This window comes from Phyllobates terribilis, unplaced genomic scaffold (genome assembly GCF_046119375.1).
Source record: "Phyllobates terribilis strain yellow unplaced genomic scaffold, ASM4611937v1 Scaffold_1__5_contigs__length_1240528914, whole genome shotgun sequence".
In the NCBI taxonomy this organism is placed as follows: Eukaryota; Metazoa; Chordata; class Amphibia; order Anura; family Dendrobatidae; genus Phyllobates; species Phyllobates terribilis.
The window spans coordinates 444,636,122-444,708,210 of NW_027362761.1; positions in this window are offsets into that span (position 1 = coordinate 444,636,122).

Below are 72,089 nucleotides of genomic sequence, written 5' to 3' on the forward strand. Positions count from 1 at the left end.
GAATCCTGCACACCTCCTTACTATGCTGGCAGCAGGGCTCAACGCATCAGTGTTTACTTTGAAATGTCTGGGAAATGTGAGTCACACAGCTGAGGAGTTTTGGTCAGCTCTGGAAACCCAGTTTCATGAAAGGTTGTCTCCACTGGACCTGCAACCAGGGAAGGCCATGTGCGACAATGCTGCAAACCTGGGTGCAGCACTTCGCCGGGGCAATGTCACACACGTGCATTGTATGGCTCTCGTGTTGAACCTGGTTGTCCAGCAATTTTTAGCCCACTATCCCAGACTAGATGGCCTTCTGCAGAGTGTACGGTCGCTGTGTGCTCACTTCCGCCGTTCGCATCCCGCAGTTCAACGACTTACATCTCTACAGAAGTCGTTGGGCCTGCCAGTTCACCGGCTGAAATGCGATGTGCCGACACGGTGGAATTCACCTCTGCACATGTTGCAGCGACTGTGGCAGCACCGACAAGCCCTGGTGCAATACGTTCTGACGTATAGCCTGGGCCAACGAGATCCAGAGGTGGGGCAAATCACGCTGGAGGAGTGGTCTCAGATCTGGGACCTATGCACCCTTCTGCACAGTCTTGAAATGGCGACGAAGATGTTTAGTGCTGACGATGCCATTATCAGCATGACTATTACGGTGATTTACATGCTGGAGCACATGTTAAACAGAATTCGGAGTCAGGTGGTGGGACAAGAGGAGGTGGAGGAAGTAGAGGAGGAGTCGTATGCGGAAGGGATAACATCTCCAAGGTGCAGACGGCTGGCAGCACCAAGGCGGCAGGCATGGGAGGGTGGGGGAGAGGGATTAACCAGGGCGCATGGTAGCAGCCAAACTGTTGAAGAAGGTGCAGGAGCCAAGGAAGAAGTGGAGGACGAACTGGCAATGGGCATGGAAGACTCATCAGATGAGGGAGACCTTGATCACATTTCTGTTGTGCGAGGTTGGAGGGAGAGGGCAGAGGAAGGAATCATGATTCTTACCTCGCTACCAACACAACAAGGACTTGGTCCTTCTGGATGCGCAAGACACATGAGTGCCTTCTTGCTGCACTACCTGCAACATGACCCCCGGATTGTCAGAATTCGAAGTAATCCCGACTACTGGGTTGCCACACTCTTAGATCCCCGGTACAAAAGTATATTTGCCGAAATAATTCCTGCCATAAAAAGGTATTGACGAATGCAGGAGTATCTGTTGCAGAATCTTACATGTGCTTTTCCACAAAACACCAGTGGTGCACGTAGTGAATCTCACAGTTCTAACTTGCCAACGGTGGGACTGTCGAGTCTTCATCACTCAAACAGTAACAGTAACACAGTATCTGCTGGTAACAGCAATTTTGTGGAATCGTTTCACCACTTTTTTAGACCATCCTTTGCAAGGCCACAGGAGACAAGAAGTCTGACACATAGTCAATGCCTAGAGAGGATGGTACAGGAGAATCTCCAAGTGAACATCGAAGCCATGACTGTGTCACTGGACCCTTGCTCATTTTGGTATTCCAATCTTGAAAAATCGCCGGAGCTCGCCACTCACGCCTTGGAGATCTTGTCATGCCATGCAGCCAGCGTTCTCTCTGAACGTGTGTTCAGCACTGCTGGTGGTGTGCTGACAGATAAGCGCACGCGGCTGTCCACTGAGAATGTAGACAGACTCACGTTCATAAAGATGATCAAATCATGGATTCGCAAGGACATTTCTACCCCTGTGTCATCCTTGGGAGACTAAAAGCTTGGGGATTTGGTAAAATCACTTCACCAACCGTTTTAAGCAACAGTGGGGCAATTGATGCCACTTAACCCTAGAACGCATGACCATAAAAATCTACACTTTCACATACCTGGGGCCCTTTAGGCCCGTGTGCAAATAACATGGAATAACTCAAACTCAAATGACAAACAACTATATACATGAAGAATACCTAGAGTTTCAAAATTCTAACTAAAGCAATCTTGCAGAAAATAGAAAACATTTAACTGGGCGGGCCTGCAAGGCCACAGGTATGCGTTCTAGGGTTAAGTGGTGTCTGTGCCACAATTTTGGGAGTCCCCTTGCTGTGTCTTACGTGACGTTGGCATCGTCAATTCCAGGTGGGTTGGGTCGCACCCCCCCCTTTTAACTGTAAGAAACTACATACACTATGGCTTGGGGTAACACAGATGGTTGAGTCTGAAGTGCTGTTTACTCAGAGGTCTGCTCCAACTCTTCAGTGTCTGCTAGTCAGCGTAGAATTTTTAACTGCATCTAGCCTAGGCAATACTTTGGGCGTAGTAGCCCAGCCGCGAAGCAAGCTGCACCGCCTGTGTATCTAATAAGAATTTTTAAATGCATCTAGCCTAGGCTGACTGTGGGGACCCCCAAACAAACCCAGACGCTCAGCCCCCCTACAGCCCCCCTTTCCTTGACAATACAATAATGTAACTCTTACAACTGGATGGGTGAGGATCGGTCACAGCTTTATTAACTCTTTATACTCATTCCATTAGAAAGGCATTTTATTTCTAAAATAATTCAGCTTGTTGCAGCATGCCCTGGGTCCCCACTCCGGCAAGTTGGCCAACAAGTGTAACTCTCCAACATGTCCTTTCTATTTCCAGGCCACGGAGGATCCAGCGTACTCGTATGCAGGACTCTGACCCCCACCCATCACTCTTAACGCTTGTTCCACTCCGTCCTGGAGTCCTGACAGGAATATGTCCAGTCCAATATCTATTAAGTGAACACCGTCGGGCCGTATGAGGCCTGCTTTATCTCCTTCCAGTTGTCGGTGTCGTATCACTACACCGCCTCTGTCTCTTCTAAATTTTGCCATCCGAATATTTATTACCCGCCTTGTCCATTCGATGGCCGTGATGTCTCGCGCACCTTGCCATACCGCTATCGGCACAATCTCTGACCATACTATAGCTAATTTTGTGAAAAATTCTCTGAAGCGCTCAGTGTCTAGTTTCATTATTGCCATTAGTTATGCGCTCTTGTGATGACCTAGGTTGTTTCCCCCGGCCTGTATAACTAAGATGACCGGACCTCTTGCCTCTCTCCCTACCTTGATTACCTCCATTAGTACCTGTGGCCATAGCAGGCCTCTAATACCTCTCCAGTTGAAATATGTGTTATGAAACTCTAATTTCCTCCCACCTGGGCGGACTTTCGCCCTTTTTTGTGCCCAATATATATACGAGTGGCCTATCACTCACACTGTTGGCTTAGCGTCACCTGTAAAAGAAACAAACCACGTTAGGATAACAAGTCCGGTCTTATGTATCTCGCCAAACACGTGGATCGCCATCTCCCTATCCTCTGAACTTCCGTTTCTGACAGTCCTGCTCTTGCTGCTTCCGTGGCCGCACCTATGCGGAATGAGTGTGTCCCGTAATCTTTGGGGTGGTTCCCTGCCGATGTTATGCATTTATTAAATATAGCTTGGAACAGGTATCTTGATAATGGCGTTCCATCAATGTGTGATACGAAGAAATTACTTTGTGATCTGATGGTTAGATATGTTTTTCCTATTGTTACCCGACTCAGTGTACCGTTTGTGGGTTGTAGAAGTACCCAAGTACCCCTGCCCGCTGGAACCGTTTTCGATTGGTGTATGCGTACACGTATTGCATTATTGGCTATGACTACTTCCTGGTGTAATAACCGTCCACTGGTGGTAATTTTGGATTGAGGGACTAATTCGCTTATACATAGCGCCCCGAAGAAGGCGATCACAAATGCAGTAGACATTAGTGTTGCTTCAAATTGTGTGTGTCATGTTAATGGTGTTTGGGATAAGATGTGAGAAATCAGTTTTAGTGACACGGGACGGGACGTCTACATTCCTGACTTGGCTGACACCTTTTCCACCCTTTTATGGATTGCCTGATGATGAATCTTTGTCACATCTCCCCAATTCAGTAGTTGGAAGTGAAATGCTACTCCGGTCAGACACCGCTGCGCTGACGCCCCTGATATGCCCCTCATCATTAGCTGGTTGAGAAATTCTATGGTGACTTGTGATCTGGCTTGTTCACATTGGTCAACCCGTCTGCCTGCTACTAGTCGTGTCCACTCTTCCCATGCCTTACCGTATGCTTGCCACGTTGAAGGGGCAACTGACGCTCTGATTAATGGCATCAACTATTCGCCACTAGATCCCATAGGGAGGGTGGGCAACTGTTGCCCGATGGGTGGGCGTTGTGGAAGAGCTCTGTGAAAATCTGCCAATTGAATTGTTATAAAGCGTTAGCAGCAGCTTTATACCCCTCAGCATAGTGGCTAGCGCGGACCCATACATTGTGTTTTAGGCACAGGAATACTAGCCTGCGTAGTAGGCCTAGCACTGGGAGAGAAGATGATGCCATCTTATTAATGCAGTGCGCTAGGCTGGTGTTTTGTGTTATGAAGCGTATATTTTTGTTAGCCAGGCGCGCGCCCCATATTTCTATTGCTACCACTATTGGGAAAAATTAATTTCAGGGCTAGATGCAGCTAAAAATTATTATTAATTTCAAAGCTGGTGGAGCTTGGTATAGATGGCCTAATACAATGAGTCCCACACACTGCTAGAAGCCCAAATATTTTTTCAGAGGTAGATGCAGATAAAAATTATTTTTAATTTGCAACCTGATGGAGGTCAGTATAGATGGACTAATAGAGAAAGTCCCACACACTGCTAGAAGGCCAAATATTTTTTCAGAGCTAGATGCAGATAAAAATTATATTCAATTTGCAACCTGATGGAGGTCAGTATAGATGGACTAATAGAGAAAGTCCCACACACTGCTAGAAGGCCAAATATTTTTTCAGAGCTAGATGCAGATAAAAATTATATTCAATTTGCAACCTGATGGAGGTCAGTATAGATGGACTAATAGAGAAAGTCCCACACACTGCTAGAAGGCCAAATATTTTTTCAGAGCTAGATGCAGATAAAAATTATATTCAATTTGCAACCTGATGGAGGTCAGTATAGATGGACTAATAGAGAAAGTCCCACACACTGCTAGAAAGCCAAATATTTTTTCAGAGCTAGATGCAGATAAAAATTATATTCAATTTGCAACCTGATGGAGGTCAGTATAGATGGACTAATAGAGAAAGTCCCACACACTGCTAGAAGGCCAATATTTTTTCAGAGCTAGATGCAGACAAAAAATTATTTTGAATTTGCAACCTGATGGAGGTCAGTATAGCTGGACTAATAGAGAAAGTCCCACACACTGCTAGAAGGCCCAATATTTTTTCAGAGGTAGATGCAGAAAAAAATATATTCAGTTTGCAACCTGATGGAGGTCAGTATAGATGGACTGATACAACAAGTCCCACACACAGCTAGAAGCCCAATATTTTTTCAGAGGTAGATGCAGAAAAAAATATATTCAGTTTGCAACCTGATGGAGGTCTGTATAGATGGATTAATAGAACAAGTCCCACACACAGCTAGAAGCCCAATATTTTTTCAGAGGTAGATGCAGAAAAAAATATATTCAGTTTGCAACCTGATGGAGGTCAGTATAGATGGACTAATACAACAAGTCCCACACACAGCTAGAAGCCCAATATTTTTTCAGAGGTAGATGCAGAAAAAAATATATTCAGTTTGCAACCTGATGGAGGTCTGTATAGATGGATTAATAGAACAAGTCCCACACACAGCTAGAAGCCCAAATATTTTTTCAGAGGTAGATGCAGATAAAAATTATTTTTAATTTGCAACCTGATGGAGGTCAGTATAGATGGACTAATAGAGAAAGTCCCACACACTGCTAGAAGGCCAAATATTTTTTCAGAGCTAGATGCAGATAAAAATTATATTCAATTTGCAACCTGATGGAGGTCAGTATAGATGGATTAATAGAACAAATCCCACACACAGCTAGAAGCCCAATATTTTTTCAGAGCTAGATGCAGACAAAAAATTATTTTGAATTTGCAACCTGATGGAGGTCAGTGTTGATGGACTAATAGAGAAAGTCCCACACACTGCTAGAAGGCCACATATTTTTTCAGAGGTAGATGCAGAAAAAAATATATTCAGTTTGCAACCTGATGGAGGTCTGTATAGATGGATTAATAGAACAAGTCCCACACACAGCTAGAAGCCCAATATTTTTTCAGAGGTAGATGCAGAAAAAAATATATTCAGTTTGCAACCTGATGGAGGTCTGTATAGATGGATTAATAGAACAAGTCCCACACACAGCTAGAAGCCCAAATATTTTTTCAGAGGTAGATGCAGATAAAAATTATTTTTAATTTGCAACCTGATGGAGGTCAGTATAGATGGACTAATAGAGAAAGTCCCACACACTGCTAGAAGGCCAAATATTTTTTCAGAGCTAGATGCAGATAAAAATTATATTCAAATTGCAATCTGATGTAGGTCAGTATAGATGGACTAATAGAACAAGTCCCACACACAGCTAGAAGCCCAAATATTTTTTCAGAGGTAGATGCAGATAGAAATTATTTTTAATTTGCAACCTGATGGAGGTCAGTATAGATGGACTAATAGAGAAAGTCCCACACACTGCTAGAAGGCCAAACATTTTATCAGAGCTAGATGCAGATAAAAATTATATTCAATTTGCAACCTGATGGAGGTCAGTATAGATGGACTAATACAACAAGTCCCACACACAGCTAGAAGCCCAATATTTTTTCAGAGCTAGATGCAGACAAAAATTATTTTGAATTTGCAACCTGATGGAGGTCAGTATAGATGGACTAATAGAGAAAGTCCCACAAACAGCTAGAAGCCCAATATTTTTTCAGAGGTAGATGCAGAAAAAAATATATTCAGTTTGCAACCTGATGGAGGTCTGTATAGATGGATTAATAGAACAAGTCCCACACACAGCTAGAAGCCCAAATATTTTTTCAGAGGTAGATGCAGATAAAAATTATTTTTAATTTGCAACCTGATGGAGGTCAGTATAGATGGACTAATAAAGAAAGTCCCACACACTGCTAGAAGGCAAAATATTTTTTCAGAGCTAGATGCAGATAAAAAATATGTTCAATTTGCAACCTGATGGAGGTCAGTATAGATGGACTAATAGAACAAGTCCCACACACAGCTAGAAGCCCAAATATTTTTTCAGAGGTAGATGCAGATAAAAATTATTTTTAATTTGCAACCTGATGGAGGTCAGTATAGATGGACTAATAGAGAAAGTCCCACACACTGCTAGAAGGCCAAATATTTTTTCAGAGCTAGATGCAGATAAAAATTATATTCAATTTGCAACCTGATGGAGGTCAGTATAGATGGACTAATAGAACAAGTCCCACACACAGCTAGAAGCCCAAATATTTTTTCAGAGGTACTGTAGATGCAGATAAAAATTATTTTTAATTTGCAACCTGATGGAGGTCAGTATAGATGGACTAATACAACAAGTCCCACACACAGCTAGAAGCCCAATATTTTTTCAGAGCTAGATGCAGACAAAAAATTATTTTGAATTTGCAACCTGATGGAGGTCAGTATAGATGGACTAATAGAGAAAGTTCCACAAACAGCTAGAAGCCCAATATTTTTTCAGAGGTAGATGCAGAAAAAAATATATTCAGTTTGCAACCTGATGGAGGTCTGTATAGATGGATTAATAGAACAAGTCCCACACACAGCTAGAAGCCCAAATATTTTTTCAGAGGTAGATGCAGATAAAAATTATTTTTAATTTGCAACCTGATGGAGGTCAGTATAGATGGACTAATAAAGAAAGTCCCACACACTGCTAGAAGGCCAAATATTTTTTCAGAGCTAGATGCAGATAAAAAATATGTTCAATTTGCAACCTGATGGAGGTCAGTATAGATGGACTAATAGAACAAGTCCCACACACAGCTAGAAGCCCAAATATTTTTTCAGAGGTAGATGCAGATAAAAATTATTTTTAATTTGCAACCTGATGGAGGTCAGTATAGATGGACTAATAGAGAAAGTCCCACACACTGCTAGAAGGCCAAATATTTTTTCAGAGCTAGATGCAGATAAAAATTATTTTCAATTTGCAACCTGATGGAGGTCAGTATAGATGGACTAATAGAACAAGTCCCACACACAGCTAGAAGCCCAAATATTTTTTCAGAGGTACTGTAGATGCAGATAAAAATTATTTTTAATTTGCAACCTGATGGAGGTCAGTATAGATGGACTAATAGAGAAAGTCCCACACACTGCTAGAAGGCCAAATATTTTTTCAGAGCTAGATGCAGATAAAAATTATTTTCAATTTGCAACCTGATGGAGGTCAGTATAGATGGACTAATACAACAAGTCCCACACACAGCTAGAAGCCCAATATTTTTTCAGAGGTAGATGCAGAAAAAAATCTATTCAGTTTGCAACCTGATGGAGGTCTGTATAGATGGATTAATAGAACAAGTCCCACACACAGCTAGAAGCCCAATATTTTTTCAGAGCTAGATGCAGAAAAAAATTATATTCAATTTGCAACCTGATGGAGGTCAGTATAGATGGACTAATAGAATGATACTATGCCCAAAAGATTTTACTTCACTAGGTGCAGTAAAAAAATTGGTATTCTATACACAGGTGGTATATCTTGCAACACAGATAGGCTACTCCACTGACTAACACACTCTGCAATAGCCCAAAAAGGATTAGCTTTGCTAGATTCAGCCAAATGTTGTGAAAAAAACTTGCACAGCACTGGCACAGACCTGCCTGGCAAAAACTGATAGGAACTGATGTAACCTAGTCCTGAAAAGGACTCCAATTACAATTAGTCTTTACGCCCACAACCTATCTATTTAAGAGCACAGACCTGCCTGATAAAAGTCATAGGAAATGCTGTAACCTAGTCCTTAAAAGGACTGCAATCACAACTATTCCCTACTCCCAAGCTATCTGTAGATTTGTGCGAAAATTGGCTTGAAATTAACAAGGTATAGCGCACACAGCAACAGCGGTGCCGTCTAACACGCAGCTGCAGCAGTGAGAAAATGGTGGCGATGGGGAAAATGACTTGGTCTTATAGGGCAAGGACATGTGACATACACTGCCAATGACACATGCCCTTGCTTGTGTGAAAAAAAGCACTTCGCTCCGTGTGTGCGCTGCTGATAGGCTGACAGATTGCACCTCCCCACTGTAAATGCGGGAAAGAGAAAAAAAAAATGGAGATCTTCATTGTTCCTGCAGAGATCCATCCCCTGCCCCTCCCCCCACCCCGCTGTACACTCAAACTGCGTATTAACATTAATTTTCATCATTACTGAGAAAAAATCCAGTTATGATTTTGGTGCACGAACAGTTATCGAACATAACCTCGAACAGCCGAATTTTTCTCAAATTGTTCGTGTTCGCCGAACGGCTCGAACACCGCCCAAAACAGCTCGAATTTGAGATTGGCGAACAGTTCGAGTAGAACAACGCTCATCTCTAGTGCTCACTTCTGCCGTTCGCGTCCCGCAGATCAGCGTCTTACATCTCTACAGAAGACTTTGGGCCTGCCACTTCAACGGCTAAAATTCGATGTGCCTACGCGGTGGAATTCAGCTCTGTACATGTTGCAGCGACTGTGGCAGCACCGACAAGCCCTGGTGCAATACGTTGTGACGTATAGCCTGGGCCAACGAGATCCAGAGGTGGGGCAAATTACGCTGGAGGAGTGGTCTCAGATCAGGGACCTATGCACCCTTCTGCACAGTTTTGAAATGGCGACGAAGATGTTTAGTGCTGACGATGCCATTATCAGCATGACTATTCCGGTGATTTACATGCTGGAGCACATGTTAAACAGAATTCGGAGTCAGGTGGTGGCACAAGAGGAGGTGGAAGAAGTAGAGGAAGAGGAGTTGTATGCTGAAGGGCTAACATCTGCAAGGTCCAGACGTTCGGCAGCACCAAGGCGGCAGGCATGTGAGGGTGGGGGAGATGGTTTTACCAGGGCGCATGGTAGCAGCCAAACTAGTGAGGAAGGTGCAGGAGCCCAGGAAGAAGTGGAGTACGAACTGATGGAAGACTCATCAGATGAGGGAGACCTTGATCACATTTCTGTTGTGCGAGGTTGGGGGGAGAGGGCAGAGGAAGGAAGCATGATTGTTACCTCGCCACCAACACAACAGGGACTTGGTGCTCCTGGATGCGCAAGACACATGAGTGCCTTCTTGCTGAACTACCTGCAACATGTCCCTCGAAATGTAAGAATTAGAAATAATCCTGACTACTGGGTTGCCACACTGTTAGATCCCCGGTACAAAAGTAAATTTGCATGAATTATTCATGCCATAGAAAGAGATGCACGCATGCAGGATTATCAGCAGAGACTGTTGCAGAATCTTACATGTGCTTTTCCCCAAAACACTAGTGGTGCACGTAGTGAATTTCACAGTTACAACTTGCCAACCGTGGGACCGTCGAGTGTTCAGCTCTCAAAACGTAACAGAAACACAGTATCTGCTAGTAACATCAATTTTGCGGAATCATTTCACCACTTTTTTAGCCCATCCTTTGCAAGGCCACAGGAGACAAGAAGTCTGACACATAGTCAACGCCTAGAGACGATGGTACAGGAGTATCTCCAAGTAAACATTGAAGCTATGACTGTGTCACTGGACCCTTGCTCTTTTTGGGCTTCCAATCTGGATAAATGGCCGGAGCTCGCCACTTACGCCTTGGAGATCTTGTCATGCCCCGCAGCCAGCATTCTGTCTTAACGTGTGTTCATCGCTGCTGGTGGTGTGCTGACAGATAAGCGCATGCGGCTCTCCACTGATAATGTAGACAGACTCACGTTCATAAAAATGAACAAATCATGGATCCGAAATGACTTTTCTACCCCTGTGTCATCCTGGGGAGAGTAAAAGCTTGATGATTTGTTAAAATCACCTCACCAACCATTTTAAGCATTACAATTACTAATCATGTTTATCTGTATCTTGGCTGGAAAATACTTTGGGCCTTGTAGCAGTGTGCAGTACTGATTCTATTAGGCCATCTATACTAAGCTCCACCAGATTTAAAATTACTAATCATGTTTATCTGTATCTTGGCTGGAAAATAATTTGGGCTTTGTAGCAGTTTGCAGTACTGACTCTATTAGGCCATCTATACTAAGCTCCACCAGTTTCAAATTAATAATAATATTTAGCTGCATCTAGCCCGGAAAATAATTTTTGGGCTCCTAGATGCGCATGACACATGAGTGCCTTCTTGCTGCACTACCTGCAACATGACCCTCAGATTGTCAGAATTCGAAGTAGTCCTGACTACTGGGTTGCCACACTCTTAGATCCCCCACACTCTTCGATCAACCTTTTCATTTTAATAAAGAACAAAAAAATTGTCATTTTTGAAATTATAAGCATTAGCAGGTTATTAGAAACTGAAATCAAACAGTTTTCAACTCAAAACTTTATTCTAGGTGATGTTACATGTGCACATAGGACCCCTTTTTCGAAAGGAGCTTCTGAACTCTCTCGTCCATTGAATTTGTCAGGTTTTGGATGGTTTCTGCTTCAATTGTTTTGCATAAGGACAGAATACCCTCCCAGAGCTGTTGCTTAGATGTGAACTGCCTCCCGTCATCATAGACACTCCTTTTGATGATGCTCCAGAGGTTCTGAATGGGGTTGAGGTCAGTGGAGCATGGGGGTCACTCCATAAGTTTGTCCCCTTTTATGCCCATATCAGCCAGAGATGCAGATGTGTTATATGCAGCATGAGATGGTGCATTATCATGCATGAAAATGATCTTACTGCGGAATACACGGTTCTTCTTCTTGAACCATGGCAGGAAGTGCTGTTTGAGAAAATCCACATACATTATGGAGTTCATCTTTACCCCTTCAGGGATCCTAAAGGGGCCGACAATCTCTCTCTCCATGATTGCAGCCCAAAACATTACTCCACCTCCTCCTTGTTGGCGCCGTAGCCGTGTTTGCATGGGGTGTCTATCAACCAGCCATCCTCCACTCCATCCATCTGGACCATCGAGCGTTGCACGGCACTCATCGGTGAACAAACAGTTTTGAAGTCAGTCTTCATGTATTGTTTGGCCCACTGGAGCCGTTTCTGCTTGTTTGCAGTGGATAGAGGAGGTCGACAGGATGGCTTACGCACAGCTGCAAACCTCTGAAGGACTCTGCATCTTGTTGTTCGGGGGACGTTGGAGGCTCCAGCAGCTTCAAAAACTTGTCTGCTGCTATGACAAGGCTTTTTTGCCGCTGCTCTTTTAACCTGACGTAATTGCCTGTAGGAAAGAGTCCTCAATTTTCCCTTATCAGCACGCACACGTGTGTACTGTGAATCAGCTACATACTTCTTGATTGTGCGATGATCAGGATGAAGTGTCTTGGCAATGTTGATTGTAGTCATGCCTTGACCTAAACACTCCACAATTTGCTGCTTCTCAGCAGCCGACACATCCTTTTACTTTCCCATTTTGGCACAAAATGTAGGCTGCTTAATAATGTGGGACAGCCTTCTTAAGTAGTCTTGACTTTCATTGGACACACCTGCCAAACTAATTAGCACAGGTGTCTGCAATTGCTTACAGTGATATAAAGAGCCCTGACACACATCACCATCAATGAGTTTAACTGACAAACAAAAAAATTCTTCCCTTATCACTAAACGCTTTTTGCATAATAATTTGGAACACAGTGTACATGTGCTTTTCCACAAAACACCAGTGGTTCACATAGTGAATCTTACAGTTCTAACTTGCCAACCGTGGTCTGTATGGAGTTGTTCAATAAAGGGCCCAAAATTAAGATAACATAGACGGGAGAGGTCTCTATGAATAGCAATTCCTAAGTTTGTGATACCTTGTGAGGGCCAGGCAAAGGGAAAGTTGGACTGGATGGAATCCTGTATGAATTTGGGGAGGGAGACATCGAGGGCCTCAGACTTCGCTGCATTGATTTTAAAATTTGACCATGTAACAAAGTGATCTATTTCAGCCATAACAGCAGGGATGGATATATGTGATTGAGTGATATATACTAGGACATCATCAGCAAATGCAGAGCACTTGTACTCGGTGCCTCCCACCTCAATCCACCTAATATTAGGGTTATGGACAATTGATGAGAGCAGGTGCTCCGTCACTAGGATGTATAAGAGAGGGGACAGAGGACATCCCTGCCTTGTCCCATTGGTGATTATGAAAGGTGATGAAAATGTTCCATTTATCTTCAGCCTAGGTGACGTATTGCGATACAGGGCCGTGATTTTGCCTATAAAAGGGTCCCCTAGACCCCTACCCCAAGCTTTTTAAGGGAATAATATATGGCGTGCCAGGAGACTCTATGGAGTGCTTTCTCAGCATCCAACGAGAGTATCTAATTACAATTTTTTAACTGCATCTAGCCCAGGAAATACTTTGTGCCTAGTAGCAGTGTCTGCTAGTCAGCGGATTATCCCAGCTGTTAAGCAAGCTACACCACCTGTAGTTTGGACACTTAATTTTTTCAAAGGAAATAGTTCGGGCCCCCGGGACACTCAGTGAAGAGCATCGGGGAGGCACCCCAAGGCATAGGGGCTGGGATTGGCGGTAGGACGCCTTGCGGTGGACCACCGAGCTCGATCCTTATAAAAGCTTTTTAACTGCAGCAGCTTTAGTGGACGCTACTGGAGCTGGAATTACGTGGCTGCTGGCATGAGACATGCCCTCCAATAGATCCTTGTAAAAGGATTTAAATTGTATTCATTCAAATTAGAGAGACAATTTAAATTAAAAAGATTAGACCTGCCTCCACCGCAGGGGGGCTCGCTCGACCCACCAGCGGACAGGCACCAGTATTGGGAGAGGGGGGCTGGCCGTCAGGGTCCACCGCAGCTCTGGCACAAACCCGGCGACACGGAGGTCGCATGGGCAGGAACGGACTGGCCGTGTCGGCATCGCACTTTTTTGGTTTTAGAAGAGCATGACATGCCTATATCTGTGTCTCCCCCTCCTTTTACTCCTCCACCTCTTTTCTTTTCGCATGACTATATGTACTTGTCACTTTTCCATGTGTTAGTTGTGTCTTCTGAGCAGTTTGTCAGCTTTTGGACACCTTTGAAGTGTTTTCTATGTGTTTCTATGTGTTTTTGTTTGCCTGCCATTGGTTTTAACGGTGTTTGATGGTGTTCGATGAACAGTTCGACGAACAGTTCGGCGAACATATGGGTGTTCGACGAACCAAACCAAACTCGAACACTACGGGGGTGGCTCAACACTACTGATGACCACTTTCAAGATGGAAAGGAATGATGGGCACCTGGAAAAGGATAGTGTAAGAAGCTGCGCGGGGGGACAAGTGTTGGCAATGGGAGAGGTAATATACTTTTATTATGTTATGAGATGAAATTGGAATTCTGGCTAATGCAGATTTTTAAGGCACTTGCTATAGTTGTATACAAACTGGCATCTATCAGACATGAAACTAGTGGAGAGCTTCTGCCATCTATAACTCCATGTTCATTCACCTAAAGTGATCTTCTCATGTTGTACACTTGCCACTACTCGGTACTCAACTGAGCATCACCCTGCTTGACATGCTCGGCGAGGATTTCCGGGTTGCTCAGGCGGGAGCTCGGGTCCCCACCCTGCATGCTTGGCGCTCTTTAGGGAGCCAATGAACATGCAGTGATAGTCTACCACTCACTATAGTGCCGTAGACATGTTGGTTGTGGCATTACAGTGATTAACTGGCCGCATAGCGTCATCGGGTCTATATAAGTCCTGGTGATGCTAGGGACGTCACAGTCTATTCCGGAAACAGGCAAAGTAGGGAGAGATGCTGCTGTGTGAGGGACAGAATTGGTGGTGTAATAGTTAGTGTTACATATAGGTAGTGGTACTCAAGGAGTAGATATATATACATTTGAACTAACAGTCCTTCTGAGGACTAATCCAGCTGCATATATTAATCCTGATAGCAGGAGGTAGGCAGACAGGCAGGGTTTGTGGCAGTGTATACAGCACAAGAGGGTCCATTGCACGTTCTGGCTGCTCCGGCTGTTACAGACATCCGTAGACATAGCCCCAGATATAAGTGGCCAGGGCTAATTTTTTTTTATCTTAATCCTGATTATTTGCTTAAAAAGCAATCCAGAGGACACCATTTTACTGATCAATTTGCTTGTTAGCACTGCAGAATACAGACAGATATTTTCCATCATCAGATGTGATTTCATATTCCCTGATTAAAGCGATAAAAATCCATAAATTTGTAATGAACGTGGAAAATATTATCCTTCATCTACAGTTTATAGCAGTGTGCCAGTGCACATATTCACACGTGGTTGCTGACAATAATAGGAAGCTACAAGCCCCCTATTTAAAACCGTTGGTGTCTGTCAGAAGTATCACATATAACTGCTGTACAAATCCAGCAATTTGTAGCGACCGTGGAAAATATTGTCTTCCATTTACAGCTCATAGCAGCATGTCAGTGAAGCTAATCACACGTGGTCACTGTAAATAATAAAAAACAACAAGCCTGCTATTTAAAACCGTGGGCATCCCTCAGAGCTATCATATATGTAAAAAAAAAACAACTCTTTAAATCTTCTTCCTTAGCGAGTGTGAATGAGCTGAGTGTGACCGGAGCGTAAGTGCAAACTGAAATAAGTGTGTGACTTGTTTTTCAGTGAAGAGGTATTTGGGAATCCTGCAGAAAATACCTGTGTGAATTGCTGTGATTTGTTGAATTGTGAACTGCTGAGTGCTTTTCTACCTGTTATGTTTTAAAAATCCAATAAAACTAATTTTCTCTCTACAGTTTTAAAGTCTCTTATTTTACTACCTGTGTATTTAAGGGTTAACTACATTGCACTTAAATCCTGAGGTGTAACTATACTCACAAGGGGTTAATTAAGGGCGAGGGATCATAATTAAGGGTTTATAAGGGGCAGCTGGTTTGGGAATCCAGTCCTTTGTAAGTGCATTGAGCTGTAGGTTGGATTGCTGCTAAAAGGGGGAAAAAAAACCTCTTTAAATCTTCTTCCTTAGCGAGTGTGAACGAGCTGAGTGTGACCGGAGTGTAAGTGCAAACGGAAGTGTGTGACTTGTTTTTCAGTGAAGAGGTATTTGGGAATCCTGCAGAAAATACCTGTGTGAATTGCGGTGAGTTGTTGAATTGTGAACTGCTGAGTGCTTTTCTACCTGTTTAGTTTTATTGGCCTTTTTAAGACCTATTTTCTCTCTACAGTTTTACAGTCTCTTATCTTTCTACCTGTGTATTTAAGGGTTAACTACATTGCACTTAAATACTGAGGTGTAGCTATACTCACAAGGGGTTAATTAAGGGTGAGGGGTCATAATTAAGGGTTTATAATGGGCAGCTGGTTGGGGCATCCAGTCCTTTGGAAGTGCATTGAATTGTAGGTTGGATTGCTGCTAAAAGGGAAAAAAGAACCTTTTTAAATCTTCTTCCTTAGCGAGTGTGAATGAGCTGAGTTTGACAGTGCAAACGGAAGTAAGTGTGTGACTTGTTTTTCAGTGACTTTGGATTCATGGAGTTTGGAAGGGAGGAATTTGGACTGAATTGCTGTCTGTATTTTATTAATTCTTTACATTTCTTTTTACCGAACATTTCTGTCTAGTGCAATCCCCATTAAGAAATGAGATCCCTTATTGGCAATGCTATCCAGTGTTCATCTTGCCACATGTATGCAAACTAAAATTTAAGAAGGGCATGGATGCCTTTCTTGAAAAGTATATTATTACAGGTTATATATAATAGATTCCTTGATAGGGCGTTGATCCAGGGAACTAGTCTGATTGTCGAATGGAGTCAGGAAGGAATTTTTTTCCCAATGTGGAGCTTAGTGTTTGCCACATGGTTTTTTTTTGCCTTCCTCTGGATCAACATGTTAGGCTATGGGATGAACTAGATGGACTTAATCTTCCTTCAACCTTAAAAACGATGTTACTATGTTACATATAACTGTGGTACAAATCCAGCCATTTGTAGAGACAGTGGAAAATATTGTCTTCCATTTACAGTTTGTAGCAGTGTGTCAGTGAAGCTATTCACACTTGGTCGCTGTGAACAGTAGGAAACTACAAGCCAGCTATTTAAAACCATGGGCGTCCCTCAGATGTATTGTCACGGGTGTGTCAGATGTGACAGTCGCCCTGCAGTTGGTTGCAGAAGATTTCTTCATTTCAGAAACCTTCTTAGCTGTTTCACTCTAGGACCCAACAGCTACCTCCTTCCTCCTAAGTGACACCCTGGCCTGTGTGTTTAAATAGTTTCACTTTGCAAAGTCCAGACTGTGTAATCTTTCTGGCCCTGAGAGACAAGCCATGAAGGATTTCATGGCGGAAAGTCTGGAGAAGGGACACATTAGGCCTCCATCTTCGCCTGTAACGGCAGGGTTCTTCTTTGTGAAGAAAAAAGATGGCGGTCTACGTCCTTGTTTAGATTTCTGAGAATTAAATGAAATTACCATCTGAGATACATACCCTCTTCCTCTGATTCCTGATTTGTTCAGCCAGGATGTAGGAGCTAAGGTATTCTCCAAGTTGGATTTAAGGGGATCCTACAATCTGGTTAGAATCAGAGAAGGGGACCGTTGGAAGACAGCCTTCAATACCCCTGAAGGGCATTTCGAGAGTCTGGTTATGCCTTCCTTTTTACCAATGCACCAGCAGTATTCCAGCATTTCATAAGTTATATCTTCCATCATTTGGTGGGGAGGTTTGTGGTGGTCTGTTTGAACAATATTTTGATCTACTCACCTGATTTTGAGACACGTTAAACAGGTGTTTCAAATATTAAGGGATAACAAACTTCATGCCAAACTAAACAAATGTGTTTTCGCCATTCAGGAGGTGCAGTTTTTGGGGTACTTGTCATCTTCAGGATTTTGGATGGATACGTTGAAGATCCGAGCAGTCCTTGATTGGAACCATCCCGAGAACATGAAGGCTCTACAATGTTTTCTGGGCTTTACTAGTTTTTACAGGAAATTCATCCAAAATTACTCGGTAATTGGGAAACCCCTTACTGACATGACTGATTTTTTTTCCTTTAAAAATGCTTGTTTATTGTATTTTCGTTTGAGTCCCAGATCCTCTGGTGATGAATCACAGCGCATAGGGTTCATAATGTCACTTTTGCACAAAGAACCTCAGGGATAGGCCTTTTCTCTCCAACCTAGTGATCCGTGCTTTAGATCAGTGGATAGTTTTTTTTCTGCTTTGGGGTTGTTGTATGATGATCCTGATCGTGTCTCATCAGCTGAGACGGAATTGAGACATTTGAGGCAGGGATCAGGTAATGTGGAAAATTATTGTACTCACTTCCGTCTGTGGTCTGCTCAGGTGGGGTGGAACGATTCAGCTCTGAAAAGTTTGTTTCTTGCTGGGCTAGGTGAAAGGGTTAAGGATCTGCTGATTGCTTATCCTACACCTGGAGACTTGCAGGAGGCAATGCAATTAGCTATACTGGTGGACAGGAGACTGCGTGCAAGGGTTAATGAGAGTAAATCCCCTGCCATGTCAGCTCCGAGTCTTGAGAGGGTCTGTACTGACACTGGAGAGCCGATGGAGATTGGGGCGATGTCACCCCACTCTCAGGAAAAAAACAGCAGGTTTTCTGAAGGTTTGTGCTTTATTGCGGCAAATCTGACCATTTCATTAAGAACTGTGTGCTTCGTATGAACAAAGAAAAACAAAAGGGCAGTTACGCCCGCATAGCCTGTTTAAACACTAAGGGTGTATTTCTTTCTGCTACTACCGCAGCTCAGGAAGAATTAATTGAATTTCAGGTATTTGTGGATTGTGGTTCAACTCTGAATGTGATTGATGGGGGATTCTTGGAAAAACTTAATTTAAAACCCAAACCTTTGTCATCCCCTATTGCCGTGGTTTCTGTCGATGGCTCTCCCTTGAAATGTGTTACTCACAAGGTTTATGAATTTCCCCTCACTATTAATGGTATTCACCAAGAAAATTTGGATTTGGTGGTATTAAATAATTTGCCTTCTCCAGTAGTTTTGGGGCTGCCCTGGTTAAAATTGCACAATCCTGTACTGGATTGGTCTACCAATGAAATTAAGTCCTGGAGCACTAAGTGTTATGACAAGTGTTGTAACGGGCGCATTGCTGCTGTGGATAAAGGGGAATTACCTGTACCTATTCAGGATTTTTGGAAAGTTTTTTCTGAGGAGGAGTCGCAAATTTTGCCTCCCCATAGAGACTACGATTGTACCATTGAATTTGTCCCTGGAGCGACTCTTCCTAAAAGTTGTTTATTTAATCTGACTATTCCTGAGAGAAAGGCTTTGGAGGAATACATACAGACGAGCTTGGCCGCCGGTCATATCAGACCCTCTAAGTCACCTGTGGGTGTTGGATTTTTTTCTGTTAAAAAAAAGGACGGCGGTTTATGTCCTTGTTTGGACTTTTGCGAGATTAATAAAATTACTGTACGCAATCCCTACCCACTGCCATTGATTCCTGATTTATTTAACCAGTTAGTGGGGGCCAAGTGGTTCTCTAAAATTGATCTCCGGGGGGCATACAATTTGTTGCGCATGAAGGAAGGTGATGAATGGAAGACTGCTTTTAACACTCCTGTGGGTCATTTTGAGAATTTGGTTATGCCTTTTGGTCTTACCAATGCTCCAGCATTTTTTCAGAATCTTATTAATGACATCCTTAGACCTTTGATCGGCAAAAATGTGGTTGTGTATTTGGATGACATTTTGATTTATTCGCCTGACCTGGAGTCTCATTGGCGGAGCGTAAGTGAGGTATTGCAGTTATTGATTGACAATCCGCTTTTTGCTAAGCTGGAGAAATGTGAGTTCGCTGTACAGAGAATTCTTTTTTTGGGCTACATTATCTCCAGCGAGGGCTTTGAGATGGACCCGGTGAAAGTTCAAGCTGTGCAGGAATGGCCTAGGCCTATTGGTTTGAAATCGATACAGAGGTTTTTGGGTTTCGCCAATTATTACAGAAAATTCATTAAAAAATGTTCTATTATTGTTAAACCACTGACCGATCTCACCAGGAAAGGTTCTAATACGGTTCAGTGGACTACTGAGGCCATTGAAGCTTTTGTGTTTCTAAAGGAGAGGTTCAGCTCTGCCCCCATTCTTATGCAGCCTGATGTGACTAAGCCGTTTTTGGTTGAGGTTGATGCTTCTTCTGTGGGGGTCAGTGCGGTGTTGTCTCAGGAAAACAAGGATGGAGTACAACCCTGTGGCTTTTTTTCAAAAAATTTTTCTGAGACTGAACTTAATTACGATACTGGTAATCGGGAATTGCTGGCTTTTAAACTCGCATTTGAACACTGGCGTCATCTCTTGGAAGGTGCTGATTTTCCCATTCAGGTTTTCACTGAACATAAAAATCTGATCTATCTTGATACTGCCAAGCGCTTGAATGCCCATCAGGCTAGGTGGGCACTTTATTTTTCGCGGTTTAATTTTTCCGTTACTTACATCCCAGGTACCAAGAATGTTAAAGCTGATGCTTTGTCTCGCAGCTTTTCTCTCATGGTCGGTGCTGAGGAGGAGGAGAGCATTTTACAAGAAGGTGTTGTGATTGCTTCATTGGACTCCGTTTTGGAAGATGAGATTCTTAAAGCACAGGAGAATGCCCCATCTAACACTCCCCATGGGAGGTTGTTTGTGCCTAGGACCTTTAGGAGAGATTTGTTTGTTGAGTGTCATGAGTCTCGGTTGGCAGGTCATCCTGGAATTTCTGAGACCAAGAGACTTGTGGGTCGCAGTTTTTGGTGGCCTGGATGGCAGAAGGAGGTCATTAAGTGGGTGCGTCAATGTACTGTGTGTGCGAGATCTAAGTCTTCACATACTCCTGCTGCGGGGTTGCTTTGCCCTCTGGAGGTTCCTAGTGTACCTTGGACACATCTGGCTATGGACTTTATTACTGACCTTCCCCCCTCTGAGGGTTTCACGGTCATCTGGGTGGTCGTGGACCGTTTTAGCAAGATGTGTCACTTGGTTCCCTTCATCAAACTGCCCTGCGCTAAGACACTCGCTATGGCCTTTGTCAAGGAGATTGTCAGACTCCATGGTGTTCCTACTGACATTGTTTCTGATAGGGGACCTCAGTTCGTGGCTCGTTTTTGGCGTGCCTTTTGTGACAGGTTGGGAGTTCATTTGTCATTTTCTTCTGGATATCATCCTGAGTCTAATGGCCAGACAGAAAGGAAGAACCAGGATGTTGAGCAGTTCTTGCGTTGTTTTGTGGCAGACAATCAAGAGGGGTGGTCTGAGTTTCTGCCGCTTGCTGAATTTGCTCTTAACAACCATACATCCTCTTCTGCTGGGTGTTCGCCTTTTTTTTGTTGTTCTGGGAGACATCCGTCTTTTGGGTCATTCTCCAAATCGGTATCGGCTGTGTCTGAGGAGGAGAGTTTTTCCGGTGATTTGGAAAGAGTTTGGCCGGATGTGCGTGGTAATCTTCAGGAGGCTAACAAAAAATCTAAGAGGTACTTTGACAGGAAACGTCAAGAGGTTTTGTTTACGGTTGGTGACATGGTTTGGTTGTCCTCTTAGAATCTGCGGTTGAGGATTCCTTCTAAAAAATTGGGTCCCAAGCTTGTAGGGCCCTTTAAGGTGCTTCAAGTAGTTAACCAATCTGCTGTTAGGTTGGAGATTCCTACCTCGTGGAAGATTAATCCGGTGTTTCATGTTTCTCTATTGAAAAAAGCTTATGTATCAGATAGAGACGCCACTGCCACTGTTCCTCCGGTGGTGGAGGACGGGGAATATGAAATTTCCCGCATCCTTAATTCTAGACGTATAGAGGGAGTTTGCAGTATCTCGTCGCTTGGAAGGGTTTCGGTCCCGAGGATAACTCATGGGTGAGGGCAGATGATGTTTCTGCTTCCAGACTTGTCAGAGCGTTTCACAAGAAGTTTCCTGATAAGCCTGGGCCTAGGGGATCCGGAGGATCCTCATAGAAGAGGGGGTACTGTTAGAACTCTCCTGTTAGGTTTTTTCTATTATGCTGGTCACATGACCGTTTTTGCCTATTTAATCCTGCTCTGCCCTTCTGGCCTTGCTGGACTTCATTGTAATTTCTACTCTTAAGCTAGCCAGGTGCTTTGTTACCTTACTCAGTCAGTTTAGCTAGGTCTTTTGACCTCTATGTTCTATGTTGTTTGTTTGACTTTTTACTGCTACAATTTCTGCTAGGAGGTGTCCATCTTTCTCCCAGTCCCTAGTTCTTGTAGGGATGCCTCCCTCACATCTATAGGTCTTCGTTCAGACTAGCTAAGGACTTTAGCGGGTCTGATCGCAGGATCAGGTTCCCCGTTACATCGTAGGGATCTAGCTTAGTTCTATTGTAGGGACAGATCTTCTGTCTTTCCTTAGTGCTTGTAGCAGATCATAACACCTCCCACCTGCTGAGTGCCCGGAAACAACTGAGTCCACACTTGGACAATCCGAAGCACTGTTCACTTTTCCATTTATAGATTTGGGTCTCTTGCCTGGCCAGCTTCAAGCGGGGCAAGAGGAGATTTCATGTAGCGATGCCCAAATATTTGAGCAGCCATGGTCAAACAAAGGCAATGGTGGGAAAGTGCAATTACTGTCACAAGAGGAGGATGATGATGAGACAGAATTGCCAGAAAGTCAGGAGGAAGACCAGGGTGCGGAAGTGGAAGATGAAGCGGTGGACGATGAAGTCACCGACCCAAACTGGCAAGGTGACATCGACATGCAGAGTGAGGTCAGCAGCCCAGAGGGGGATGGAGGCGTAGCACCACAACAGGCAGGAACAAGCAGTGTGGTGGCCACAGACACAAGGCGGGCAACCGTTCCCCGGAACACTAACACAACGGAAGTTGCCAGTACAACTGTTAGGTCTTCCCTAGTCTGGTTCTTTTTTAAAGACTCTACACATAACTCCAAAAATGCCATGCACCATCTGCCAGGCCAGCATCAGCAGGGGTAGCAAAACTAGCAGTCTGACCACCACCAGCATGATCAGGCACAAGACAGCAAAGCACCCGACTAAGTGACTTGAACACCAGGGTCCAGAAACAGTGTCTGCGATTGACACCACTGCTTGTTCAGTTGTTGAGCGTGCACGCAAATCCCCTGTCCATGGCGCATGCGAAGATGCCTCCTGTCCTTCTCCTGTCATTGCACACTCTCAACTAGCACCATCAGAAAACAAGTCCACGTCCTTATCCCAGCTCAGCATTCAGTTGTCCCTTCCCCATTCCTTGAAATGCATGCGCAAATATGCAGCAAACGCACCACAGGCCACACTATTAAATTCACACATTTAGCGAATGCTTGCACTCGAAATGTTGCCTTTTAGGCTCGTGGAGACGGAAGCTTTCCGCAACCTCATGGCGGCGGCTGTCCCTTGATACCCGGTCCCCAGCCACCACTATTTCTCCTGGTGTGCTGTCACTGCATTACACAAGTATGTGTCCCAGAACATTAGCCGTGCCCTCAACAGCGCAGTTACTGGGAAGGTCCACCTAATCACGGTCATTTGCACAAGTGTTTCTGGGAAGGGACGGTACATCTCGCTGACATCACGCTGGGTTAATATAGTGGAAGCCTGGACCCAGTCAGACCTTGGGACGGAACATGTCCTCCCGATGCTGAGGATTGCGGGACCTGTGTCAATCAGTGTTGCCCCCACATTCTAGAGCTCCTACACTTCCTCCTCCTACTTCTACGCCTCTTCAGCCTCCATCTCCGAAATAAACCCATCAGGTAAAAGCTTGAATCACTGCAGCACTGCCTTGGCCAAGTGGCAACAGGCTGTTCTGAAACTAATATGCTAAGGTGACAAACCGCTCACTGCTGAAGAGCTGTGGACAGCTCTGAAAGAGCAGGCAAATCTGTGGCTGTCACTGCTGAACCTACAGACATGCATGGTCGTGTGTGACAATGGCCGGAACCTGGTGGTGGTTCTGAAGCAAGGTGAGCTCACACACGTACCATGCCTGGCCTATGTGCCAGGCATATACCTCGTGGTTCAGCGGTTTCTCAAAACCTACCCAGATCTGTCAGATCTACTTGTCAAAGTACGCCGCATGTGTTCCCCTTTTAGAAAGCCGGGCCAACCACCGTCTGCCCCATCTTGTGCATCCGCGACCTCTTCATCCTCTGTGACTGGGGGGACAGCAGTCACACATGTTTTTGGACGCAGACCTGCCACCTCTTTACCCACAACAGCCAGTGTGATTGGCAGGTCATAATTTCATTTGGAAGTGGAAACACCAGCTGGTGTTGAGCGCTCTCTGACATCGAGAGCACCACCTTTGGATCAAGGCAACCTAACTTTTCCGCCTGCATCTTCCTCACAGACCGGCAATTTGCCGGGGACACCCTACTCAACCCCGTCTAAGCACAACAGCCAGCCCTCGGTCCCTCAGATGTGGACAAGTAAAATACCATTTCCTCCTAGCCATGACAAAGCTAAGAGGTTGAATTTCACCATCTGCAAGCTGTTGGCTACAGAAATGCTGCCTTTCCGCCTGGTGGACACAGAGGATTTTCTAGACCTTATGTCCGTCGCAGTGCCCCAGTACCAGATGCCCAATCGGCACTACTTCTCAAAGAAAGGTGTGCCTGCGCTACACCAGCATGTCGCACACAACATCACCGCTTCTTTGAGAAACTCTGTGTGTGACAGGGTGCATTTCACCACAGAAACTTGGACGAGTAGGCATGGACAGGGGCGTTACATGTCGCTGACTGGGCACTGGGTAACTATGGTGACAGCAGGGCAAGGGGCTGCTGTCCAAGTCTTGCCGTCCAAACGAGTTGTGTGTCAATCCTCTTTCTCTAGAAGTTCCTCCACTGCTTCTGCCTCCTCAACCTCCTCTTGGTCCTCCACCTGTACCCAAAGTCTGTCTGGTAATGCCACCCGCTTTCTAACTGCACAGAAGGGATCCTGCACACCTCCTTACTATGCTGGCAGCAGGGCTCAACGGCATCAGGCGGTGTTTACTTGGAAATGTCTGGGAAATGTGAGTCACACAGCTGAGGAGTTGTGGTCAGCTCTGGAGACCCAGTTTCATGAATGGTTGTCTCCACTGGACCTGCAACCAGGGAAGGCCGTGTGCGACAATGCTGCAAACCTGGGTGCGGCCCATCGCCGGGGCAATGTCACACACGTGCCTTGTATGGCTCACGTGTTGAACCTGGTTGTCCAGCAATTTTTAGCCCACTTTCCTGGACTAGATGGCCTTCTGCAGAGGGCACGGTCGCTTTGTGCTCACTTCCGCCGTTCGCATCCCGCAGCTCAACGACTTACACCTCTACAGAAGTCGTTGGGCCTGCCAGTTCACTGACTGAAATGTGATGTGCCGACATGGTGGAATTCAACTCTGCACATGTTGCAGCGACTGTGGCAGCACCGACAAGCCCTGGTGCAATACGTTGTGACGTATAGCCTGGGCCAACGAGATCCAGAGGTGGGGCAAGTCACGCTGCAGGAGTGGTCTCAGATCAGGGACCTATGCACCCTTCTGCACAGTTTTGAAATGGCGACGAAGATGTTTAGTGCTGACGATGCCATTATCAGCATTACTATTCCGGTGATTTACATGCTGGAGCACACGTTAAACAGAATTCGGAGTCAGGTGGTAGGACAAGAGGAGGTGGAGGATGTAAAGGACGAGTCATATGCGGAAGGGACAACATCTCCAAGGTCCAGACGGTCGGCAGCACCAAGGCGACAGGCATGGGAGGGTGGGGGAGAGCGATTAACCAGGGCGCATGGTAGCAGCTAAACTGTTGAGGAAGGTGAAGGAGCCGAGTAAGTAGTGGAGAACGAACTGGCGATGGGCATGGAAGACTCATCAGATGAGGGAGTCCTTGATCACATTTCTGTTGTGTGAGGTTGGGGGGAGAGAGCAGAGGAAGGAAGCATGATTCTTACCTCGCTACCAACACAACAAGGACTTGGTCCTCCTGGATGCGCAAGACACCTGAGTGCCTTCTTGCTGCACTACCTGCAACATGACCCTCAGATTGTCAGAATTAGAAGTAATCCCGACTACTGGGTTGCCACACTCTTAGATCTCCGGTACAAAAGTAAATTTGCCGAAATAATTCCTACCATAGAAAGGGATTCACGCATGCAGGAGTATCAGCAGAGGCTGTTGCAGAATCTTACATGTGCTTTTCCACAAAACACCAGTGGTGCACGTAGTGAATCTCACAGTTCTAACTTGCCAACCATGGGACTGTCGAGTCTTCATCACTCAAACCGTAACAGTAACACAGTATCTGCTAGTAACAGCAATTTTGTGGAATCGTTTCACCACTTTTTTAGACCATCCTTTGCAAGGCCACAGGAGACAAGAAGTCTGACACAAAGTCAACGCCTAGAGAGGATGGTACAGGAGTATCTCCAAGTGAACATCGAAGCCATGACTGTGTCACTGGACCCTTGCTCATTTTGGGCTTCCAATCTGGAAAAATGGCTGGAGCTCGCCACTCACGCCTTGGAGATCTTGTCATGCCCTGCAGCCAGCGTTCTCTCTGAACATGTGATCAGCGCTGCTGGTGGAGTACTGACAGATAAGCGCACGTGGCTGTCCACTGAGAATGTAGACAGACTCACGTTCATAAAGATGAACAAATCATGGATCCGCAAGGACTTTTCTACCCCTGTGTCATCCTGGGGATAATAAACGCTTGAGGATTTGGTAAAATCACCTCACCAACCGTTTTAACCACTTCGCACCAGAGCCTGTTTTTGCCTTCGTGACCGGGCCAATTTTTTCAATTCTGACCACTGTCACTTTATGAAGCAATTACTCTGGAATGCTTCAACGGATCCCCCTGATTCTGAGATTGTTTTTTCGTGACATATTGTACTTCATGATAGTGGTAAAATTTCTTTGATATCACATGCGTTTATTTGTGAAAAAATCGGAAATTTGGCGAAAATTTTGAAAATTTTGTAATTTTCAAACTTTGAATTTTCATGCCCTTAAATCAGAGAGATATGTCACACAAAATACTTAATAAATAACATTTCCCACATGTCTACTTTACATCAGCACAATTTTGGAACCAAAATTTTTTTTTGTTAGGGAGCTATAAGGGTTAAAAGTTGCCCAGCGATTTCTCATTTTTCCAACAAAATTTACAAAAACATTTTTTTAGGGACCACATCATATTTGAAGTCACTTTGAGGGATCTTTATGACAGAAAATACCCAAAAGTGACACCGTTCTAAAAACTGCACCCCTCAAGGTGCTCAAAACCACATTGAAGAACTTTATTAACCCTTCAGGTGCTTCACAGGAATTTTTGGAATGTGGAAGAAAAAAATTAACATTTAACTTTTTTCACAAAAATGTTACTTTAGACCCAATTTTTTTTATTTTCACAGGGGTAACAGGAAAAAGTGGACCCCAAATTTTTTGTGCAATTTCTTTTGAGCGTGCTGATACCCCATATGTGAGGGAAAACCACTGTTTGGGTGCACGGCAGGGCTCGGAAAGGAAGGAGCGCCATTAGACTTTTTGAATGTAAAATTTGTCTGAATAATTAGCAGACACCATGTTGAGTTTGGAGAGCTCCTGATGTGACTAAACAGTGGAAACCCCCCACAAGTGACACCACTTTGGAAAGTAGACCCCTTAAGGAACAGATCTAGATGTGTGGTGAGCACCTTGAACCCCAAGGTGCTTCACAGAAGTTTATAATATTGAGCTGTAAAATAAAATTTTCACATTTTTCCCACAAAAACGTTTTTCATCCCTTTATTTTCCATTATCATAATGGTAATAGGATAAATTGCACCATGAAATTTGTTGTGCAATTTCTCCTGAACACGCCGATACCCCATATGTGGAGGCAAACCACTGTTTGGGTGCACGGCAGGGCTCGGAAGGGAAGGAGCGCCATTTGACTTTTTGAATGCAAAATTTGTTTGAATAATTAGCGGACGCCATGTTGCATTTGGGGAGCCCCTGATGTGCCTAAACAGTGGAAACCCCCACAAGTGACACCATTTTGGAAACTAGACCCCTTAGGGAACTTATCTAGATGTGTGGTGAGCACCTTGAACCCCAAGGTGCTTCACAGAAGTTTATAATATTCAGCTGTAAAAATAAAATTTTCACATTTTTCCCGCAAAAACGTTTTTCATCCCTTAATTTTGCATTATCATAAGGGTAATAGGATAAATTGCACCATGAAATTTGTTGTGCAATTTCTCCTGAACACGCCGATACCCTATATGTGGAGGCAAACCACTGTTTGGGCGCACGGCAGGGCTCGGAAGGGAAGGAGCGCCATTTGACTTTTTGAATGTAAAATTTGTTTGAATAATTAGCGGACGCCATGTTGCATTTGGGGAGCCTCTGATGTGCCTAAACAGTGGAAACCCCATACAAATGACACCATTTTGGAAACTAGACCCCTTAGGGAACTTATCTAGATATGTGGTGAGCACCTTGCACCCCCAGCTGCTTCACAGAAGTTTATAATATTGAGCCATAAAAATAAAATTTTCACATTTTTCCCACAAAAAATGTTTTCCTTTCCCTAATTTTGTACTATCATAAGGGTAACAGGATAAATTGCACCATGAAATTTGTTGTACAATATCTCCTGAACACGCCGATACCCCATATGTGGGGGAAAACCACTGCTTTGGTGTACGGCAGGGTTCGGAAGAGAAAGGAGCGCTATGTTGGCTGGGATAGGCAGCAGACACCGTGTCACATTTGAAGAGTCGCTGACATGCAGAAACAGCAGAAACCCCCACAAGTGACCCCATTTTGTAAACTACACCTCTCAAGGAATTCATCTAGGGAAGTAGTGAGTATTTTTTAATTTTTTAATTTATACCATTGGGCAGTGAAAAAAGCATAATTATATTTTTACCACAAAAAAATGTTTTACCCTCAGATTTTACATTTTCACACAGGACAATATGTAAAAATGGTGCCGAAATGTGTCACACAATTTCTTCTAAATGTGCCAATACCCCATATGTGGCTGTATCGTACCGCTCAGCCATATGGCGAGATCTGGGGGGGACGGAGTGCTATTTGACAATTGGAGAACAAATTATTGTAGAATAGGCATTTGGATTTGGGAGCACAAAATTTTTTGAATTTCTTTTGGGGGGCAAGGGCCATTTCGCTTTTCCAGAGCCTTTCTGCTACCAGTAACTTGGAAGTCCCTTATATTTTTAACAGATGACGGACCTGAGTGGGGACTAGCTTTTTTTGAGGACTGAGTTGAAGCTTTTATTGGGAACATTTTACGTAACATTTATCCGGCGCTCTAGGCTGAGCACTTACATCGGGGTTTCCATCTAAATTTCCAAGTGATGTAATTCAGCTGAAACCCCTGCGGGATCCATTCACTGTAATGAGGCAGCAGAGTTACTCTGGACTCCGTCTGGCCTCTGTTTAGCGGTGTCCTTTTTTTCAGAAGTGCACAAAACTGTGGCCAACCGCACTTTTATGCACGCCTAAAACAAATGACACCGTGGGATCACAGGCCAGACAGCATCCACAGTGGCCTATATCTGCCTCATTACAGGGAATCTTCCGTCATGGGTTCCAGCTGAATCACATATTTCAGAGATTTACATGGAAACTCTGGCGTAAGTGCTCAGCGCAGAGCGCAGGATAAATGTGTGCCGAGCCATACTGCGATCTTTGGGAGACATAATAAACAAATCAGTAGCAGGTGAAGAATTGGTTTTGTTTATTTTTTTATGCCGTTCCTAGTGTGATATAACTGATTAGATTACTTTATTCTTCGGGTCGGTGCGATTACAGAGATACCAGATTTATATCGGGTTTTTATGACTGACAGCTGTCACACACTAAGAGACGCTTTTTTTTTGCAAAATCTAGTTTTTGCATCGCCATATTTTGAGAGCTATAATTTTTCCATATTTCGGCCGACAGAGTCATGTGATGGCTTGTTTTTTGCGGGACGAGTTGACATTTTTATTGGTACCATTTGTGGGTACGTGACATTTTTTGATCGCTTTCTATTCCGTTTTTTTGGGAGGTAAAATTAACAAAAACCAACAATTCAGGAATTGTTTTTTGAGGTTTTTTTTTATGCCGTTCTGCATGTGGTAAAAGTGATCAGGCAGCGTTATTCTTCGGGTCAGTACATTTACAGCGATACTACACTTACTGTATATTTTTTTATGTTTTGGCGCTTTTACACAATAAAACAATTTTATAGAAAAAATATTTTTTTTGCATTGCTGTATTCTGAGAGGTATAACTTTTTTATTTTTTGGCTGATGGAGCTGTATAGCGGCTTGATTTTTGCGGAACAAGATGACGTTTTCAGCGGTACCATTTCTATTTCCATTTTGCTTTTTGATCGCATTTTTTTCCACTTTTTGTTTGGCGATATGAGGAAAAAGCATAGTTTTTTGCTCCATTTTTTATTTATTTTTATTACGGTGTACACATAATGAGTTAATTAGTGTGACAGTTTTATAGCTCGGGTTGTTTCAGACGCGGCAATACCAAATATGTGTACTTTTTTTATTTTTGCATAACTATATGGATTTATTGGTTTAATATTTTATTTATTTATTTTTATTTATTTTGTATTTTTTTTTTAACATTTTCAAAACATTTTTTTTTACTTTTTTTTTAATTTTTACTTAGTCCCTGTATGGGACATTAATTTTTATTTTTCTGATCCCTGATCTCATGTAATGTAAAAGACATATATTACATTATATGAGATCTTCACTGACTGTTTCACAGTCTCCTGTCTGGCATCAGCTACAGGCTGAAGCCAGACAGGAAGGACACCATATATGGCAAAGCTGGAGGCGGTCATGTGACCTCCAGCTGCCATAGCAACGCCAGGTCCTGAAAGCAATCAAGGGGTCGTCAGAGAGGTAAGTGGACGACCCCCTCTCCTCCTGCTGTCTCCTATATGCCGCGATCACTATAGATCGCAGCATATAGAAGACAGCAAAGGGTTAACATCACTGGGACCTGATCTAATCAGGTCCCGATGATGTTCCCTGTCAGAGCTAACGCTCTGCACCGCTCTCACAGCGCTTGCAGGACCCAGGGGGTCCTGAGCACTGCGAGACCACCCACCGTTTTTAAACGTCCGTGCTGCACAGAGCCCAGGCAGCGCGGACGTTTATCTACAGTGGGCGGTCGGGAAGCGGTTAAGCAACTCTGGGGCAATTGATGCCAATTAATTGGTGTCTGTGCCTCAATTTTTGGAAAAAATGGAGACTCTTTTTGGAGTCCCCTTGCTGCATTTTACGTGACTTTGGCATCATCAATTCCAGGTGGGCTGGGTCGCCCCCCCGGGCTGGGTCGCCCCCCCCTTTTAACTGTAAGAAACTACATACACTATGGCTTGGGGTAACACAGATGGTTGAGTCTGAAGAGCTGTTTACTCAGAGGTCTGCTCCAAAGCTTCAGTGTCTGCTAGTCAGCGTAGTAGCCCAGCTCTGAAGCAAGCTACACTGCCTGTGTATCTAATAAGAATTTTTAACTGCATCTAGCCTAGGCAATACTTTGGGCCTAGTAGCCCAGCTGTGAAGCAAGCTGCACTGCCTGTGTATCTAATAAGAATTTTTTACTGCATCTAACCCAGCCAATCGTTTGCTAGTATTGCTAGTAGCAGTGTCGCATGGACTCTAAACCTTGCATAGCCTGGGCATTTTTTGAGATCGCTAAGGATGACCCAACTCATGTTATCTGTAACATTTGACACCAAAAGCTAAGTAGAGGCCAAAAAAACAATAGTTTGAGTACTTTATGCTTGAACCGTCACATGGATATGAAGCATAAGTTGCAGTGCGAAGCTCACTGTGCTACAATCTGGCCTAGTAGGCCGGGCCAACCACCATCTGCCCCACCTGTGTCATCCTGGGGAGACTAAAAACTTGAGGGTTTTGGAAAATCACCTCACCAACCATTTTAAGCAACTCTGGGACAATTGATGCCACTTAAGTGGTGTCTGTGCCACAATTTTTGGAAAAAATGGAGACTCTTTTTGGAGTCCCCTTGCTGTGTTTTACATGACGTTGGCATCCTCAATTCCAGGTGGGTCGGGTCTCCCCCCCCCCTTTTAACCGTAAGAAACTACATACACTATGGCTTGGGGTAAAACAGATGGTTGAGTCTGAAGAGCTGTTTACTCATACTATAGCCTGGGAATCAGTGGTCTGCTCCAAAGCATCAGTGTCTGCTAGTCAGCGGAGTAGCCACCGCCTGTAGATCTAATTACAAATTTTTAACTGCATCTAGCCCAGGCAATACTTTGGGCCTAGTAGCAGTGTCTGCTAGTCAGCGGAGTATCCCAGCTGTTAAGCAAGCTACACCACCTGTGGTTTGGACACTTAATTTTTTCAAAGGAAATGCTTCGGGCCCCCGGGACACTCAGTGAAGAGCATCAGGGAGGCGCCCCAAGGCAAAGGGGCTGGGACTGGCGGTAGCACGCCTTGTGGTGGACCGCCAAGCTTGATCCTTATAAAAGCTTTTTAACTGCAGCAGCTTTAGTGGACGCTACTGGAGCTGGAATTACCGCGGCTGCTGGAATCAGACTTGCCCTCCAATAGATCCTTGTAAAAGGATTTAAAGTGTACTCATTCAAATTACAGAGCCAATTTAAATTACAGAACTTAGACCTGCCTCCACCGCGGGGGGGCTCGACCCACCAGCGGACAGGCACCAGTATTGGGAGAGGGGGGCTGGTCGTCAGGGTCCACCGCGGCTCTGGCACAAACCCGGCGACATGGAGGTCGCACGGGCAGGAACGGACTGGCCGTGTCGGCTTCGCACTCCAGCGTAGTCCCTCTGCCCCCTCGCGCCTGTAACCTCAAAGGGATGCGCAAGCGGCTTTTCTTCCCAGGGCTGTTCCCTGCCCAGCAGTAATGTGGGGGAGCTCAGGTCGGCCTTCCACTGTACTCCCTTACCTCCCTCGCCCTCTTTCCTTCTTCCGTTCTCCATCTAACCCCTCTGCTCTGTGGTGTCCGCTCTCCCTCCAGCTCTCTCCTTCTCTCAGGTGGACTACCGCGTGTATTCACACTGTGGAGAATCTTTTGGGCCCAGGCATAAGAAGTTGTCGAGGTAATGGATAATATGTGCCCCCTTAGAAACATCCATTACAACCCATTTGAAGAAGCAACTAAACGCCTCAAATAGTGAGCAGGATCTGGACCACGCCATGGGCAAACAGCGATCTATATAGTATGCTCCTTCCCAGAAGCAGCCCAATAGGTGGACACTATTCGGTGGCACAGGTATTAAGTAACCGGAACGCCGCATCAATGTCTGTTTTGGCCATTAGGGTGACCCTTCCCAACTTCTTGATCTGCCTGATTGCCTTGTCAAAGGATGTACAGTATATACTACTGTAATTGGTTCCGCGTCGATGTTGTCGTTTACTGACCTGTCCCTTGGATATGACAAATGGTGGATTAGTCCGAATGTATTGGGTTCCATTTTTGGCACAACTCACAACGGGGATACCACTACGTCTTGTAAGGAAAGTGTTCTGAATGGAACCGCCATTCTACCTAAAGATATTTCTTTTTTTAATTTTCTTGTCACGACGTCTGGGTGTTGGTAGGCTGATTTTAGATTTTTACTCCAGCCTTTCTTGATTTTAGAAGGGCATGACATGCCTATATCTGTGTCTCCCCCTCCTTTTACTCCTCCACCTCTTTTCTTTTCGCATGACTATATGTACTTGTCACTTTTCCTTGTGTTAGTTGTGTCTTCTGAGCAGTTTGTCAGCTTTTGGACACCTTTGAAGGTGTTTTCTATGTGTTTCTATGTGTTTTTGTTTGCCTGCCATTGGTTTTAATGGTGTTCGACGGTGTTTCACGAACAGTTCGACGAACAGTTCAGATAACACACCGGTGTTCGATGAACCGAACCCGAACACTACGGGGGTGGCTCAACTCTAGTCAAGACCGGAAACTTAAAGCAATATGTCTCCAAAACAGGAAATGCACAACAAAACAAATGAGGAACGAATGGGAGGAAACTGGAGTCAATGTCTGTGACCAAACTGTAAGAAACCGCCTAAAGGAAATGGGGTTTACGCACAGAAAAGCTAAACATAAGCCATCATTAACACCTAAACAGAAAAAAACAAGGTTACCACGGGCTAAAGACAACCAATCGTGGACCATGGATGACTGGATGAAAGTTATATACAGTGATGAATCGCGAATCTGCATTGGGCAAGGTGATGATGCTGGAACTTTTGTTTGGTGCCGTTCCAATGAGATTTATAAAGATGACTGCATGAAGAGAACAAGCAAATTTACACAGTCATTGATGATATGGGGCTGCATGTCAGGTAAAGGCACTGGGGAGATGGATGTCATTACATCTTCAATAAATGCCCAAGTTTACATTGATATTTTGGACAGTTTTTTTATCCCATCAATTGAAAGGATGTTTGGCGATGATGACATCATTTTTCAAGATGACAATGCATCCTGCCATAGAGCAAAAATGGTGAAAACATTCTTTGAAAGAAGACACATAAAGTCAATGTCATGGCCTGCAAATAGTCCGGATCTGAATCCAATTGAAAATCTTTGGTGGAAGTTGAAGAAAATGGTCCATGACAAGGCTCCAACCTGCAAAGCTGATCTGGCAACAGCAATCAGAGAAAGTTAGAGCCAGATTGATGAAGAGTAGTGTTGAGCGAGTATATTCTGCTAACCCTTTCGCCGAGTACGCTCGGGCCGAGCACCGAGTATTTACAGCTGCTCGGTGATGTGCTTGAATCACTCCCGTGTGCATGATTTGCGACTGTTTGACAGTTTTATTACATGGGAGGAATGTCTATTTCTTACACATTCCTCACATGTAATAAAGCTGCCAAACAGTTGCAAATCATGCACACGGGAGTGATTTAACCTTATCACTGAGCAGCTATAAATACTCGGAGCTCGGCCCGAGCGTACTCGGACAGAACATACTCGCTCAACACTAATGAAGAGTATTGTTTGTCACTCATTAAGTCCATGCCTGAGAGACTGCAAGCTGTAATTAAAGCCAGAGGTGGTGCAACAAAATACTAGTGATGTTTTGGAGTGTTCTTTTGTGTGTTTGTTTTTCATGATTACAGATTTTTTTCCTCAGAATTGTGCGATTCCATAATTTTTTCCCTCTGCTTGGTCTGAAAAAAATTACCCTTACTGAGTACCACATTTTTTTTCTTCATTTCTTTTAGTGTTTCTTAAAGCCATAAAGTTGCCATTTGAAATGACTTTAGTTTTGTGCCATGTCTGTGATTTGCTTTTTTTCAACAACATTAAACAACTGAATGAACATCCTCCGAGCCCGGTGATTCCATAATTTTTGCCAAGGGTTGTATTCAAGATGGTTCTCATTGTTCTCACTAAAAATAAAGAGAGAATATAAGTACAAAAAAAAAAGGGAAAGAAGGGTTTTCTTTTTTCAGAGGAAAATCCTTTTTAAGAGGCTATAGTTTGGATCGGTCACTATATTGATGATCTGGTCTTTATTGTACAAAAAAACAAAATTAAATTGTGAGGCTTTTTTGCAAACTTGGATAATAATGATCGCAATCTAAAGCTTATTTCAGAGAGAAAAAATAACATCACTTCTTTTTTGGATGTTCATCTTTTGGGTAATAAAACTACTGAAAAAATTGACACTAAACTCTATAGGAAGCCTGGTGCATGCTTCAAGTTCACACCCAACACATTTAATTAAAAATCCTCCAATAGGGGAATTTTTTAGAGCAAAAAGAGCGTGCTCTACAGAGGAATTTTTTTTCTAAATGTGGCACGATTTCTAAACTATTTAAACAAAGGGGTTATTTAAAAAATGTGATACAGCGGGTTGAATCCATTTGTAATACGAAGTCTCGTAATGATGGCCTTTTTAAGGAAACTACTAGGAATGATTCCTTCATACCAATTGTATTTTCTACCACGTACTCTTCAGATTTTAATGATATTCTGGCCATAGTAAAACAAAATCTTCCATTATTACAACAGGATAAAATATTGGTGTCGGTGATGAGTGGAGGAATTAGATTGGTAGCTAGGAAATCAATGACACTATCCAATAAATTTTCCCCCAGTACATTTAATACCTTAAATACACATACTTGGTTGGATGTACAAGGCTGTTTTAGGTGTGGTTTACCCAGATGTAGTGCATGCAAATTTATCATGAAATCACGGGTTTTTTCTTCGATGCATTCAGCCAAAATATACAATATTCTTACATTTTTGAACTGTAATACTAAGTTTGTAGTTTATGCTTTAACTTGTAACAGCTGTAAACTACAGTATGTTGGCTTAACCTGTCATAGATTTAAGTCTAGACTGACTGAGCATATTGCGTGTTCTATACCTGCTTTAGAGATAAGAAATAAAAAATCCCTTTCAGGTGTCTCTAGACATTTTTTGGAAATGCATCAAGGGGATACATCAGCATTGTCAACATGTATTATTGAATGTGTAAAAAAAAACGTATCGGGGTGGAGACAAAGTTGGGCTATTGCGGGCTCGGGAAATGTATTGGATAACAATACTCAATACAAGTTTCCCAGCAGGTTTGAACTACAAAACAGACCTTCTTTATTATTATTATTCAACTGATACATTTTCCCTATGTATATGTATAGAAATTAAATCTGATTGGTTATTATTGGGAATTCTGTGAAATGACAGACTATTGATTTTTATTTTTTATTTTATTTTTTGGTACTTATATTCTCTTTCTTTTTAGTGAGAACAACGAGAACCATCGTGAATATACATACATGAAGCTTTTTGTGTGCAGTTTTTTGATATTATATCCATTTACCATCTGAATAATTCTGTATTGGATTGTATATATGGAATCTTATATTTTTTCTAAATCATTTTATCGTTGTACAATGTATATGTACATTTTATTTGTATATGATGTGATTTTATACAAACACAGGTGTTTGTGATAAGTGAGTTAATTATAGTCTCATCTTGATTGGATGTATTATACCTCCTTCCTTTTTGTATAAATTCTGTCTGTGTATGTATTGGTATTTGCTATGACTAAGGACCCTGTGTGGTCTGAAACGGCGTAAGCAAGATGTTTTTATGGAACTACAATAAAGGATAAAGGTTTTTAATTTCATAGCCTGATATTCCTCTATTTCACATGCCATATCGCTGGTGACTGGACTTCTTTCCTTTTTTATGGTGTATTTGTTTTTGTATGTTTTATTGTGAGTCCGTAAAAGTGGCCTAATACTCTGACAACATTGATCACAGTGACCTGGGAGTCAGAGATGCTTCCAGGGTTCTTCCCCATGCTGTTCCCATGTCATTTGAGCACTGTTCCCATCGATTTGGCCAATTTTTAGGCCCCCTGCAGACCTCCCATTGACTTACATTGGGCTCTTTGCTTAGGTCGAGCACTCGAGCATTATAATTCGCTCAACTCAATCAATGAGTACCCGAGCAATTTAGTGCTCGCTCATCACTAATGGTCATCCAAGAAGAGAAAGGAGGGGATTTCTGTGATAAAATATATTACAATGTTGCTTATTTTCATGTGTACTTTGGCTTTATGAAAAAAAAATAAGCTCGGTTACTCTTTAACCATATTATCAATGCAGCTTTAGTTATATTGTGGCAACATAGATTTAGAGGGTGAAAATAAAGTCATGTCCCAATCACTCAAAAAAATATTGTGGTCTCCCCGCTTTCATTTGGAATTTATTTGTACATGATTAAGATGTTCTGACATCTTTCTATCCTAGCTAGACTTACCCTTTTGCTAATCAGGGTAGCTAAAAACGTAACAATGTTTAGAAGTTTTGACTTTCAGGCTCCATATCTCACCATCCACTACTGCTTCGAGCGCAAGATTACTATCATTTTGTATACAATCATCTTGGCTATCTCATACATAAATTTGACTTGCAACTGTTTAGCGTATGATTAGTTATGCAGATTCTTGTCATGTCACTGCATTGTTACTGTTCTGCTCCTGGTGGTGGAAAAATACTTTTCTTCTTGTACACTACAAAATACAACCAGTTCTCACATTCCCTAATAGGTCAGTGTGGTATTAGGTTGATCCCCAAGCGAAAGTTATTCCTCCTTTTCTTATCTGTCAGTGAAAAATGGACAGAACACAAATGGCATCCGAATGTCAGATTTTTCACTGACCCATAGATTTGCATTGCTGATTTTGATCAGACTCTCGGATCAATATTGTATATATCTATAAATCAGGTGTATAATTCAGGTTGTCATAGAAACTAATTTGGATAAATTTAGCTCTCTGCTAGCTAGTGAATATTATAATATTATAGATTTCTAGCACAAATTAAAGATGAAAAGTGAGTTACTAACTTTTATATTACTAATAATTAAAGATGAGCGACTCTCTTGAAATTTGTCAGCTTCACAACATTAAAAAAAAATTGATTAAACGAGAATTACAACTACTGCAAAACCTTCAACTGAAAAAACATAGCATGAAAAAACCCCACATAATTTATGGATTGTACAGTAGAAAAATTCTACTGGATATACAGTAGAATTCCAGACAAAAGTTATTATCAATATTTCTGACAATGTAATTGGCCATCTATGCAACCAATGATATAGATTGAGGGCACAAGAGTTAAATTGCATAGTATTAACTAGAGAAGGAAAAATATGAAGGAATATTGCGGACAATAGCACTGCATTTTACTTCACAAATCACTAGTACAAACCATACCTAGTCTCAGAGGTTGGCATCCTAATTAGTGGATGAAAATGATTACACCCTCAATCATCGGAGTCTGTGCATTATTAAGTTCCTACAATATCTCTATTGGTAATATAGAGAAATATATACTATTAATTAGACCTTCTGTATAAAGAAATAGTCATAGGGAAATATCCAGTACCAATCCAGATAACCAAATCATATCCACAGATGATTATATATTCAATTTAAGCAAAATCATGATATTGATATAAAATCAACTAAATAGACTACTCATCTAAATTTACTGATGATCCATTTCTAACTTCCCAACGTGTTTTACCTCTAGCCCATTAATTTTCATCAGTAGAATTAATTCAGATACCCGCTTGTTGAAGCTTAATCCAAGAATTCTTCAAGAATACTTTATTCTGTGCGGAAGGTTTTTTCTCGATTTTGGATATCATTTCCTTCTGAGTATGACAACTAATTTTATAGGGCTGGGCGAGCCTCCTCATCGTTTTCTATATTCTTGTTAAAGCTTAGTTCGATAAGAATCCAACTTCAAAATAGCCAGAAACATGATGAGTTTCTCAAACCTCCAACTGCCCTAAAAATACATGATTAATACGCCAAGGTCTCCTAGGACTGTATTCAACCCCTTTCACATAAACACAGCCTTAGTATTGTCAAAGTGACCTTAATATGTATGGGTAAGGGTAAACACCAGATGGTAGCCGATGGTAACAAACAGACTGTTTAATACACTACACTGGCAGACTTTTTATGGTTTTTAAAACGTTAAAATGTTTAAAAAAGTTATCAATTTTTGGGGACTGATGCCTTTCATATCAGTATTTATACACAGGCAGTGTCCATGGAAGAATCATGGTCTTTTGATAAATTGTGATCCACAAAATATCCATTTTTGGGCAGTAGCAACAGGTTTGTTGTTTGGAAAATAAAAAGGCAATAGATTTTTATTTAGCTGTCCAAAAATTATCCCTTTTTAGTTGATAAGAAACAAGTTTCCTATTTGGAAAATGAAGAAGCTATGGCTTACTAATAAGAAGTCAAAAATTATATAACGCACATGTCCCAGCTAGAACATGTCCCAGAGTAGAAGGGAGCTCCTCTCCCTTCTACTCTGGCCACTGCCCATTGTTGTGCTCTCGCTGTTTGCCTCTTCTTCTGCCCTCCGGGTTCTGTTGTTCCATGTGCCCTGTAGCGTGCTGTGCCAACTGGGTCTTTGCATCACCCTGTGAAGGTTGGTTGTCATAGCAAGTTTTGTCATTATCAACAATTGAACACTGATTTGTCAGCCTCATCTCCTGCTTTTATAAGAGATAATGCAACGCCTTTCCACTGATGCTGGTTGAGAGTCCCCAACAGCCAGAGGCAGGTGATGATTATGAAGAAATTCCTAATCTATCATGATGCAACATTGCAAATTAGATGATACTGAGATAGACCGTTCTATTTTTGCAAAGTCTGTTGGGAATGCTTTGCCATGTAAGAATAGTGGAAATGCCAATATATTCTGCTAGCCATGGCCACTACCTTCTTCAAGCTGGTATATTTCTTTAAGAAATTTAGTACAATCTAATTTAGAATGTGTACCATGCAGGGAACATGAGTTACTTTGCCCAAATGTTGTGCAGCCAGAATGTTCAAGGCATTATTGCTTATGTCAATGCCTGTTTGCAGTTGACAGGGAGACATCAAGCATGAAATTTGCTACTTGATATGGAGGAGCAACTTCTCCACTTTATGAATTTTGTTGCTCATGCTCAAAAAATGTACAATATCTTGCAGCAATTAAGCCTACAAGAACAAAAAGAGTGACGGTGGAAAGTGGATGCAATGTTCTATCCTGTTTTTGTTGTACATGGGGTATTGTCCATAAAGGTGTCAGAAGAGGTGGACAAGCATTGGAAAAGACCTAATGCTCAACCTTGGAAACTTTACCAACTGTCCTGGTTGTGGTGGTGTATCGCTGCCACTCAAAACATTGACCAAGTGGGTGAGGAAGGATAGATACTGTTGCTGTCCACAATTGATAATGCGATGCATTTTTAAGCTCAATGCCAAGTCTAGCAAGTGATGCACAATCTTGTACACATAAGAACGAGTACCCCTTTTTGCAAAATAATGGTGGCTAGTTATGTTTCAGCATGGCTGAGTGCACTCCATCAGATCTCAAAAAGTCAATGGAATGCAGAAAGTGATATAGCATCAACAGAACCACCAACAACTTGACAAGCCAGGATTTGAGTTGCAACACAAGCAGATGACTGGTAGCAAGTAGTGATGAGCAAGCACTAAAATGCTCGGGTACTCGTTGCTTGGGTCGAGCAAATTGGAATGCTTGAGTGCTCGGTCTAAGTAACAAGTCCAATGTAAATCTATGGGACACTCGAGCAATTTTCCGGCGCCTCCCTCCCCCGGCGGTCTGCAGAGGGCCAAAAAATTGCCCAAATCGATGGGAACAGTGCTCAAATGACATGGGAACAGCATGGGGAAGACCCCTGGAAGCATCTCTGACTCCCAGGTCACAGCTGTCAATAATGCTGTCAGAGGTATTACGCCACTTTTATGGACTCACAATAAAACATACAAAAACAAAACCAAATTGGATTTTTCTTGAAAAAAATATTAAGAAACATCCTTTCCACGGTAATGACTTGTAGATAAGGCAAAATAAATAAACAAAAACAAAAACGGTCCTCCACACCTTGGGCTATGTTCACACGTAGCGTTTTTGCACTTTTTCATTGTTTTCAAAGGTGAAAAATACATTCACCTGTAAATATCATTTTAACATTTTACTACCTTATGTTGCTATGTGGTGTGTGAGACATGATCAGACACATCCGGTTTCATTTATGAAGGAGGTACTCTGAAAGTCACAAAGACTATTTTTATAGGGTCATCTGGCGGCCCTTACTATTTTTAAAGGGCCAGCAGTCGGCTATGGTTTGTTGTTCCCATTATTAAAGAGTGTGTCTCCTATACTGTTATTGCGTATGCAGTGACTGCAAGGGCTGCCAAAAATTTGGATACACTGTTAAGGGGAGCGGTTGCAGACAACTTTATTTAATGGAACGCAAGTGTAGCGCCGGTGTCCCTGCCCTCTGCTAGGCAGGGACGCTGTTCCCCTCACCCCTCTGCTCCGAGCCCGGCGTCCTCCTCCCGCTCTGCTGGCAGCGCGCGCTCCTTCCCGGCCACTGTGCTTAGGGCGCGCGCGCGCTCCCTCCCTCTTAAAGGGGCCGCGCGCGCCGTCCTAAGGAGTCCCCGGCCAATGGCCGGAGGACTTCACCATATTTAAGGCACCTCCTCCAAAATGGAGGTGCCCGAGCAATGTTGTTGCACTGTTCACTACTCTGCTTCAGCCCTCAGGTCCCGTTGCCAGTTATCTGCCAGTTACCTGCCAGAAACCTGCCAGTTTGCTGTCTGTTTCCTGCCTGACATTCCTCCTACCTGCTTGCTAGCCTGAGGTCCGACGGTCTGCCTTCCTACCGCTGTCAGTCTGTCTATGGACCAGCTTGCCCGCTCACCTGGGAGCGCTCATCTGCTACCTGTCTGTTTGCCTACTTGGAGGCTCCGCCGTCACATGCTGTGACCACCTGCTTATCCAGAGACTCTCGCCTGCTCACCTGGGAGCACTCATCTGCCTCCGCCTGTTAGCCTACCTGGAGGCTTCGCCGTCACATGCTGTGACCACCTGCTTATCCAGAGACTCTCGCCTGCTCACCTGGGAGCACTCATCTGCATCCGCCTGTTAGCCTACCTGGAGGCTCCGCCGTCACATGCTGTGACCACCTGCTTCTCCAGAGACTCTCACCTGCTCACCTGGGAGCACTCATCTGTCATCCGCCTGCTAGCCTACCTGGAGGCTCAGCCGTCACAGGTCGTACCTACCCTATACCCAGAGATTGTCCCGGTCACTTGCTGTGACCTCCTGTCCGTTCACCCAGAGACTGCCCCGGTCACTTGCTGTGACCTCCTGCCCGTTCACCCAGAGACTGCCCCGGTCACTTGCTGTGACCTCCTGCCCGTTTACCCAGAGACTGTCCCGGTCACTTGCCGTGACCACCTGCCTGTTTACCCAGAGACAGTCCCGGTCACCTGCTGTGACTACCTGCCCGTCTTCCCTGGTCACCACCCGCTTCCTTACAAGGACTGCACCCTTGTATAGTAGCTCAGAGGTTCCGCCTCCCAGACCCATTACAGTTTGCTCGGGCCATGGAACCCGGTGGTACCCAAGCTCCCTCGCTCTCGGACCTATGTCATGAACTCTCCCGTCAGAGGTCCCAACAGGAGTCCATCCTGGGTCACCTGTGGAATGTCAACTCACGCCTGGACACTCTGACTGCTCCACCAGCAACCACCGCTAGAGTCATGACTCGCAACCCGGCAGCGCCGCTGCCCACCAATACCATGGTATCCTGCTCCGGACCCCGGCTTTCTGCACCTCCTCGCTTCGGAGGCGACTCCGCTCAGGCTCGGGGCTTCATAAACCAGTGCACCCTGCACTTTGAACTCCTGTCCCACCAGTTTAATTCCGACCGGGCCAAAGTAGCCTTCATCATGTCCCATCTCACGGGGGAGGCACTGGCTTGGCTGAATCCTCTATGGGAGAGAGGAGACCCCCTGGTGTCCAACTTGCCTGCCTTTCTCACGGCTTTCCGGAAAGTCTTCGACGAACCTGGACGGAAGACCTCATCCGCATCGTCTCTGCTACGCCTCCGTCAGGGAAGTCTCACCATGGGCCAATATGCCATACGGTTCCGTACCCTTGCTTCGGAGCTGGCCTGGGATAACGACGCTCTGGTATCTGTCTTCTGGGAGGGTCTGTCCGGCCGTATTAAAGATGAACTCGCCGGTTGGGACATTCCTACCACTCTCGATGATTTAATAACTCTTGCCACCCGGATTGACCTACGGTTCCAGGAGCGTGCCAAAGAGGTCACCCGTGAGAGGAGGTTTCCACGTCTAGCTCCTTCCTTCCAGAAACCCGTCACTCCCTCCGTTTCTCCCCAGGAACACCCTCCTGAGCCTATGCAGGTCGACCAGACCAAGATGGTCAAAACCCGTCAGGACTTACGCCGTGCCGACGGGAGCTGCTTCTACTGTGGCAGTAAGGAGCACCGGATCCGTACCTGCCCGGAGAGGTCGGGAAACGCCTGTGTCTAGGTTCGCTCAGAGAGGTCGACCTAGACAAGAATAAATCCTCTCCATCTCTGCTGCTGTCAGTCTTAATCGTCTGCGGGGAGAACCGTTATTTCGAACTAGCCCAACTTGACTTTAGAGCAGCCGGGAATCTTATTTCAAAGTCCCTGGTAGAGAAATACCGCATCCCCACCAAACCTCTGGCTGTACCCTTGTCTGTTGCTGCCGTGGATGGGGGCCTCTTACCACGTCCCATCCAACTCATCACCGAATCCATTACTCTACAGGTGGGAATGCTGCATTCTGAGAGTATCTCCTTTCATGTTCTGCCTGGACTCTCTCACGCCCTCTTGCTAGGCCTACCTTGGCTCCAGAGACATGCACCCGTGCTTGACTGGCAGACCGGAGAAGTCCTTCGCTGGGGACAGGACTGTCATAAGTCTTGTCTGGTTCCCGTCCATCACGTCCGTCCTTCTCCTACCCCAGCTAATTTACCTGGACTTCCGATTCCTTATTGGTCATATGCTGATGTCTTTAATAAAAAGGAGGCAGAGACACTACCCCCTCATAGACCATACGACTGCCCTATCGACCTGTTACCTGGTACTACTCCTCCCCGTGGGCGTATTTACCCATTGTCCGCTGCTGAGACCCGGTCTATGTCCGAGTATATTGAGGAGAATCTGGCCCGGGGATTTATCCGGAAATCTACCTCCCCGGCGGGAGCAGGCTTCTTCTTTGTTAAAAAGAAGGACGGCTCTCTCCGTCCCTGCATAGACTATAGAGGCCTAAACCAGATCACGGTGAAGAATAAGTACCCCCTTCTGCTCATTCCGGAATTATTTGATCGTCTGAGGGGGGCTAGAATCTTCACCAAACTGGACCTTCGTGGGGCGTACAACCTGGTCCGTATCCATCAGGGGGATGAATGGAAGACGGCATTCAACACCCGGGACAGCCACTACGAATATCTGGTAATGCCCTTCGGTCTCTGTAACGCTCCCGCCGTCTTTCAAGAGTTGGTCAATGACATCTTCCGGGACCTTCTCTACTCCTGCGTGGTGGTGTACCTGGACGACATCTTGGTCTTCTCTCCGGATCTCCAGACTCACCGGAGGGATGTTCGTCAGGTCCTGCTCAGGCTCAGGCAGAATCACCTCTTCGCTAAATATGAGAAGTGCCTCTTTGAGCAGACCTCGCTTCCGTTTTTGGGCTACATAATTTCTCAGACCGGCCTACGAATGGATCCTGAGAAACTGTCTGCCATCGAGAAGTGGCCTCGACCGGAGGGGTTGAAGGCCATTCAGCGGTTCCTGGGCTTCGCCAACTACTACCGCCTCTTCATACCGCACTTCTCTTCCCGGACTGCCCCAATTTCCGCGCTCACCCGTAAGGGTACTAATCCCAGAGAGTGGCCGCCCGAAGCAGAGGAGGCCTTTCTTTCCTTAAAACAGGCCTTCTCTTCCGCCCCGGTGCTGCATCGCCCGGACGGCAACAAGCAGTTCTTCCTGGAAGTGGACGCCTCCTCCTCTGGAGCCGGAGCGGTACTTACCCAAAAATTGTCTTCCGGGAGAATGGTAACTTGTGGCTTCTTCTCAAAACTCTTCTCCTCTTCTGAGCGCAACTATTCCATAGGAGATCGAGAGTTATTGGCCATCAAGCTGGCATTGGAGGAGTGGCGTTACCTGCTCGAAGGGGCTCTTCACCTGGTAATAATTTACACTGACCACAAGAACTTGGCTTACCTCCAGCATGCCCAGAGACTTAACCCGCGCCAAGCCCGGTGGTCCTTGTTTTTTGCTCGCTTTGATTTTGTTCTTCATTTTCGCCCGGCTGACAAAAACATCAAGGCGGACGCCTTATCCCGATCCTTTATGGTGTCTGATCTCGAGGAAGAACCGAAACACATCATCGATCCCGCCAGAGTAATGCAGGTGGCTCCCGTGAGTCTAAATCATCTCCCTCCCGGTAAGACTTTCGTATCAGTACCTGATCGGGAGAAGATCCTACACTGGGGTCACTCGTCTAAACTAGCTGGCCACGCCGGTCAGAAAAAGACCCTCCAGCTTATTACCCGGCACTACTGGTGGCCTACCCTGCACAAGGACGTAATAGACTTTGTTTCTACCTGTGTGTCCTGCGCCCGCAACAAGGTTCCGAGACATCTGCCAGCCGGTCGCCTCCTTCCGCTCCCTGTACCTGCTGCCCCCTGGCAGCATATAGCAATGGACTTTATAACTGATCTCCCCGTCTCTGCCGGTTGTACGGTCATTTGGGTGGTCGCTGACCGCTTTTCCAAGATGGCTCATTTCGTTCCCCTGCCAGGCCTCCCGTCTGCACCCGAGCTGGCTAAAGATTTTATCCGCCACATCTTCCGTCTTCATGGACTGCCCCTCCACATAGTGTCGGATCGTGGGGTACAGTTCACCTCACGCTTCTGGAGAGCCACTTGTAAACTGCTAGATGTCACCCTGGACTTCTCCTCCGCTTACCACCCACAGTCTAATGGTCAAGTGGAGCGGATCAATCAGAACCTGACCAGTTACCTCCGGCACTTCGTTAATGCCCACCATTCAGACTGGGTGGATCTCCTGCCATGGGCCGAATTTTCTTACAACAATCACGAGAGCGAATCTTCCTCCAAATCCCCGTTTTTTGTTGTCTTCGGTCAGCATCCTCGGATCCCATTTCCCGTCTCCACCTCGGTGGACAATCCGGCTGCGGAATCTCTTGTTAACAAATTTTCCTCCATATGGGAGAGCACCTGGTCCGCACTCCTTCTGTCATCCGAGCGTATGAAAAGACATGCTGACAAAAAACGTCTGGATCCTCCTCAATTCCGTCCAGGGGATAAGGTCTGGCTCTCGTCCAAGTATGTCCGGCTCAAGATTCCTTCCTATAAGTTAGGGCCTCGGTTCATCGGTCCTCTGGAGGTCATCAGTCAGATCAACCCGGTGGCCTATAAATTGAAACTCCCGGTCAACTTGCGGATCCCTAACTCCTTCCATGTATCTCTCCTCAAACCTGTGGTACTTAACTCTTTTTCCAAGTCTACAGGTACGCCTCCTGCTCCGGTTTCCGCTGAAAACGAATTTGAGGTAGAGAACATTCTGGCCACCAAAAGGGTAAGAGGGAAGACCTTTTTTCTGGTAGATTGGAAGGGGTTTGGTCCTGAAGAGAGAACGTGGGAGCCCCGGGAGAACATCCATGCCCCTCTCATCCTAGCTAAATTTCTCTCTGGCCTAAAAAAGGGGGGCCTAAAGGGGGGGGTACTGTAGCGCCGGCGTCCCTGCCCTCTGCTAGGCAGGGACGCTGTTCCCCTCACCCCTCTGCTCCGAGCCCGGCGTCCTCCTCCCGCTCTGCTGGCAGCGCGCGCTCCTTCCCGGTCACTGTGCTCAGGGCGCGCGTGCGCGCGCTCCCTCCCTCTTAAAGGGGCCGCGCGCGCCGTCCTAAGGAGTCCCCGGCCAATGACCGGAGGACTTCACCATATTTAAGGCACCTCCTCCAGATTGGAGGTGCCCGAGCAATGTTGTTGCACTGTTCACTACTCTGCTTCAGCCCTCAGGTCCCGTTGCCAGTTGCCTGCCAGTTACCTGCCAGAAACCTGCCAGTTTGCTGTCTGTTTCCTGCCTGACATTCCTCCTACCTGCTTGCTAGCCTGAGGTCCGACGGTCTGCCTTCCTACCGCTGTCAGTCTGTCTATGGACCAGCTTGCCCGCTCACCTGGGAGCGCTCATCTGCTACCTGTCTGTTTGCCTACTTGGAGACTCCGCCGTCACATGCTGTGACCACCTGCTTATCCAGAGACTCTCGCCTGCTCACCTGGGAGCACTCATCTGCCTCCGCCTGTTAGCCTACCTGGAGGCTTCGCCGTCACATGCTGTGACCACCTGCTTATCCAGAGACTCTCGCCTGCTCACCTGGGAGCACTCATCTGCATCCGCCTGTTAGCCTACCTGGAGGCTCCGCCGTCACATGCTGTGACCACCTGCTTCTCCAGAGACTCTCGTCTGCTCACCTGGGAGCACTCATCTGTCATCCGCCTGCTAGCCTACCTGGAGGCTCAGCCGTCACAGGTCGTACCTACCCTATACCCAGAGACTGTCCCGGTCACTTGCTGTGACCTCCTGCCCGTTCACCCAGAGACTGCCCCGGTCACTTGCTGTGACCTCCTGCCCGTTCACCCAGAGACTGCCCCGGTCACTTGCTGTGACCTCCTGCCCGTTTACCCAGAGACTGTCCTGGTCACTTGCCGTGACCACCTGCCCGTTTACCCAGAGACTGTCCCGGTCACCTGCTGTGACTACCTGCCCGTCTTCCCTGGTCACCACCCGCTTCCTTACAAGGACCGCCCCCTTGTATAGTAGCTCAGAGGTTCCGCCTCCCAGACCCGTTACAGCAAGTGACCCCGGGGTCCGCGATGCAGCCTAGAGGACTGCTGCCGAACACTTCCCGGGTGGAAAGGCAAACGACAACTAAAAGATAAACCCTTCCGTGTTAACAACACACCAGACAGGGTATAGCGGTACGCTCTATCTCCGTTTACTGCACAGAGGAGAGAGCGACCGGCGATGCACCTAACAAATATCTTAGCCCTTCGTGTTAACGCACACGGAAGGGTAAGACAGTACGCACAATCTCCAAGAACCGCAGGGAGACATGCGTCCGTGGGAACAGCAGTAGCCCTGTCTTTGATACAGGCGCTACGCTATGGGGATTGTCGCTAAAGCAGTTCACACAATCTCCAAGAACCGCAGGGAGACATGTGACCATACTATGAGCAGTAACCCTGTCTCCGGTACAGGCGCTACGCTATAGGAGACGGCGCTAGCGTGCGGGTGATTCCCGCCGGGTATTTGAGCACTCAGCCGGCGAGCTACCGGACTGAGCAAACCCGCTCTATATAGCTCACAGGCGGCTCGGGGAGTAAGGCGAACCCCCTGAATAGAGCCAGACAGCGAGGCAAAGCTGCCTGCCTGCTAAAGCTATGGCTCTTTGAGCCCGGCCTGCCTAACTAAAGCTATGGCTCTTTGAGCCCAGAGTAAGCGTGCACACCACAAACAGCTAGCTCAAATGATCTGAGCGGCCGCCATGTTTGTGGGCGGGCCTTTTAAAGATTAAGCCCTGCCCCATAGTCGCACCATTGGTGACGACACCCGTGACCAATCAGGCGGTGCCAGGTCACCGGGTCAGGTGGGTGCCAACCCACCAATCATGATCCGCCAGGTCACGGACATGCTCAGTGCGGCAATCCTGGACTTAGATTCTGCAAGCTCTGTCTCCCTTTGTAACCCAGGCTTAACATTGCTAGGCACAACTACCTGGGAGACAAACAGTGCTTGCGGACCAGCTAGGCGTTGGGGCTGACGGCGATGCAGAGCAGCATCAGCCCCAGCTGGACTGAAATAGGAGACCACAGAAGGTCCTGGACCCATTTCGAATCCAGCACCAGACCGACGTCTAACACTCTTCAATACCCCTTTGAAGAAACATAAAGGTGGGCCTCAGTTAAAAAAATGTTCCCATTATAAAGGAGTGGGTCTCCTATAGTGGTAATGCCCATTCAGTGATTGCAAGTGCTGCCAAAATTTGGGAAAAACTCCAATAACAATTTAAATACACATAGAGCTGGGCCACAGTAACAACATGTTTCCATTAGAAAGGAGCAGGTCTGCCATACAGTTATTGAACATGCAGTGAGTACAACGGCTGCCTAAAATTTGGAGGAACTCCAATGCCCCTTGCAAGAGACATATAGGTCAGAGAGCCTCCTGAAAATAATGCTCCCATTATTAGGAAGTGGCATCATCACCGCTCACCATCGTGGTGGAGTCCTCAAAGTTTTGAAGGATGGTACAGATGTCTGAAATCCATGTCCATTCCTGAGGTCTTATGTGTGAAGTCTGACATGAATACCGACGGTCTTGTTGATGCTGGTAGTCAACAACTGCCCTCTTCTGCTCACAAATCCTTCCCAACATCTGCAATGTAGAGTTCAAACGTGCAGGGACATTGCACACCAGTTGGTGAGCTGGAAGCTGCAAACGCTCCTGAAGCACGGCAAGGGTGGCGGAAACTGTAGCTGACTTTCGAAAATGGGCACACAGCGTACTTTGACAACCAAATCCAGCAGATCTGGATAGGTTTTGAGAAATTGCTGAACCATGAGGTTAAGCCCATGGGCCAGGCATGGTACGTGTGTGAGATCGCCACGGCTCAGAGCCGCCATCAGGTTCCAGCCATTGTCACACACGACCATGCCTGGCTGTAGGGTCAGTGGTTTCAGTCACAGATCTGCCTGCTCTTTCAGAGCTGTCCACAACTCGTCAGCATTGTGTGATTTTTCACCTAAGCATATTAGCTTCAGCACAGCCTGTTGCCGCTTGGCCGAGGCAGTGCTGCAGTGATTCTAGTTTCTGACTGATGTGGTCATTTCGGATATAGAGGCTGAAGAGGAGGAGGAGGAGAAGGTGCAGGAGCTGTAGAATGTGGGGGCAACATTGATTGACTCAGAGACCGCAATCCTTCGCGTCAGGAGGAAGTGTTCCGTCCGAAGATCCGACTTGGTCCCGGCTTCCACTATTTTAACCCAGTGTGCTGTCAGCGAGATGTACCATCCCTTCCCACAAGCACTTGTCCATGTATCCGTGGTTAGGTGGGCTTTCCCAGTAACTGCATTGTTGAGGGCACGGCTAATGTTATGGGACATGTGCTTGTGTAATGCGGGGACAGCACACCGGGAGAAATAGTGGCGGCTGGGGACCGAGTACCAGGTTGCGGAATGATTCCGTCTCCATGAGCCTAAAAGGCAACATTTTGGGAGCAAGCATTCGCAGAATATGTGAATTTAGTAGTGTGGCCTGTGGGGTGTTGGCCGCGTATTTGCGCTTGCGTTCCAAGGACTGGGGTAGGGACAACTGAATGCTGCGTTGGGACAAGGATGTGGATGTGCTTGCTGATGGTGCTAGTTGAGAGTGTGCAATGACACGTGCAGGGCATGCAAGCGCAACAGCAGAAGAAGCAATGGTGTCACCCACAGACACTGTTTCTGGACCCTGGGTTTCAACCCACCTAGTCGGGTGCTTTGCTGCCATGTGCCTGATCATGCTGGTGGTGGTCAGGCTGCTAGTTTTGCTACTCGTACTGATGCTGACCTGGCAGGTGGTACAAATGGCCTTTTTGGGGCTATCTGCAGAGTCTTTTAAAAACAACCAGACTCGGGAAGACCTAACAGTTGTACTGGCAACTTCCATCGTGTTGGTGTTCTGGGGAACGGTTGCCCGCCTTGTGTCTGTGTCTACCACACTGCTTGCTCCTGCCTGTTGTGGTGCTATGCCTCCCTCCCCCTCTGGGCTGCTGTCCTCACTCTGCATGTCCCCCTGCCAGGTTGGGTCAGTTACTATATCATTCACCACCTCGTCTTTCACTTCCCCTCCCTGATCCTTTTCCTGACTTTCTGTCAATTGTGTCTCATCATCATCATCCACCTCTTGCGACAGTTATTGCACTTTCCAACCATTGTCTTCATGTGACTGTGGCAGCTCAAATATTTGGACATCACTGCACGCGTTCTCCTCTTGACTCACTTGAAGCTGACCGGGCGAGAGGCCTGAATCTACAAATGGAAAAATGAACAGCTCTTCTGAGTGTCCAAGTGTGGGATCAATTGTCTCCGGGTACTTGGCATGGTGGGAGGAAGGAGGATCAGGGTGAGGAATATGCGGTCCAGACTCACGGCTACTGAGACTTGACTGTGTGGAAGACAGGGTGGTGGTGGTGGCAAAGTGACTGGAAGCATTATCTGCAATCCAACCAACAACCTCTTGACACTGCTCTGTGTTCAATAGTGGTGTTGTGCGGTCCCCTAGTAATTGGGACAGGAAGGTTGAGCGACAAGATGTGAGTGTTGGTTGTGGCACAATTTCAGCTTGCCCACGGCCACGGCATGCCATGCACCTTGCCCATTTTAAATAGAGGACAATATATTCCACGTTCACTAGAAATGGCTGATTTTGGAACGCAGTTATATGTGATACGTCTGACAGAGAACCACCGTTTAAAATAGCAGGCCTGTAGTTTACTAATACTATTCTTCACAGAGACCTTGTGTGAATAGCTTGACCAACACACTGCAACAAAATAAAAATGGAAGCCAAAAATGGCTGATTTTGGAATGCAATTATATGAGCTACGTCTGACAGAGAACCACGGTTTTAAATAGCAGGCCTGTAGTTTACTAATACTGTTCTTCACAGAGACCTAGTGTGAATAGCTTGACCGATACACTGCAACAAAATGAAAATGAAAGTCAGAAATGGCTGATTTTGGAAAGCAGTTATATGTGATATGTCTGACAGAGAACCATAGTTTTAAATAGCAGGACTGTAGTTTACTAATACTATTCTTCGCAGAGACCTCGTGTGAATAGCTTCACTGGCACACTGCAACAAAATGGAAATGGAGGCCAAAGTTTTCCACGTTCAGTTCAAATTTCTGGATTTTTATCACTGTAATATGGAAAAGATCTGGCTGTATTCTGCAGTGCTAAAAAGCAAATGGAGCAGAAAAATGGTGTACTGTGGATTGCTTTTTAAGCAAATAACCAGGATTAAGATAAAAAAAAATTAGCCCTGGCCTCTGATACCTGGGGCTATGTCTACAAATATTTGTCACAGCAGGATCAGTCAGAAGTTGAACATGCAATGGACCCTCTTGTGCTTTATCATACACTGCAGTCTGTCACATACCCTGCCTGCCTTGGTTTTTAAGCAAATAACCAGGATTAAGATAAAAAAAAATTGCCCTGGCTCCTGTTACCAGGGGCTAGATCTACAAATATTTGTCACAGCAGGATCAGTCAGAAGTTGGACCCTCTTGTGCTCTATCTTGCACTGCCGTCTGTCACATACCCTGCCTGCCTGCCTAACTCCTGCTATCACCTTCAGCACTGAAAATATGCAGCTGAATTAGTCCTCAGAAGGAATGTTAGTTCAGATGGATATATATATATATGTTGTGGAATACCTATACTATTTATAAACAAGCAAATCTCTCTCTGACACAGCAGCGGCTCTGCCTGTTTCCGGGGTAGACTGTGACGAGCATAGCGGCGCCAGGTCTTATATAGACCTGATGATGCTGTGCGACTAGCCAATCACTGTAATGCCCACAACCAACATGGCTATGGCATTACAGTGCATGGCAAATAATCCCTGCATGTTCATTGGCTCTCTAAAAAGGGCCAAACATGCAGGGCAGGGACCCGTGTTCCCGCCTGAGCAACTCAGAAATACTCGCCGAGCTTCGAGCTTGTCAAGCACCATGATGCTTGGGCGAGTACCGAGTAGTGGCGAGCATGTTCGCTCATCACTAGTAGCTAGTAGTGATGAGTGAGCGTTCTCGCAACTGCTCGGTGCTCGCCCGAGCATCTCACTGTTCGAGATGCTCGGCAAGTACTTCCTGGGTGCTCGGGCGGGAGCTCAAGTCCCCACCCCGCATGTTTGGTGCTGTTTACACAGTGAATAAATATGCAGGGATTGCCTGCCAGTCACTGTAATGCCGCAGCCATGTTGGTTGCGGCATTACAGTGATTGTCTGGCCACCTAGCGTCGTCGGGTCTATATAAGACCCGGTGACCCTATGTTCGTCACAGCCTACCCTTCAGACAGGCAGAGTAGGGAAAAAAATTGCCTTGGTTTTTAACAAAACCATTTTAATTCAAAAAATATTTTTTAACCTGTCTGTCTTTTCTGAGCACATTCTCTCTTTTTATGCATATTCGGGCTCTAATCAGGTTGCCCTTATTATTTTTAGGCCGAATGTCGATTCATTCTGATGACTCCACATGTTGAATATGAAAGATAGAACATTAAAGAAACTGAAATCCCATATAAAGTCTGCATGTCTTCTATTTGAAGGAATTATGTGAGTGCAGACTGGCAGACATTGTTTTGCAGAAGCCCAGTAGGTAATGTAACAATGAATTTTACTAAAAAAGTGGTTAATTTATAAGGTTTTGGGTTCTGCATGATTTATGTCATGCCGGTCTGCACATTGACATTTGATAATGTAATAAGCAGATTGAGGAATGTTCTGTAGAAATTCTCTGTGTGTTCTCCTTTAAGATCTGATTCTCTGGCACTCGGCCCCAAAACAGACCCTATAGGGTTAACCTTTGTTTACAGTGCTCTATCTCTCCTGTTGCGTCCCCCTCCCTCTCCACAGTCCATCGCTGTCAGTATCCATGCTGGATGCAGGTGATGTAATCCTGATGTCCAGACATGCGTGGTTGAGGAGCGATGGACGGTGGGAGGAGGGCAGGAGGGGCTGAATGCATGCGCCGCCTTCTGATCGGCATTGGACAGATTGAAGCACGTGATCTCTTAGCCCGACATAAAAGAGTGATTGGCTGAGCCTGTAGCCACGCCCCCTTGAGGAAGCTAGTGCGAAATGCGCATTGGGGCCAGGGGTCACGTGGTAAGTGGGTCCTAACAGCCTTCCTGACTGGTAATAGCATGTAATACATGATTCAATACCGCAAAATGAGATATTCTTGCTTGATTCAGTGAGGTGACACTAACTGGGGTTTGAGATTTCAGCACAGGGTAACTGTGTACTGGGTACATGAGCGCTGATAGTTTGCAGCCTGCATTCATGATTGCACTCGGGGCATAGACTGAGATATGTATATAATGGCGTGCTGTTAAACTCTGACTTGTTGTTTTTTCTCTGCCTGCTGTTTGCTACCTCCCGTGGAGAGGGGAAGATAGAGCCCTTCTGATTACTAAAAAAGACTGGTGTTAAACTGTTTACTGCAATGTGATTTGATTGATGTTAATGCCACTCAGGATATACACTTGTAAACCTGCAAACCACCCCAATTGATCGGTTCATCATTTACTACGGCTCACTGTCTGTTAAATAACTGTTGTTTTTTATTGTTTGTCAGCATATATGTAAAATAAATGGATTTATACTTTTTTAAAAAATTGCTGCATGTGCAATTACTCTGTTCTTCTAAGTTAAATGCTTAATAAGGGAGTTAGCATGATTTATATCAAAGTCTGGTTCTTTTTGTGGTATATTATAACTCTTTCTGTGTTTTTCACAGCAACCAGCATTCCTAATATGGATTATAAGGCACGTGAAGTGACATGGCTATCTAAAGTCAATGGAATCATCTGTGATGAACCGACATTGGTTTTAAATAAAGGCAATAAAGACACACAGGAAATGATTGAGAGATTAAAGGGGTTGCTGCTGAAGCGGACGCGCATTTGGTGGAATACAGCGTTTTTGGGTAAATACCGGGAGAAAAATTTAATTCCAAGAGGACTCCGAGTCCAGGTGTTCCCATCTTTTGATATACGAGATGAATGCTTTAGGCAAAAATGGGAGGAAGCAGCTACATCTTGCTCCTTGACCTTCTTAGGCTTACTATCTCAACTCAACTCAGAGTGTATTACAGAGATGGATGGGGAAATTGAGGAACTACAGAAAAATCTGCAGGAGACTCTTGATAAGGAAGCCTTAAGCAAGCTAAATCAAGAATTGGAGACTAGCTTCAAAAAATGGGAGACAGAAATATATGAGAGTAAGACCAAGAAATTTCAGAGGCACATCAGGGATCTCAGCCAGAATAACATCTATAGGTGGCGAAGAAGATCTCAAGGGGGCAAAAAACCTAAAAACCCTGATCCAAAACCCCGGTCAAATTCTATAATATTACAGACCTCAGGGGAAGACCAAACAGAAGATGAGGGCGAAACATCAGGTCAAAGGGTACTAAGATCTGCAGTAAAAGTACCAAAAGGAATAAACAACCCCCCCCAATCGAGCAACATAAATAAAAGTAGGATGGAGGTAATAAACTTGTCTACTTGTGTTCTCTCCCCGGCACAAATTCAAGTGTTGGAGAAGGGGCTGACGTTCTCACCCACTAATACTTTTGATTTATTTTCAGCTGTAAAAGATCTAAATTAGTTTGGGAGAAAATTGGTTCTTCACAAAGTACATAATCAAGGGATAGATAGTAACGATCTGGAAGACAGAACCCTCAACCAAATAGAAGATGATGCCCTGATGCCTTTAGAAAGGCTGAGTGAAGAACAAACAGAGGTAGGACCAAGTTCCCTACAAATATTATGCCTAGATCCGCAGCATTTCCCCCCTTGTCCGCCTGTCCAGCGGTGGAGATCTTTGTGAACTTGGTCACCAATGATTTCCTAAAGATCACCACAAGAAAACGGTTAGACAACCTGTCCAGAGCAGAACTTCAAGCTCTGGACGATTTAAAATCATATGATGACATTGTGATCAAACCGGCGGACAAGGGGGGAAATGTGGTACTGTGGCCGAAAGAAAAGTATGAAAGAGAAGCATATAAACAACTAAAAGGGATACATATTTAAAAGTTCAAAATAACCCACTCCCTAGCTTCTCAGCGGAATTGGAAATGATCCTCTATGAAGCCTTTTCACAAGGTGTAATACCGAAGAAAGTATATGAGGGATTATTGATGAAATCTCCCAAGATCCCTACAATATACTTCGTTCCAAAAGTACATAAGAACCCTCTGGAGCCCCCAGGACGCCCTATTGTGTCGGGCCTGGAGGGTCTTTGTCAACCTATTTGTATCTTCATAGATTACTATTTAAAACCTTTTGCTCAGACCTTACCCTCAAATGTGAGGGACTCAACTGACGTCCTCACCCGGATTAATAACATTACCCTAGAAACAGATATGACACTTGTAACCTCAGATGTAGAGGCTTTTTATACCTGTATAGATCATGGGCAGGGTATAGAAGCGGTCCGCTTCTTCCTCGGAATGAGCAACTGGGATGGTCAAACATGTGAGTTGGTGGTCGAGCTGCTGGAGTACATCCTCACACATAATTTTTTTGTTTTTAAAGATCAGTTCTATGTGCAGAAGCGGGGCACAGCAATGGGGGCGGCCTGCGCGCCCTCGTACGCAAACCTTTTTATGGGTAATTGGGAAAGAACAATTTTTGGCGACAAGGGCGCACAGATGATGTCATCCGTCCCCACGTGGCTCCGCTATATAGACGACATTTTGTTTATTTGGCAGGGTGATGAGGATGTGCTCTGGCAGTTCATGACCTCTCTCAACATGAATGAATTCAACATTAAACTGACCTACAAATGCAGCAGGGAGAAGATCGAATTCTTGGACATTTTGATAGAAGTGGATGAGAAACTGCAAATACAAACAGATGTCTATAGAAAAGAGACTGCCGTCAACTCCCTGCTGCATGCGGGGTCAGGTCACCAATATTCAATGATAAAAGCCATCCCAGTTGGTCAATTTCTGAGGATTAAGCGGATCTGCTCAACTAAAGAGAGATTTGAGAGGCAGGCTCAGGATCTGAGGGTGAGATTTTCAGAACATGGGTATAGTAAAAGAACAATAAAACATGGCTATAATAGAGCAAAAGGGGTGTCACGTGATGCGTTGTTGCGGCCGACCCAAGTGAGCACCGGTAGGGGTGGCACCATAAGATTTATTTCAACGTATAACTCAGAATGGCAGACCATGAGATCTGTCCTGGAAAAACATTGGCCAGTTCTACAGACTGAACCATCTTTTTCTGGAGTGGTGTCTAAAAATCCACAGATGACCTCCAGGAGGAGTAAAAATTTGAGAGATATCCTGGTAAAGAGTCACTATACTCCGGCAAAATGCAGTCTGTTTAACTTAGGACCACCGAGTAATGGCTGTTACCCATGCGGCGCCTGCGTGGCCTGTTGCAACATCGTAAGAACAAAGACTTTCTCAACATCTGATGGCAGTAGGTAATTTTTTATTAGACAGAGGATAACCTGCAATATGTCACAAGTGATATACTATGCCACCTGTAACTGCAACAAAATTTACATAGGCTTAACAACACGCCAACTTAAAATCAGAACCCGTGAACACGTGCTTGATATAATAGCTTCCAAGACACAGGATAACATTGAAGAATTAAAAACTATCCCACGACACTTCAAACTGGAACATGAGAGTAACCCCAAAGGTTTGAAAGTAAGAGGTATAGAACATGTCCAGTTGGGTATTAGAGGGGGCAATATTAGAAAGATCCTGGCACAATGGGAATGTAAATGGATCTACGTTCTGGGAACTAGAGCCCCCATGGGTTTGAATGAAGCTTTCAGCTTCTCCCCTTTTCTATAATAAGTTTCTCCTAGGGCCCATGTTCTACTAATACGCTCCGCATCAGCAGCACCCTTTGGTCAATTGAAATTTATGAAAATTGCCTTGGTTTTTAACAAAACCATTTTATTTCAAAAAAATATTTTTTAACCTGTCTGTCTTTTCTGAGCACATTCTCTCTTTTTATGCATATTCGGGCTCTAATCAGGTTGCCCTTATTATTTTTAGGCCGAATGTCGATTCATTCTGATGACTCCACATGTTGAATATGAAAGACAGAACATTAAAGAAACTGAAATCCCATATAAAGTCTGCATGTCTTCTATTTGAAGGAATTATGTGAGTGCAGACTGGCAGACATTGTTTTGTAGAAGCCCATTAGGTAATGTAACAATGAAGTTTACTAAAAAAGTGGTTAATTTATAAGGTTTTGGGTTCTGCATGATTTATGTCATGCCGGTCTGCACATTGACATTTGAAAATGTAATAAGCAGATTGAGGAATGTTCTGTAGAAATTCTCTGTGTGTTCTCCTTTAAGATCTGATTCTCTGGCACTCGGCCCCAAAACAGACCCTATAGGGTTAACCTTTGTTTACAGTGCTCTATCTCTCCTGTTCCTGATTAGGTGCGCATGCCTTGCGTCCCCCTCCCTCTCCACAGTCCATCGCTGTCAGTATCCACGCTGGACGCAGGTGATGTAATCCTGATGTCCAGACATGCGTGGTTGAGGAGCGATGGATGGTGGGAGGAGGGCAGGAGGGGCTGAATGCATGAGCCGCCTTCTGATCGGCATTGGACAGATTGAAGCACGTGATCTCTTAGCCCGACATAAAAGAGTGATTGGCTGAGCCTGTAGCCACGCCCCCTTGAGGAAGCTAGTGCGAAATGCGCATTGGGGCCAGGGGTCACGTGGTAAGTGGGTCCTAACAGCCTTCCTGACTGGTAATAGCATGTAATACATGATTCAACACCGCAAAATGAGATATTCTTGCTTGATTCAGTGAGGTGACACTAACTGGGGTTTGAGATTTCAGCACAGGGTAACTGTGTACTGGGTACATGAGCACTGATAGTTTGCAGCCTGCATTCATGATTGCACTCGGGGCATAGACTGAGATATGTATATAATGGCGTGCTGTTAAACTCTGACTTGTTGTTTTTTCTCTGCCTGCTATTTGCTACCTCCCGTGGAGAGGGGAAGATAAAGCCCATCTGATTACTAAAAAAGACTGGTGTTAAACTGTTTACTGCAATGTGATTTGATTGATGTTAATGCCACTCAGGATATACACTTGTAAACCTGTAAACCTCCCCAATTGATCGGTTCATCGTTTACTACGGATGGGAAGAAAAACGCCGGACACGAACATGCAACCAGAGAACATACTAATGAAAGATATGAAGTGCGACAAAGAAGGTCCAAGACAAGATACTTGGAAGGGAGGTAAGAAAATTTCTAATACAATCCACAGGGAGAAGATTGGAACGAAACAAAATCGTGTAAACTGCGTGCTAGCAAATGCCAGGAGCCTGACAAACAAGATGGATGAACTGGAAGCAGAAATATCTACAGGTAACTATGACATAGTGGGAATAACCGAGACATGGTTAGATGAAAGCTATGACTGGGCAGTTAACTTACAGGGTTACAGTCTGTTTAGAAGGGATCGAAGAAGTCGGTAAGGGGGTGGAGTCTGTCTATATGTAAAGACGTGTCTAAAGCCTACAATACGGGAGGATGTATGGGAGTGAAATGAGGAGGTTGAGTCCTTATGGGTGGAGATACATGGGGCAAAAACAATAATAAAATTATCATAGGAGTCTGTTATAAACCACCAAATATAGCAGAAGCCACGGAAAGTCTATTAATGAGACAAATAGACGAAGTAGCAAAAAATAACGAGGTGATTATTATGGGGGACTTCAACTACCCCGATATAGACTGGGAAACCGAAAGCTGTAGATCTCAGAAAGGAAACAGGTTTCTGTCAATTATCAAGGACAATTATTTGTCACAACTTGTGCAGGAACCAACTAGAGGGACGGCCCTTTTAGACTTAATATTAACTAACAGGCCAGACAGAATAACTGAGGTGCAGGTTGGGGGGCACCTGGGAAATAGTGACCACAACATTATACAATTCCACATGTGCTTCAGTAGGGTGCCCAGCAAGGGAGTCACAAAAACACTGAACTTCAGTAGGGCAAAGTTTGATCAGCTAAGAGATGCCCTTCACCTTATAGACTGGGATAGTATCTTCAGTAATAGGAGCACGGATAGAAAATGGGAAATTTTCAAAACAGTCCTACATAGTCACTGTAGAAGGTACATACCTTATGGGAATAAAAGGGCTAGGAATAGGAGGAAGCCAATGTGGCTAAATAAGGAGGTCAAGAGGGCAATGAAAAACAAAAAAAGGGCTTTCGGTAAACTTAAACAAGAAGGCAGCGAGGAAGCGCTAATATCTTATAGGGAAAAAAACAAAATCTGTAAGAAACAAATAAGAATAGCAAAAGAGGAGACAGAGAGACTAATTGCCAAGGAAAGTAAAACGAATCCCAAACTGTTCTTTAACTATATAAACAGTAAAAGGATTAAAACTGATGGCGTTGGCCCATTGAAAAATAACCTGCGTAAAATCATAGAGGGCGATGAGGGTAAAGCAAACCTACTCAATAGCTTCTTCTCCACTGTTTTCACAAAAGAAAACAATTTATCGGAGGAAATGCAGAGTGATAAAGTAAACCCTCCACTAAAAATCACCCACCTAACCCAGGAGGAAGTTCAAAAACGCCTAAATAATATCAAAATAGACAAGTCACCAGGCACAGATGACATACACCCCCGGGTACTAAAAGAATTAAGTAATGTGATAGACAGGCCGCTGTATCTTATATTCAAGCACTCTTTATGGACAGGGACTGTCCCACTAGACTGGCGCCAAGCAAATGTGGTACCAATATTCAAAAAGGGGTCTAAAAGTGACCCTGGGAACTATAGACCAGTCAGCTTAACGTCTGTTGTGGGTAAATTGTTTGAAGGATTTCTTAGAGATGCTATTGTAGAATATCTTAATGATAATAACTGTCTAACTCCATATCAACATGGATTCATGAGGGATCGCTCCTGCCAAACAAACCTGATCGCCTTCTATGAGGAGGTGAGCTCACAGCTGGACCGCGGAGAGTCAGTGGATGTTGTATACCTTGACTTCTCCAAAGCGTTTGATACTGTGCCACACAAAAGGTTGGTATATAAAATGAGAATGCTTGGTCTGGGGGATAATGTGTGCTAGTGGGTAAATAGCTGGCTGAGTGATAGAAAGCAGAGGGTGGTTATCAATGGAGTAAGCTCAGGGTGTGTCAGGGTTACTAGCGGGGTGCCTCAAGGGTCTGTCTTGGGCCCTATATTATTTAATATATTTATTAATGATCTAGTGGAAGGGTTGCATAGTAAAATAGCAATATTTGCAGATGATACTAAACTTTGTAAAGTAGTTAATACAGATAGGGCACAGCTACAGGAGGATTTAGATAAATTGGGGAGTTGGGCCAAAAAATGGCAAATGGGGTTCAATGCCGATAAATGTAAGGTCATGCACATGGGAAAGAAAAACAGCAGTCACCCATACATATTAAATGGGAAACCGTTGGGGAAATCTGACATGGAGAAGGACCTGGGCGTCTTGGTTAATAGCAAATTAAATTGGAGTGCCCAGTGTCAGGCAGCAGCTGCGAAGGCAAATAGAGTCATGGCATGCATCAGAAGAGGAATAGGGGCATATGATGAGAACATTGTTCTTCCTCTGTATAAAGCGCTGGTAAGGCCGCACTTAGAATATTGTGCACAGTTCTGGGCTCCGGTGCTCAGGAAAGACATATTGGAGCTAAAGAGGGTACAAAGGAGGGCGACTAAGGTAATAAAGGGAATGGAGGGACTAGAATACCCAGAGAGGTTGTCAAAATTAGGCCTATTTACATTGGAAAAGAGAAGGCTTAGGGGTGACCTCATAAACATGTATAAATACATCAGGGGGCAGTACAGAGATCTCTCCCATGACCTATTTATACCAAGGATGGTGACAAAGACGAGGGGGCACACTATGCGTCTGGAGGAAAGGAGGTTCCTGCACCAGCATAGAAGGGGATTCTTTACGGTCAGAGCCGTGAGACTCTGGAACTCTCTGGGAGAGGAAGTGGTGATGTCCAACTCACTTAATGAGTTCAAGAGAGGCCTAGACGCTTTTCTTGAGAACACTAAAATTACATCTTATGCTTAGTTAATTAATCCAGGGATTTAATCTGACTGCCAGATTGGTGTCGGGAAGTGAATTTTTCCTCAATGATGTAAATTGGCCTATACCGCATGGTATAGGAATAGCGGAATAGCTGCAGTGCACAAGAAATAGGCTGAACTGGATGGACGCTTGTCTTTTTTCGGCCTTATAAACTATGTAACTATGTAACTATGTAACTGTCTGTTAAATAACTGTTGTTTTTTATTGTTTGTCAGCATATATGTAAAATAAATGGATTTATACTTTTTTTTAAAAATTGCTGCATGTGCAATTACTCTGTTCTTCTAAGTAAAAAGAGTAGGGAGAGCTGCAGCTGAGTGAGGGAGAGAATTGGTGGTTGATTTAGTTAGGTATTCAACACCAATATACATCTAAATAAACAGTACTTCTAAGAACTAATTCAGATGCATATCAATCATGGTGATAGCAGAAGTTAGGCAGGCATAATTTGGGGAGAGTGTATACAACAGAATAGGGTCCATTGCACATTCCGTCTGCTGCTCTTACTGATATCCAAAGCCCTAGATATCAAGATATCAGGGCTAATATCCTGATTATTTGATTGAAAAGCAATATAATACACCATTTTTACTGCTCCATTTGCTTTTTAGAAGCATAGAGCCAGATTTGTTTGATTTTAATAGCACTCCTGTATTGTGGAAGCAGAGAAACTTGTCCATCATCTCAGGTGATCCAACATTACTGCGGTAATAATCCTGACATTTTTTGGGAATGTGACAAATATTATACTCCATTTAAAGTCATCTAGATGTGTGTTGTTCAAACTAATTCATACTTGGTCACTGACCAATACCATACTATTAGGCCACTGCCTAAAACCATGGTCATCAGATGTGATCCTATATTACTGCGGTAATAATCCTGACATTTTTGGGAACGTGACAAATATTCTACTCCATTTAAAGTCTGCCAGTTGTGTGTTGTTCAAACTAATTCACACTTGGTCGCTGACCAATGCCATACTATTAGGCCATTGCCTAAAACTGTGGTCATCAGATGTGATCCGATATTACTGCGATAATAATCCTGACATTTTTTGAGAATGTGACAAATATTGTACTCCATTTAAGGTCTGCCAGTTGTGTGTTGTTCAAACTTATTCATGTTTGGTTGCTGACCAATACCATACTATTAGGCCACTGCCTAAAACCATGGTCATCAGACATGATCTTATATTACTGCAGTAATAATACCGACATTTTTTGGTAACGTGACAAATATTATACTCCATTTAAAACGGGCAAGGTGCGTGGCAAGGGACGGGGAAGTGGACTTGATGGTGATGGTGCACACAGAGGCTGAAGCCGTAGGCAAGATGAAATTGTGCATGCTGAGGGAGCACAACAAGCATCCACATCTTGTCGCCCTACCGTTCTGTCCCACTTTGTAGGGGGCCGCGGAACATCACTATTGAAGCCACAGCAGTGTGAAAAGGTTGTTGTTTGGATAGCAGATAATGCTTCCAGTCAGTTTGCCACCATCACCACCCTGTCTTCCACATGGTCCAGTCTCAGTAGCCGTGAGTCTGGACCACATATTCCTCACCCTGAACCTCCTTCCTTCCACCATGCCGAGTGCCCAGAGATAAGTGATCCCACACTTGGACACTCCGAAGAGCTGTTCAATTTTCCATTTATAGATTCGGGCCTCTTGCCCAGCCTGCTTTAAGCAGAGCAAGAGGAGATCATATGTAGCAATGCCCAAATATTTGAGCAGCCATGTTCACACCAAGGCGACTGTGGAAAAGTACAATTACTAGTTGGGCTGAATGCCAGGGTCCAGAAACAGTGTCTGTGGGTGACACCACTGCCTGTTCAGCTGTTGTGCATGCACACCAATCACTTATCCATAGCGCAGGCAAAGATGCCACCTGCCCTGCACCTGTTGTTGCACACTCAAAACCGCAACCATCAGCAACCACGTACACGACCTTGTCCCTGCGCAGCGTTCAGATGTCCCTACCCCAGTCCTTTGAAGGCAAGCGCAAATACGTAGCCAACCACCCACAGGCCACAGCGCTTAGCTGCTACATTTCTAGACTGCTTGCACTTGAAATGTTGCCTTTTAGGCTCGCAGACACGGAATCTTTTTGCAACCTGATGGCGGCGGCCGTCCCTCGGTACTTGGTCCCCAGATGCCAACGATTTCTCTCGGTGTGCCGTCCCCGCATTACACAAGCACGTGTCCCACAACATTTCCACATTTCCACAACCCATGCACTCACCAACACAGTTACTGGGAAGGCCCACCTAACCATGGACATGTGGACAAGTGCTTGTGGCCAGGGACGGTACATCTCACGGATGGCACACTGGGTTAATATTGTGGAAGCCGGGACCCAGTCGGACACTGGGACGGAACATGTCATACCGACGCAGAGGATTAAGAGCCCTGTGTCAATCAGGGTTGCCCCCACATTCTACAGCTCCTGCACCTCCTCCTCTTCAGCTTCCATCTCCGAAATGACCACATCAGTTAGAAGCTGGAAGCACTGCGGCACTGCCTCGGTCAAGCGGCAACAGGCTGTGCTGAAGCTAATGTGCTTAGGTGACAAACCGCACACCACTGCAGAGATGTTGAAAACTGTAACAGAGCAGGCAGATCTGTGGCTGTCACCGCTGAACCTACAGCCAGGCATGGTCATGTGTGACAATGGCTGGAACCTGGTGGCGGCTCTGAGGCTTGGCAACTTCACACACGTACCATGCCTGACCCATATGCTCAACCTTGTGTTTCAGTGGTTTCTCAAAACCTACCCGGATCTTCCTGAGCTGCTTGTGAAAGTATGCCGCATGTGTGCCCATTTCAGAAAGTCACCAACAGCTTCCGCTGCCTTCTCCGTGCTTCAGCAGCATTTGCAGCTTCCAGCTCACCGACTAGTGTGCGATGTCACCATGCGTTGGAACTCAACGTTGCATATGTTGGGAAGGATTTGTGAGCAGCAGAGGACAGTTGTTGAGTACCAGCTTCAACACGCCCGTTGGTATTCAGGTCAGCCTCTGCACATAAGAGCTAATGAGTGGCCATGGATGTCTGACATCTGTTCCGTCGTCCAAAACTTTGAGGACTCCACCAAGATGGTGAGCGGTGATGATACCATAATTAGCATCACCATCTCGCTTCTCTGCATACTGAAATGCTCGTTACTCACATTTAAAGAGGAAGCATTGCAGGCGGAGCACGACGAGATGGAGCAAGGATCTTTACAGGGTTATGCCACCCAGCCCAGCTTCATCTCATCTCAATGCGGATTGGGTGATAATGAGGAGGAGGAGGAACAAGAGCTATTTTCCTGCATTACAGATGGTACTACCCACACAACACTCATACTGTCTGTTCAGTATGGATGGCCTGAGGAGAGGGAGAATGAGGAGAGAAAAAAGGAGGAGAATGAGGAGGAGGAGAGCATGGACAGTTGTCCTCTTGGTCAGGACAGGGAAGACTTGACTGTTGGCAGTATGGCACACATTGCTGACTTTATTTTCTGCTGTCTTTCCCGTGACCCTCGTGCTGTATGGTTTTTAGCCAACACTAATTACTGGTTAGGCACGCTTCTAGACCCACGCTACAAGGAGAACTTTCTATCTCTCCTTCCCGTGGTGGAGAGGTCTAATAAAATGTTGCAGCACCAGAAGGCCCTAGTTGTAGAATTATTTAAAAAATTCCCATCTGAGAACGCTGGCGGCAGAGCTCAAAATTTGTAGGACAATAAAGGAGTTCAGGTGAGGGAGACAGAAATATGATGCACCAGAGGCAGGGGAACACTGTAAAAGGTCTGGGACAGTTTTCTCAGACCCTTCCAGCGCCCAGGCCCTGATGCGCGGCTTACTCTGACAAGAAGTGTAACGTTTTGGAAGATGCTGAAGGAGTACCTTGCCGACCATACCAACATTCTCCGTGATTCCGCTGTGCCTTATAACTATTGGATATCCAAGCTGGACACATGGCATGAACTGGCTCTCTATGCCTTGGAGGTCCTGGCCTGCCCTGCCGCTAGCGTTTTGTCAGAGCGGGGGCATTATAACTGATAGGCGCATCTGCCTGTCAACTGAAAATGCTGACAGGCTGACTCTTATTAAAATGAACAAGGGTTCGATTGGGCCAGACTTCTCAACATCACGGGTTATAGCAGCGGAACATAAATTCAAATCCAGTGTTTTTTGGGAGCTGGTCTATTCCCATGTACCTCTTCACACCCAGACATGCCTGTACGCTTCAGGATTTTGTCCATTTTATGTTGTCCTCTTCCTTCACCTCATCCTCCACCTCCATATCACCAGGGTGACCATGATGGAACACCCACATAATTTTTAAGGGTGTTTATGATGCACGTAGGAAATATTTTTAGAGGCCTACCTCTAACATTCTCTATGTTATATAGTATGTTCATGTAATCCCCTCAGGGGTAAATGTTTTTCAGCACATGCACTTAGTGCGTGGGCATTACCAGTATAGGAGTTACACTTCTTAATAATGGGAACATTTTTTTTTAATGAGGATCTCCTCTATGTCTCTTCAAAGGGGTATTGGAATGCGTCCAAATTTTTGACAACCCTTGCAGTCACTTCATGGTCATTACCACTATAGGAGACCAACTCCTTAATAGTAGGAACATTTTTTTTTATTGAGGCCCTCCTCTACGTTTCTTCAAAGGGTTATTGGAATGCATCCAAATTTTGCCAGCCCTTGCAGTCACTACATGGGCATTACCACTATAGGTGACCCACTCATTATTAATGGGAACAATTTTTTTAATGAGACCCTCCTCTGTGTCTCTTCAAAGGGGTATTGGAGTGCATCCAAATTTTTGGCAGCCCTTGCAGTCACTGCATACGCAATAACAGTATAGGAAACCCACTCCTTAGTAATGATAACAACAAAGAATAGCCGGCTGATGGCCCTCTAATAATAGTGAGGGACGACTGCTGGCCCTCTAACAATAATAAGGGTTGCCTGATGGCCTCGTAAAAATAACCAGATAGGTATACTGCATCCATTGTGAGAATGGTGCACGAGTAAAGGTTCCATCCTATAACATATATGTACCAGAGTACTCGGCACTCAAAATTATGCTCAAAATTGATGCAAAACAAGTCTTTATTATTTCATTATTTAATGAAGCAATCCAAATTGAATGTAACATTTTGGCCTTATACACTCAGTGCCTTCTTGATGCACTATCTGCAACATGATCCCCGTATAGTTATGATTCAAAATAATGCTGACTACTGGGTTGCTACTCTGTTAGATCCACGTTATAAGAGTCAATTTTGCCAGATGCTTCCCACCCTGGAAAGGGACCCGCTTATGTTGGTTGCTTTTAAGCAACCTTAATAGAGGTTTTCGCCAAGATAACAGTGAGGCACACAGTGTGCATCACACCAGCACACATGGTGAACGACTGGAGAAGATGGAGCAGGAGTATCTAGAGTTCAATATCAATACCATCATGGAAGGTTTGGGCCTTTTTACATTTTGGTCTTCAAAAATGGATGAATGGCTTGAGCTCGCCTCTCTCGCCTTGGAGGTTTTATCATGCCCGGCAGCCAGTGTTCTCTCTAAACGTGTCTTCAGCACTGCTGGTAGTGTCTTGACAAATAAGCGCACCGAGTTGTCCCCTGAAAGTGTAGACCGTCTAACTTTCATCAAGATAAACAAGTCATGGATCTCCGAGGACTTTTGCACCCCAGTTGCAGAATGTACAGAGTAGGCGATGCTGTCGTTTTGAGTGTGCTGCATTGATCTCTTGAAACTGCAGTCTGTGATATGGCTTCTGTGCCTGCTCTTGCTGCTGCTGCAGGTTTTAAGCCCTAATTTTGGAAAATGTGGAGAATTCTGATTGTATCTCCATCCATTGGGTTGGCTTTAGTAGGACAGGTTTGGGTCTGCGTTAAACTACTTGTAGTCTGATGACATTGATGGCACTTTGGTGGTGTTAGGTCCTCATTTAGGTCAATGTGAACACTCCTGGTTAGGTTTCCATCTCCTGGGTTGGCTGTACTGGAAGAGGTGTGGGTCTTATTTACACTACTTCTACAGTAGTGAAATTGATGCCACTTTGCTGGCGTCAGCCACTAATTTTTTTAAATGTGGGGAATCCTGATTGGGTCTCCATCTATTGGGTTGGCTGTAGTGGAACCTTCCTGTTCTGCAGTCTAAGTTGTGTAAGGTTGCGTACCAGTCCTTGCTGCACTCTGATACAGACTCGCCTGCTGAACTCCTGATACAGACTCTGCCTGCTGCACTCCTGATACAGGCTCTGCCTGCTGCACTCCTGATACAGACTCTGCCTTTTGCACTTCTGATACATACTCTGCCTGCTGCACTCCTGGTACAGACTCTGCCTGCTGCACTCCTGATACAGACTCTACCTGCTGCACTCCTGATACAGACTCTGCCTGCTGCACTCCTGATACAGACTCTGCCTGCTGCACTCTGATACAGACTCTGCCTGCTGCACTCTGATACAGACTCTGCCTTCTGCACTCTGATACAGACTCTGCCTGCTGCACCATCTATTCTGTCCTACTGGGTCCAGCAGCTACGCATCCATTGGTCTGTCTTGGTCTGAGTGGCACCTAGCGTTCACCAGGAGCCAAGTCTATCCTCACCATCAGAGGCTCTAGTGAACAGTCTGGTGCTTGCTTAGTCACACCCCTCCAGGCTCTCCGGAGTTCGTAGCACAGTGGTTCCACAAACCACGTCCGTGACAGTGCGCTCTCACAGGCAGGGTCCTGGTCCTGTTGTACCAGCCAGTGACCCCTTTTGACATACAGTATAAAGTGCAACTGAATAAATGTCGCTGTCACAGTAATAATAATTATAGTACTTGTACTCTGGGTCTATTGATGGCACCTCCCTGGTGTCTACACCTAATTTGATGTGTTTTGGCAGCTTTTGGTCCCGTTTCTAGGTGTTGTATATGCATTTATTTGGTCCCCCCATTGACTCCTATGGGATTCCGAAATGTTCGACGAACATTCGGCGAATAAATTCAGCGAATATCAATTTGCTCGGCGAACTTTTCTGAACCGAACATTGAAATGTTCGCTCATGCCTACTTTTAATGTCCTCCCACCTCTCCTCCTGCTCCCTCTTTGACAAGTTACAATCTGGCTTCCGACCTTATCATTTAACTGAAACTGCCCTAACTAAAATCACTTAAGATCTTCTAACCGCCAAAGCAAAATTACACTATTGTCCTCCTCCTGGACCTGTCCTCTGCCTTCGACACAGTGGGCCATTCCCTTTTACTACAGATCTTTCATCTCTTGGCATGACAAACTTGGACATTCATCGTCTCCCGCTCACACACCACCTACTCAATTCACCCCCTATCTGTAGGTGTTCCCGAAGGTTCAGTTCTAGGACCCCTGCTCTTCCCCATCTGGACCTTTGGCCTGGGACACCTCAAAGAGTGCCACTGCTTTCAATATCATCTCTATGCTGATGACACACAGATCTACCTCTATGGATCCGATATCACCTCGTTAGTAACCAGAATCCCACAATGTCTGTCCACTATTTCATCCTTCTTCTCTGCTCGATTTCTAAAACTTAACATGGACAAAACAGAATTCATCATCTTTCTCCCATCTCACTCAATCCCCTAACTGACATATCTATCAAAGTCAATGGCTGGTCACTCTTCCCTGTCCTCAAGCTGGCTACCTCTGGGTAACCCTTGACTCTGCTTTCTCCTTCAAACCACGTATCCAAGCCCTTTCCATCTCCTGTCAACTCCAACTCAAAAATATTTCCCAGATCTGTACATTCCTTAACCAAGAATCTGCAAAAACACTAGTGCATTCCCTCATCATCTTCCACCTTGACTACTGCAACCTTCATTCTAACACTCTTACACCCCTCAAATATATCCTAAACTCTGCTGCCCAACTAATCCACCTGTCTCCCCTCTATTCCCCAGCCTTTCCTTGCTGACAATCCCTTCACTGGCTCCCCATTGTCCAGAGACTCCAGTTCCAAACCCTAACTAAGACATGCAAAGCCATCTGCAACCTGTTTCCTCCATACATATGTCACCTAGTCTCCCGGTACTTACCTGCACGCAACCTATGATCCTCACAAGATCTCCTTCTCTACTACTCTCTTATCTCCCCTTCCCACAATCGCAAACAAAATTTCTCCCACGCATACCCGCTACTCTGGAACTCTCTACCCCAACATATCAGACTCTTGCCTACCGTGGAAACCTTCAAAAGAAACTTGAAGACCTACCTCTTCTGACAAGCCTACAACCTACAGTAACCCTCGTTCCACTATACCACTGCATGACCAGCTCTACCCTCACCTACTGTATCCTCACCCATACCTTGTAGAATGTGAGCCCTCGCAGGCAGGGTCCTCTCTCTTCCTGTAAAAGTCTTGTACTGTTTATGATTACTGTACTTGTTTTTTATTATATATACCCCTTTTCACTTGTAAAGTGGCATGGAATAAATGGTGCTATAATAATAAATAATAATAATATTTTCAATTATAAATTTTATTATTGAACAACTACGTTTTTAGATAGCAAAAAATAGGAAAAACATTTTCCCCCCTAATTAAAACTTCCTTGGTGGTGTACAGTGTACAGGTCAATATCACCAATTTTAATGCACTAGGGTAGAATATAAAAATGATAGATCTATTGCTAGTGTTTCTCTGCAGTGTGTATTATACACATATAGAATTACGGAAAAATGAAGAGGGCAAATGAGTATACTGGCATAAATAAGCTTTACTATTAAAAATTATTATATATAAACAGTATCAAAAATATAAAGGCAATGTGTAGACTTGCGGATCAAAAATCCCACCATATCCTTAGCCTCATGGAAAAGTAAGGGACTAGGTACCTAGACAGTACATCACAAATTTGAAGTGAAAAAATAAGCACAAAGGGAAATGACTATAAATAGGCTTTGGTCCCCTAAGGAATTGCGTCCCGGGGGGAACCACGAAGATACATAAACATCACAGGATGGGCTCAGGTCAGTGACTGAGGTATGACACTTCACCTAGAGATACCATCCACAAAAATAAAGATAGAGAGTGAGTAAAAGGAAGGAGATGGGAAAAAGGAGAAGGTGGGAAAGGTGGTACAAGCAAACATTGAAAGTACTAAACAGTCAAATGGGGGTCAGGTCAATTAGGTAAGGAAATGTATCGTTGAATTCATCATATAGTATATCACCAACATGACCAAAATGACTCACCCACGTAGGTATAGAATGTTGCTCGTACAGGGGACAGAGGAGGGCTGGTTTCTCCAATCAGGAACGGGCCTTGATGCGCGTTTCCCGACTGCTTTCTCAAGAGGCATAGATGCAGAGGGCTCAAGGACCTTTTTATGCCTACCCCTAGAAGATCACATGTATTGTCATGTGATCAAGCAATATGGCCGCCACCGGTAATATAGAATTACAGCACACACACTATATACACACTCTCTGCAACAGACTTATATACACAAAACTGGTGCAAGTAGAGTACACTCACACTCAGCTCTGCCATGAACACACACAGCTATGTTACATGCACATTTATATATACACCGCTCTGCTACATGCATGTTGATAAACAAACACAGCTGTGCTGCATGTACATTTATATACACACAGCTCTGCTACATGCACATTTAAATACACAAACAGTTTTGCTTCATGCTCATTTACATGCACACATCTCTGCTACATGCACATTTACATACATACAGCTCTGCTACATGCATATATATAGACACATACGTCTGCTAAATGTTCATTTATAGACACA